The sequence below is a fragment of the Erinaceus europaeus genome, chromosome 1 (assembly GCF_950295315.1).
Source record: "Erinaceus europaeus chromosome 1, mEriEur2.1, whole genome shotgun sequence".
NCBI classification, from domain to species: domain Eukaryota; kingdom Metazoa; phylum Chordata; class Mammalia; order Eulipotyphla; family Erinaceidae; genus Erinaceus; species Erinaceus europaeus.
The window spans coordinates 207,628,575-207,700,663 of record NC_080162.1 but is presented as its reverse complement, the minus strand read 5'-3'; the positions used below and the strand labels follow the sequence as shown (position 1 = coordinate 207,700,663).

The window sequence follows — 72,089 nt, the reverse complement described above, 5'->3', positions numbered from 1 at the left end:
GTCTGTTTTCAAGTCTGTTACTAAGATGGACTGAGCACCCGTACTTGTGGAGCCTGAGTCATCCAGTATCAAATTATACATGCTACCTGGTGTCTAGCTGACCTTCTGTTATTGTCACCTCTGTGATCACATTCTAGTGTAATGGTGTCCTTGTTGGGCATGTAAACCGAGTCATCTTTATCACGCCTTCTCTCCCCTTCCACATAATTCTTGGTCGGGGTTTGGCATGCCTGTATTGCACATGATTAGATGATTGGGTGAATGGATGAGAGATGAAATGGGCCAGTGGTTTGTGGGTGTCACTCTGATCAGTTGTTTGGGGCTGTGTTTCCTGGAGCCTTATCCTCTCTTGTCAGATTCAGGACAACAGTAAGTTTGTTTGATTGTCCTCAGATACTCTGTCCTATCTTAACGTCTCCACTGGGCAGCCAGGCGTCACACCCTCCCCTGCTGTCCTATCAGGACCTCCACTTGGACCCCTGCAGCCCTCAGAGAAGAACGCTTTTATGTGGTGGGCCCTGCCCCTACCCCCCAAGGCCTTCTGTGAAAGTACTGTCTTTGCAACATTTCAGGCTCCAGAGAGAACCTTGAAGACATGAAATGTTCAACGTTGTTTTGTTAATGTATGGCGATTACTTTAAAAATTAAAGATGGCCCCATTATCTGATTCAGCGATTCTACTCCTAGATCTTTATCCAGAAGAAGATGAAGACTCTCACTCAAGCAGACACCTGCATCTCTGTGGTTGTGGCAATTTACACTATTCATGACAGCCTGGCTTGAATGTCCCCTGGTCAAAGACTGGAGAAAAGGAGAGAACTGTGATGTCTATGCTCACTGGGTCACTATGACCCACATAGTCCACAACTGCCACCTCTCCAGATTCAAATGAGGTCTCGAAACTTTACATCAGGCTCAACCTGACGCTGTGGACTGGCTACGGAAGAAGGGCAAACGCTAGAAGAAGAAGAACTGGGTCACAGTCAGCTACAGACAGATGGCCACTTGCTGCAACCATGTAGGTGGAACTTGAGGTGATCATGCTCAGTGACAATGTCGGGAAGCAAAAGACGAGTACAGGAGTTTTCCTTCATATGTGGATACAAGTAACCAAAGCCAACGAACAAAACACAACAAAAACAACTCTTAGACTCCGAAAGAAGAAAAAAGATTACCAGAGGAGAGAGGATGGAAAGCAAAGGGCCCAGGGGTCAGTTGCACAGTGGTAAAGGACACTAAAAATGTGGTGTTTGGCTCAGTGTAGTTTATTCAGTTATTTTATTTTTTCAGTAGTGATTTACAAAATCACAAGGTAACAGGGGTACAACTCCACACCATTCCCACCAGCAGAGTCCTGCACCCCCAGTCCCTCCACTGGAAACTACAGCAGGTATCCCAAGGTTGCAGACAAGGGTCAATTATTATTTCCACAACTATCTGTCTATATTTGTGTATCTGCCGCCCTCTTTTTTAAGGTCCTATCTTCTCTTCCTTTCCAAGTCTCTCTCTCTCTTTCCCTCTCCCTGATCTCTCTCTCTCCCTCTCCTTGCTCTCTCTCTGTCTCTCTCTCTCACACATACACACCCCCACACCCACACACCCTACTATATCCAAATGTCTCTCCTTTTTCCTTTTTTTTCTCTCCTTGTCCTGATGGAGTTGAATTCAGAGCCCTCTGGTCATCTTCCCCTATCATTTCTCCTTCTATGAGAGTCTGGACCAAAGATCTGTATGGGGAGCAGAAGGTGGGGGTTCTGGCTTCTGTCATTGCTTCTCTGCTGGACATGGGTGTTGGCAGGTGGATCCACACCCCCAGCCTGTGTCTGTCTTTCCCTAGTGGGGCAGGGCTCTGGGGGTGGGGGTCCAGGACACATGGGTGAGATCGTCTGCCCAGGGAGGTCAGGCTGGCGTCATGAAAGCATCAGTGCAATGTAGCATATATACATGTGGAGGCATGCAGCTGTGCTCTGCAAACTTAGATGGCCTTGTAAACCAGTGGTAAATCTGTTTTCAAAATAAAGACATAAGTCAGTGCTCAAGAAGAAATAGGTTTTCCTCTTCGCCTTGCTCTTCCTGTGTGGTCTACATCTTGTTTGCTTATCACAGTCATCCTGCCTGATGCTCAGTCAATTTTCTCTCTCTTCTGCTCCCAAAGAGAGAAAGTGCTACCTGGAAGGGAAGGACACACACCCTGGTGAGGCTGCGAGAGAAGGCCTGGACTTTACCAGCTCTTTATACCTAACCCACAGGCATTTCACTCTGAGCCCCTCCGTGGTGGGCCCCACTTCTTATTTCCAGAGTCGATTCCAGGACACAGGACAGGCGGAGAGCAGGGTCACTTTCAAGTCTTTATCTCAGTGTTTTATTCCAGCTGCACCATAAGGTATAAGACTCCCAGACACCATGGGCCCTGCCCTTTGGGGGAGGAAGCGGAAGCCTCTGGAGCCCAAGTGACTTCAGGAGATTACACAGCAGCCAGGGGTGGTGGGACTTTCCTTTCTGTCTCTCCCCCAGGCCTCCCCTGCTTGCTCTCTCTCTCTCTCTTTTGTGGAATTTAACATCAGTTAAACTGATCTCAACTCCTCTTAACTTTGAAATCGCACGAGGAATTCTAAAATCTTGCTGTCAGGAAACCATTGCAAGGACCCTGACCTAATTAGCTGGGAGTGGACCTTGGACACTGAGTTATGACATATCCCCAGGGGGTTTAGCTGGGCAGCAGAACATTGAGACCCACGTTCTCAGAGCATTCCCACTCTAGGGACCTCGAGAAGTTAGTGCAGAACCAGCAACCTCCAGATTCTTATTTCAGACAGTAATATCAGTCCTCCTTCAGCCATAACTAAAATCCGGGGCTGGTGGTGGCACACCTGGTTGAGTGCACATGTTGCAATGTGCAGGGACCCAGGTTCAAGCCCCCGGTCCCCCCCTGTGGGTGGAAAGCTTTGTGAGTGGTGAAGCAGTGTTGTAGGTGTCTCTTTGTCTCTCTGTCTCTCTTCCTCTCAACCATGCCTTGATATCTGACTGTATCTATTCAATAAATAGATAAGGATATTTTAAAAGAATTTTTAATTTAAATTTTTTAGTTTTTTATTATCTTTATTTATTTGTTGGATAGAGAAATCCAGAAATTGAGAGGGAAGGGAGTGATAGAGAGGGAAAGAGACAGAGGGACACCTGCAGCCCTGCTTCACCACACGCAAAGCTTTCCCCCTACAGGTGGGGACTGGAGGCTCAAACTCTGGTCCTTGAGTATTATAGCGTGTGTGCTCGACCAGGTGCACTACCACCCGGCCCCTTAAAGATAATTTTTAAACATTTAACAAAGGGTGGGGGCAGTAGCCCACCAGGTTAAGCACACATAGTACAAAGTGCAAAGATCCTGACTTGAGGCCCCCAGCTCCCCACCTGCAAGGGGGAAAGCTTCACAAGCAGTGAAGCAGGTCTGGAGGTATCTGTCTTTCTCTCTCCCTCTCTGTCTCTCCCTCCCTTCTCAATTTCTCTTTGTCCTGTGAATAAAATGGAAAAAATGGCCACCAGGAGCAGTGGGTTCCTAGTGCTGCACTGAACCCAGACAACCCTGGAAGCAAGAAAAAAAAAAAAAAAAAGCAAAACTCAGATCTGCTCCCTTTGCTCAGATTCAGGGCAGCTGATGTTTCAAAAATGCCAACAACGAGGAAAGAGGAAGCCAGAGACAAGGAAATTGCAGCCCACACGGTAGCACTAAGTGACCTCTGCCTCGAGTTTCCCCACTCCGCAGAGGAGAAGACTGTAGAATCGATAAGAAAGGTCTTCAAGCTGGTGGCACAGGGTGGAGACAGACTGCTGGCCCTGGAGCCACTGTTTTGACCACCAGGCCTTCTGCTTTGATCTGGGTCCCTTGATAACTTTGTCTGGCCCGCGGATGCCACATGGGGGTCCTGAGGCAGAACTCTCACCTGGTGCTGTCCTGACAGCTCGGGGGCCTCTGGGATGACTCACTGAGTCTGGAGAGGACAGCCGGGCTCCAGGGCCAGCACAGGATGGAAGAAACCGACTGCCTGCCACACTCAGGGTTGAGCTACCAGATGCTGTCACTACCACAAAGCAAGTCCCTCCCTTTTCTGCTTGATAAGCATGGCTCCTGGTGGTTGTGGGACTTGAACCTGGGACCATTGGTTCTTCAGGCATGAAGGTCTTTGTGCAGCATCACTGTACTGTCTCCCCGGGCAGCTCCGCTTGATGAACATTTCAGCTCCTGCTCCAACATCCTCCTCCCTGACTGATGCAGGAAACTCATGGGCTCTTTCCTCTTTGTGCCCCGAGCTCATGAGCCTCCATCTATGACCACGTGGGCCTCAGACTTAGCCCCAGTCTCCTCCTGTGGGCCCTGAGTTCCTCCAGGCACTGAGACTGCCGGGGACTGGGCAGTGGAGCGCCTGAGTGAGTGTCCATGCTGCCATGTGTAAGGACCTGGGTTCAAGCCCCTATTCCCCACCTGCAGGAGGAAAACTTCATGAGTGGTGAAGCAGGGCTGCAAGGGTCTCTCTTTCTTCCTCTCTCTGTATCTCCCTTCTTCTGGATTTCTGGTTGTCTCTAGCAAATAAGTAAAGGTAATTAGAAAGAGAGAGAAAGAAGAAGAAGAAGAAGAAGAAGAAGAAGAAGAAGAAGAAGAAGAAGAAGAAGAAGAAGAAGAAGAAGAAGGAGGAGGAGGAGGAGGAGGAAGAGGAGGAGGAGGAGGAGGAGGAAGAGGAGGAGGAGGAGGAGGAGGAGGAGAAGGAGAAGAAGAAGAGAGAGAGAGGGCCTTTCTTCTCGTGTTTGACCATTACAAAGCCTTTTACGGACAGCAATCTCACACACGCAAGACCCCACACACAGGCCCCACTTCATTTCAGCAGTGAAGACATTCCCTCTATCTTCTGACTACCAGGAAGCTTTCTGTATGTAATGCATACCTCTACACTTGGGTTCCAGATTGCAGAGCTGACACTCATGGTATTTTCCTGGACCAGGCAGTGATTTATGAGGAATTCCAAGCTCCCATGGAGAATTGCCCTCTCCAGCCTCAGGGAGTCTACATTCTACATTCTTAGGTAGTTCAGGGCAGGGAAAGGAAAGGGAAAGTCTGACAGGATGGTTCTCAGGATGGCTTGAGTGAAATGAGATTGGGGTTTTGCTCAGGGTTCAGCTTGATCCTGGAACCAAGTTCCCAAGGACCAGAAGAGGGTCCTGCAGGGGCAGGAGGAAAGTGTCTCAACCTATTCCCTTTTGTGTGTGTGTTTTTGTGGAAATGGAAATATTGTCCAACCAAGTTGGTGATCAACCCAGCAGGGCTGGAAGAGTGTGGGGACATGGAGCCTGACAAAGGTGCAGAGGTCACACAGGCTCCTCTGCTGAATATGAACAGACACGGGCCCTGGGTCAAATCGATGGGGCTTACAGTTAATGGTGTTTATAACTTTTCCCATATTTGGGAGCTGCTCTCTGTCCTGATCCAGCTTGCTAGTCCCATCCTCAACTCTGACACCATCTTCCCAGACACTACTTCTAGCCCACATCCATGTTAGCTATGGAGCTCAGGAAAAAATCAATAATGTCATGGACTCCGTAGGATAAACCTAAAATAGATTTCCTAGCTTCTTCCAACACGAAGACCCCAAATTACATCTTCTATACTCTTACCTTCAGGTCCCTGAGTATTAAACAATTTGCTCTGCTTTTTATCTTACTGCTTTTCAGCCACCAAGTTGCAGATGGTACCATGACGCCAACCTGACTTCCCCGGGCAGACGCGCTCATCAATGTGTCCTGGAACCTCCCCTTCCAAGTCTCAGTGGCCTGTCTCCCTCCCTGCTTGCTGCCCTTCCGGTCACCTGTGTATCCTTCTGTTTCCACTGAGCATTTCACAACCTCTTGTTCTGATCTTCCGAGTAACAACCCCCAGAGAGACCCGGAGGAAGCTCATCAGGTAAAGTACACACTTAGCCATGTTTGAGGACTTGTGTTCGAGACCCTGAACGTCACGTGGGAGGACCTTGCAGAGGGACAGCTTCATGAACGGTAGAGCATCTGGGGATGTTTCCCCTTCTCTGTTTCTCCCCCTTTCTATGGAAAAGCCAGAAGTCTGCTTGGAGATATGTAATCACATAGGTACGATGCCTCAGAGAAGCCCTGGTGGCAGAAAAGTAAAATAAATAAAACAACCAAACTGCAAAAGAGATGCAGTTCAGGGCAGGTCCAGGGTCTTCCTCCTAGCACAGGCAGAAAGACTTGTGTCACTGGGACAGCCACTCACAGCTGACTGCAAGGGTGCTTACAACACACCCTGAAGTCTGGTCTCCAGCACTGAGCTGGAGAACGAATGCTCACCGAGGAGAACGGCAGCGTACCTCCTCTGCATTCTCTCTCCCAGAGACTCTCTCCTACTTGGTGTGGCCCCTGAACACTCCTCCCCCACTGCCGCCTGCCAGAGACTGCTTTGAGAATTATGTCGGCCTTGCTTTGCCAATGAGTAGGTACAAGTTGCTGGCTAGTGACTCTAGATTATTATTACTGATTTCATAATGATTAACAGGATTGTAGGATAACAGGGGTGCAATTATACACAGTATCTACTCTCAGAGTTCCATGTCCCAGCCCCTCCATTGGAAGCTTCTCTAGTTTGGGAGCATGGACCAAAATTCTTTATGGGGTGAAGGTGGGAATTCTGGCTTCTGTCATTGCTTCTCCACTGGACATGAGTGCTGGCAGGTGGATCCACACCCTCAGCCTGTTTCTGTCTTTCCCTAGAGGGGCAGGGCTCTGGGGAGGTGAGGCTCCAGGACACATGGGTGATACCATCTGCCCAGGGAGGTCAAGATGGCGTCATGGTAGAATCTGCAATTTAGTGGCTGAAAGGCTGTAAGATATAATAAACAGGACAATTTGTTTAATAAACCTGAGCCCAAAGGTTGATGAAGCAGATGAAACTAAGGGTCATCATGTGGGAAGAAGCTAGAAGTCTGTTTTAGGTATGTTTCAAGGGGCCCGTGACTTTGTCGTTTTTTGCCTGAGCCCGGTGACTCCACTCACTGGGTTCCTCAGCTACCAGACAGGATGCCCACAGCACTGCTTGTCCTGAGCCTGGTGACTCCACTCACTGGGTTCCTCAGCTACCAGACAGGATGCCCACAGCACTGCTTGTCCTGAGCCTGGTGACTCCACTCACTGGGCTCCTCAGCTACCAGACAGGATGCCCACAGCACTCACTGCTTGTCCTTGGCAGCCCGCACTGTTGGTCCACTTTCTTGTTTTTTTTTGTTTTTTGTTTTTCTTTTTTTTTTTTTTTTGCCACCAGGGTTATCGCTGAGGCTGGGTGGTGATTAGGTCTTGAGAAATAACACAGGGAGATCTCAGTGAATGGCCATGTTTACTACCTGACCCCTCCTGCTGCAGGAACTCCTGTTTGCCTTGAGATCAGCAGTCACAGGCTTCAGTTACCAGGGTGTGGGTCTCTGCGTGGCCACAGCATGCCGGTCATTTGAAGCCGGCCGGATGGGGGCACACCCAGTTAAGCGTACATACCACCATGTGTGACGACCTCCTCCCCACCTGGGGTGGGGGTCGCCTCATGAGCCATGAGGGAGGTCTGCAGGTGTCTTATCTTTCTCTCTCCCTCTCTGTCTCCCCTTTCCTCTCAGTGTCTCTTGCTGTCCCATCAAATAAAAACAAGAAAGAAGGGAGTCTGGTGGTAGCACATTGGGTTAAGCACAGGTGGCGCAAAGTGCAAGGACCAGCATAAGGATCCCGGTTCGAGCCCCCCGTCTCCGTATCTGCAGGGGAGTCACTTCACAGGTGGTGAAGCAGGTCTGCAGGTGTCTATCTTTCTTTCCCCCTCTCTGTCTTCCCCTCCTCTCTCCATTTCTCTCTGTCCTCTCCAACAACAATGACATCAATAATAACTACAACAATAAGACAACAAGGGCAACAAAAGGGAATAAATAAAAAACATTTAAAGAAAAAAAACAAGAAAAAAAAAAAAGGAAAAGAAATGGCCCCCAAGAGCAGTGCCCCTAGAGCCAGCAATAAGCCTAGTGACAGGAAGAAGATGCCATCAGTTTTCTAGCTGGTGGGGATTCTTCAGGCTGATGATTACGCTCTCCTTGTCTTCACTGTCAGCTGGCATAGCTTCCTGCACCCCCCCCCCACACACACAGGCACAGAGGACTCGCCAAGTCACCAGGAGGGCTGGCGTGCAGCCACTCAGGGCTCAGGGCTCCAGCCCCTATCTCCACATGGCCTTCTGACTCTGTCCTTTCCTTTGACCAGACCCTCTGATCTTGTCCATAACAATGGCTTGCAGGGAAAAGAGACTTCCTGACTTGACTGACACTACTCTGATGGAAGCAACAGGCTCTGCTGAGGACAGAAAACAAATTCCAGGGGCAGTGATAACCTTTTGCTGGAGTTTTGTGCTGATTGGAAAACTGCGGGGCAGTGAGATCTGGCTGGGCTAGTGGCTCTTTCTGTGGAAAACTGTGGGGCAGTGGGAGGGTGTGAATTTCTGCCTAATCTGAAGATCCACTCTGGGAGGAGAGTTGGGTATGGGGGGGGGATTAGGCCTTGGAGGTACCATTTGTTGACTTGCTGTGTAGCCAATTCAATGTGGATAATGTACTCTGTGCCCCAGTTTCTTCACTGTGGCAAAAGAATTCACAGGAGACCCTCTCCCCCCCCAATCTGAAGTAGATACCAGGGCAATGGCTTGTGCTTCAGTGAAAGCTGAGAAGAATGATGGGGGGAAAGTTGACAGTCCTCTGGAGCTCATCAAGCTCTCCTGGGGAATGGAGGCTCAAAGAGTGATGTATTCCCATCCCCATCAACATGTCCTGGAACCTCCCCTCTCCAGCGCCCTGCCCCACTAGGGAAAGACAGAAATAGGCTGGGGGTGTGGATCTACCTGCCAACACTCACGTCCAGTGGAAAAGCAGTTACAGAAGCCAGAACTCCCACTTTCTGCTCCCCATAAAGAGTTTTTATCCATCTTCCCAGAGAAATGATAGGGGAAGATGACCAGAGGGCTCTGAACTCCAACTCCATCAGAACTGGGAGAGAGAAAAGAAGCAAGGACATTCAGAAATAGTAATAGGCATAGTTGCGACTTTTTTTTTCCCTCCAGTATGACTTTTTTAAAAAAGCAAAGAGATAAAAAAAAGTACTTAGTACAATGCCTGTGCAATGTTTAGCCAAATTCTGCTAGCTATTATAAAACGGAAACTCCTAGGCAAGCTGTGTTGGCACATGGGAACCTATTCTCTGCACAAGTCAACAAATCCTCCAAAAACTTAAGGGTTTAAAATTATAGCTGCTTATTTTTCTCACAGTCTTGTAGATGGAAGACATGTACAACTGGTAGAAATAGTCATGTGATCGAGCCCTGGCAGGTGGTTCTTGGCTGCTGCCGGTGTCTTGTAGAGCCATTTTGGTGGCGGGAACAGTTTGGAGAAGTGACGGACTGGCGAGGGCAGCTCTCTTCATGCTCACCTGAGTGTTAGCCACAGTTTCTCTTAGTGTTTTGCTCTGTGAAGACCTTTACTCTTGTATTTTTTTTTTCCCCCCAGAGTCCTGCTCACCTCTGTCTGATGGTGGTGTAGGGGATTGAACCTGGGACTATGAAGCCTCAGGCAGGAGAGTCTCTTTGCAGAACCATTATGCTGTCTATCCACCCTCCGCCCCGCCCCCCCGCCCCCGAACGCATGCAGCCTGCCCTTCCCTAAGCCCTCTACTCTGTTTGCTTCCTTCCTCAGCAAGATGGTTTATAGCAGCTTTTCACTGAAGCTTTACTGAGGCTGCCTGACCATAATGTATTCACACCGTCTGTGGTGACTCCGTGAGGTGACTGGAATGGCATGGAGCCTTCTGTTTTTCAGGAGGTCATATCAGTATTCTAGCCCAGTTTGCTCCAGCATGTGGTGGCTGGGCCCCAGGTGGGATAGATGGGAAGCTGTCTGACCTGCATTCTGCTTGTCTAGTGCCCAAAGGACAAACAGGATGTGAGGGCAGGAGACATGGATTCCAGAGCTTGATGGGAGAAATAACATTCCCACAGAGAAATGGCCAGAATCTCAGGCCAATCTCTCAGAACATCAGTGACCTCAGGGGACCAAAGTTGCTTTTCAGGTTACGTCTCTCAGGTCTTTCCTCTGTGTAACCTCGTGGGTCAGCTGGTCTCATTGTAGTGGCTCTCAACAAGAGCTAAGGAGCCAGCCTGTCTGGTTTGAGATTTGGTCTCTGCTAGTTGTGTGTCCTAGGTCAGCTTCTGCTCTCTCTGCTTTTCTCATCACAAAGATGGGGATGAGATCAGTACTCAGGTAGAAGGGCTGTGTGAGGACTTAGTGACATCTAAGCATGTGTGTGCTTTAAAATTGTTTTAAATCCTTAATTAAAAACTATTTTTATGGGGCCAGGCTGTGCCACACCTGTTTGAGTGCTCACATTACAGTGCGCAAGGACCCAGGTTCAAGCCCCCGGTCACCACCTGCAGGGGGGAAGCTTTACGAGTGAGGAAGAAGGGCTGCAGGTGTCTTTCTGTCTCTTTCCCTCTCTATCTCTTTCTTCTCTTTCAATTTATGTCTGACTCTATCTAATAATAAATAAATAAATAAAATTAAAAGATAAAAAGATCAATTTTTTTTTTATTGCCACCAGGGTTATCTCTGGGGCTAGGTGTCTGCAAAGTGATTCTGTTGTCCTATCGGCCATTTTATTTCTTTTAAGTTCAAGACATAGGCATAAAGAGGCAGAGAGAGTGAAAGATACCATAGTAGGAAAATTCCTGGTTTTTTTTTCCTACAGGGTATCACTGGGGTTCAGTGCCGGCACTATGAATCCACTGCTCCTGGCGGCTACTTTTCCCATTTTATTGGGCAGGACAGAGAGAAATTGAGAGAGGAGGGGGGAGATAGAGAGGGAGAGAGAGAGACACCTGCAGCCATGCTTCCCCACTTGTGAGGCATCCATCACCCCTGCAGGTGGGGACGTAGGAGCTTGAATCTGGATCCTTGCGTGGGTCCTTGTGCTTTGTACTATGTGCGCTTAACTGGGTTCACCACCGCCTGGTGAAGCTTCTTTTTCTTCTTTTTAAAAATAATATTCAACATATTCTTTTTATTTATTTATTTATTCCCTTTTGTTGCCATTGTTGTTTTATTGTTGTATTTATTATTGTTGCTGTCATTGTTAGATAGGACAGAGAGAAATGGAGAGAGGAGGGGAAGCTAGAGAGGGGGAGAGAAAGACAGACACCTGCAGACCTGCTTCACCACCTATGAAGTGACTCCCCTGCAGGTGGGGAGCCCGGGGCTCGAACCGATTCTTAGCCGGTCCTCGTGTTTTGCACCACCTGCTCTTAACCCGCTGCACTACTGCCCAACTCCCCTGGTGAAACTTCTTACACTGTCGTGGGGGACATGCACACACTGGGCTGGTTTCTTACACTGTCGTGGGGGACATGCACACGCTGGGCTGACTTCTTACACTGTCGTGGGGGACATGCACACGCTGGGCTGACTTCTTACACTGTCGTGGGGGACATGCACACGCTGGGCTGACTTCTTACACTGTCGTGGGGGACATGCACACGCTGGGCTGACTTCTTACACTGTCGTGGGGGACATGCAGACGCTGGGCTGGTTTCTTACACTGTCGTGGAGGACATGCACACGCTGGGCTGACTTCTTACACTGTCGTGGGGGACATGCACACGCTGGGCTGGTTTCTTACACTGTCGTGGGGGACATGCACACGCTGGGCTGACTTCTTACACTGTCGTGGGGGACATGCACACGCTGGGCTGACTTCTTACACTGTCGTGGGGGACATGCACACGCTGGGCTGACTTCTTACACTGTCGTGGGGGACATGCACACGCTGGGCTGACTTCTTACACTGTCGTGGGGGACATGCACACGCTGGGCTGACTTCTTACACTGTCGTGGAGGACATGCAGACGCTGGGCTGACTTCTTACACTGTCGTGGAGGACATGCACACGCTGGGCTGGTTTCTTACACTGTCGTGGGGGACGTGCACACGCTGGGCTGGTTTCTTACACTGTCGTGGGGGACGTGCACACGCTGGGCTGGTTTCTTACACTGTCGTGGGGGACGTGCACACGCTGGGCTGGTTTCTTACACTGTCGTGGGGGACGTGCACACGCTGGGCTGGTTTCTTACACTGTCGTGGGGGACGTGCACACGCTGGGCTGGTTACTTACACTGTCGTGGGGAACGTGCACACGCTGGGCTGACTTCTTACACTGTCGTGGGGGACGTGCACACGCTGGGCTGACTTCTTACACTGTCGTGGGGGACGTGCACACGCTGGGCTGACTTCTTACACTGTCGTGGGGGACATGCACACGCTGGGCTGACTTCTTACACTGTCGTGGGGGACATGCACACGCTGGGCTGACTTCTTACACTGTCGTGGGGGACATGCACACACTGGGCTGACTTCTTACACTGTCGTGGGGGACATGCACACGCTGGGCTGACTTCTTACACTGTCGTGGGGGACATGCACACGCTGGGCTGGTTTCTTACACTGTCGTGGGGGACATGCACACGCTGGGCTGACTTCTTACACTGTCGTGGGAGACATGCACACGCTGGGCTGACTTCTTACACTGTCGTGGGGGACATGCACACGCTGGGCTGACTTCTTACACTGTCGTGGGGGACATGCACACGCTGGGCTGACTTCTTACACTGTCGTGGGGGACATGCAGACGCTGGGCTGACTTCTTACACTGTCGTGGGGGACATGCACACGCTGGGCTGACTTCTTACACTGTCGTGGAGGACATGCACACGCTGGCCTGGTTTCTTACACTATCGTGGGGGACATGCAGACGCTGGGCTGACTTCTTACACTGTCGTGGGGGACATGCACACACTGGGCTGACTTCTTACACTGTCGTGGAGGACATGCAGACACTGGGCTGACTTCTTACACTGTCGTGGGGGACATGCAGATGGTGGACTGACTTCTTACACTGTCGAGGGGGACATGCACACACTGGGCTGACTTCTTACACTGTCGTGGGGGACATGCACATGCTGGGCTGACTTCTTACACTGTCCTGGGGGACATGCACACGCTGGGCTGGTTTCTTACACTGTCGTGGGGGACATGCACACACTGGGCTGACTTCTTACACTGTCGTGGGGGACATGCACACACTGGGCTGACTTCTTACACTGTCGTGGGGGACATGCAGACGCTGGGCTGACTTCTTACACTGTCGTTGGGGACATGCACACGCTGGGCTGACTTCTTACACTGTCGTGGGGGACATGCACACGCTGGACTGACTTTTTACACTGTCGTGGGGGACATGCACACGCTGGGCTGGTTTCTTACACTGTCGTGGGGGACATGCACACGCTGGGCTGACTTCTTACACTGTCGTGGGAGACATGCACACGCTGGGCTGACTTCTTACACTGTCGTGGGGGACATGCACACGCTGGGCTGACTTCTTACACTGTCGTGGGGGACATGCACACGCTGGGCTGGTTTCTTACACTGTCGTGGGGGACATGCACACGCTGGGCTGACTTCTTACACTGTCGTGGGAGACATGCACACGCTGGGCTGACTTCTTACACTGTCGTGGGGGACATGCACACGCTGGGCTGACTTCTTACACTGTCGTGGGGGACATGCACACGCTGGGCTGACTTCTTACACTGTCGTGGGGGACATGCAGATGCTGGGCTGACTTCTTACACTGTCGTGGGGGACATGCACACGCTGGGCTGACTTCTTACACTGTCGTGGAGGACATGCACACGCTGGCCTGGTTTCTTACACTATCGTGGGGGACATGCAGACGCTGGGCTGACTTCTTACACTGTCGTGGGGGACATGCACACACTGGGCTGACTTCTTACACTGTCGTGGAGGACATGCAGACACTGGGCTGACTTCTTACACTGTCGTGGGGGACATGCAGATGGTGGACTGACTTCTTACACTGTCGAGGGGGACATGCACACACTGGGCTGACTTCTTACACTGTCGTGGGGGACATGCACATGCTGGGCTGACTTCTTACACTGTCCTGGGGGACATGCACACGCTGGGCTGGTTTCTTACACTGTCGTGGGGGACATGCACACACTGGGCTGACTTCTTACACTGTCGTGGGGGACATGCACACACTGGGCTGACTTCTTACACTGTCGTGGGGGACATGCAGACGCTGGGCTGACTTCTTACACTGTCGTTGGGGACATGCACACGCTGGGCTGACTTCTTACACTGTCGTGGGGGACATGCACACGCTGGACTGACTTTTTACACTGTCGTGGGGGACATGCACACGCTGGACTGACGTCTTACACTGTCGTGGGGGACATGCACACGCTGGGCTGACTTCTTACACTGTCGTGGGGGACATGCACACGCTGGGCTGACTTCTTACACTGTCCTGGGGGACATGCACACGCTGGGCTGACTTCTTACACTGTCGTGGAGGACATGCACACGCTGGGCTGACTTCTTACACTGTCGTGGGGGACATACACACGCTGGGCTGACTTCTTACACTGTCGTGGGGGACATGCACACACTGGGCTGACTTCTTACACTGTCGTGGGGGACATGCAGACGCTGGGCTGACTTCTTACACTGTCGTTGGGGACATGCACACGCTGGGCTGACTTCTTACACTGTCGTGGGGGACATGCACACGCTGGACTGACTTTTTACACTGTCGTGGGGGACATGCACACGCTGGACTGACGTCTTACACTGTCGTGGGGGACATGCACACGCTGGGCTGACTTCTTACACTGTCGTGGGGGACATGCACACGCTGGGCTGACTTCTTACACTGTCCTGGGGGACATGCACACGCTGGGCTGACTTCTTACACTGTCGTGGAGGACATGCACACGCTGGGCTGACTTCTTACACTGTCGTGGGGGACATACACACGCTGGGCTGACTTCTTACACTGTCGTGGGGGACATGCACACACTGGGCTGACTTCTTACACTGTCGTGGAGGACATGCACACACTGGGCTGACTTCTTACACTGTCGTGGGGGACATGCAGACGCTGGGCTGACTTCTTACACTGTCGTGGGGGACATGCACACACTGGGCTGACTTCTTACACTGTCGTGGGGGACATGCACACGCTGGGCTGGTTTCTTACACTGTCGTGGGGGACATGCACACGCTGGGCTGACTTCTTACACTGTCGTGGGGGACATGCAAACGCTGGGCTGACTTCTTACACTGCCGTGGGGGACATGCACACGCTGGGCTGACTTCTTACACTGTCGTGGGGGACATGCAGACGCTGGGCTGACTTCTTACACTGTCGTGGGGGACATGCAGACGCTGGGCTGACTTCTTACACTGTCGTGGGGGACATGCACACACTGGGCTGGTTTCTTACACTGTCATGGAGGACATGCACACGCTGGGCTGGTTTCTTACACTGTCGTGGTGGACATGCAGACGCTGGGCTGACTTCTTACACTGTCGTGGGGGACGTGCACACGCTGGGCTGGTTTCTTACACTGTCGTGGGGGACGTGCACACGCTGGGCTGACTTCTTACACTGTCGTGGGGGACGTGCACACGCTGGGCTGACTTCTTACACTGTCGTGGGGGACATGCACACGCTGGGCTGACTTCTTACACTGTCGTGGGGGACATGCACACGCTGGGCTGGTTTCTTACACTGTTGTGGGGGACATGCACACGCTGGGCTGACTTCTTACACTGTCGTGGGGGAGATGCACACGCTGGGCTGACTTCTTACACTGTCGTGGAGGACATTCACACGCTGGCCTGGTTTCTTACACTGTCGTGGGGGACATGCACACGCTGGGCTGACTTCTTACACTGTCGTGGGGGACATGCAGATGCTGGGCTGACTTCTTACACTGTCGTGGGGGACATGCACACGCTGGGCTGACTTCTTACACTGTCGTGGAGGACATGCACACGCTGGCCTGGTTTCTTACACTATCGTGGGGGACATGCAGACGCTGGGCTGACTTCTTACACTGTCGTGGGGGACATGCACACACTGGGCTGACTTCTTACACTGTCGTGGAGGACATGCAGACACTGGGCTGACTTCTTACACTGTCGTGGGGGACATGCAGATGGTGGACTGACTTCTTACACTGTCGAGGGGGACATGCACACACTGGGCTGACTTCTTACACTGTCGTGGGGGACATGCACATGCTGGGCTGACTTCTTACACTGTCCTGGGGGACATGCACACGCTGGGCTGGTTTCTTACACTGTCGTGGGGGACATGCACACACTGGGCTGACTTCTTACACTGTCGTGGGGGACATGCACACACTGGGCTGACTTCTTACACTGTCGTGGGGGACATGCAGACGCTGGGCTGACTTCTTACACTGTCGTTGGGGACATGCACACGCTGGGCTGACTTCTTACACTGTCGTGGGGGACATGCACACGCTGGACTGACTTTTTACACTGTCGTGGGGGACATGCACACGCTGGACTGACGTCTTACACTGTCGTGGGGGACATGCACACGCTGGGCTGACTTCTTACACTGTCGTGGGGGACATGCACACGCTGGGCTGACTTCTTACACTGTCCTGGGGGACATGCACACGCTGGGCTGACTTCTTACACTGTCGTGGAGGACATGCACACGCTGGGCTGACTTCTTACACTGTCGTGGGGGACATACACACGCTGGGCTGACTTCTTACACTGTCGTGGGGGACATGCACACACTGGGCTGACTTCTTACACTGTCGTGGGGGACATGCAGACGCTGGGCTGACTTCTTACACTGTCGTTGGGGACATGCACACGCTGGGCTGACTTCTTACACTGTCGTGGGGGACATGCACACGCTGGACTGACTTTTTACACTGTCGTGGGGGACATGCACACGCTGGACTGACGTCTTACACTGTCGTGGGGGACATGCACACGCTGGGCTGACTTCTTACACTGTCGTGGGGGACATGCACACGCTGGGCTGACTTCTTACACTGTCCTGGGGGACATGCACACGCTGGGCTGACTTCTTACACTGTCGTGGAGGACATGCACACGCTGGGCTGACTTCTTACACTGTCGTGGGGGACATACACACGCTGGGCTGACTTCTTACACTGTCGTGGGGGACATGCACACACTGGGCTGACTTCTTACACTGTCGTGGAGGACATGCACACACTGGGCTGACTTCTTACACTGTCGTGGGGGACATGCAGACGCTGGGCTGACTTCTTACACTGTCGTGGGGGACATGCACACACTGGGCTGACTTCTTACACTGTCGTGGGGGACATGCACACGCTGGGCTGGTTTCTTACACTGTCGTGGGGGACATGCACACGCTGGGCTGACTTCTTACACTGTCGTGGGGGACATGCAAACGCTGGGCTGACTTCTTACACTGCCGTGGGGGACATGCACACGCTGGGCTGACTTCTTACACTGTCGTGGGGGACATGCAGACGCTGGGCTGACTTCTTACACTGTCGTGGGGGACATGCAGACGCTGGGCTGACTTCTTACACTGTCGTGGGGGACATGCACACACTGGGCTGGTTTCTTACACTGTCATGGAGGACATGCACACGCTGGGCTGGTTTCTTACACTGTCGTGGTGGACATGCAGACGCTGGGCTGACTTCTTACACTGTCGTGGGGGACGTGCACACGCTGGGCTGGTTTCTTACACTGTCGTGGGGGACGTGCACACGCTGGGCTGACTTCTTACACTGTCGTGGGGGACGTGCACACGCTGGGCTGACTTCTTACACTGTCGTGGGGGACATGCACACGCTGGGCTGACTTCTTACACTGTCGTGGGGGACATGCACACGCTGGGCTGGTTTCTTACACTGTTGTGGGGGACATGCACACGCTGGGCTGACTTCTTACACTGTCGTGGGGGAGATGCACACGCTGGGCTGACTTCTTACACTGTCGTGGAGGACATTCACACGCTGGCCTGGTTTCTTACACTGTCGTGGGGGACATGCAGACGCTGGGCTGACTTCTTACACTTTCGTGGGGGACATGTGTTGGTATACATGAGACCCCTTCTGTTTCATTTGGTTTAAATCCCCCCTGCTTAACACTATTCTCTTTACATAACCACTTTATTCTATTTATATAACCGCTATTAACAAGCACCTCCCTCCAGGGCATTGGTTCAATCCCCACTGTTTCATGATATGTTTTTGCTCCACCCCCCTCCTTGTCACACCCTGATCCTCTCCTTGTCACACACTGATTGTCACCAGTCACTTTTCTCTCCACCCTCTCTATGTCACATCTTGTTTCCACCCTACTTGGCAAGTATATATAAAGACAGCATTGTGAGTTTTAGAGTACTTTACCTTGAGTTTAGCTTAGCTCGTCTTAGATTGTGCTGCGTCCTGCATGAATAAAGAGATACTGCCTACAGCTCAACTATGAGTCCCTGGTCGTCTGTTACCCACCCGTGCCCGTGAAGCCAGCCTGGCGAAAACAACCTAACCCGTCGAAAACGACAGGACATGCACACACTGGGCTGACTTCTTACACTGTCGTGGAGGACATTCACACACTGGGCTGGTTTCTTACACTGTCGTGGGGGACATGCACACGCTGGGCTGACTTCTTACACTGTCGTGGGGGACATGCACACACTGGGCTGACTTCTTACACTGTCGTGGGGGACATGCACACGCTGGGCTGGTTTCTTACACTGTCGTGGGGGACATGCACACGCTGGGCTGACTTCTTACACTGTCGTGGGGGACATGCACACGCTGGGCTGACTTCTTACACTGTCGTGGGGGACATGCACACACTGGGCTGACTTCTTACACTGTCGTGGGGGACATGCACACACTGGGCTGACTTCTTACACTGTCGTGGGGGACATGCACACGCTGGGCTGGTTTCTTACACTGTCGTGGGGGACATGCACACGCTGGGCTGACTTCTTACACTGTCGTGGGGGACATGCACACACTGGGCTGACTTCTTACACTGTCGTGGGGGACATGCACACGCTGGGCTGGTTTCTTACACTGTCGTGGGGGACATGCACACGCTGGACTGACGTCTTACACTGTCGTGGGGGACATGCACATGCTGGGCTGGTTTCTTACACTGTCATGGGGGACATGCACACACTGGGCTGACTTCTTACACTGTTGTGGAGGACATGCACACGCTGGGCTGGTTTCTTACACTGTCGTGGGGGACATGCAGACGCTGGGCTGACTTCTTACACTGTCGTGGGGGACATGCACACGCTGGGCTGACTTCTTACACTGTCGTGGGGGACATGCACACGCTGGGCTGGTTTCTTACACTGTCGTGGGGGACATGCACACGCTGGGCTGAGCACAAGGCAAGGTAGGTCAGTGTCCATGAGCTCTTTCACCAGCTCGTGGCCATTTTTGTGATCCCCACCCCCACCCCTTTTAGTTGTGATAGGAACAGAGAAAAATTAAATAGGAAGGGGTAGATACAGAGGGAAAGAAAGAAAGAAAGAAAGAAAGGAGAAAAGGAGGAAGAAAGGAAGGAAGGAAGGAAGGAAAGAAGGAAAGAAGGAAGGAAGGCAGACAGAGACACCGGCAGTCCTGCTTCACCACTTGTGAAGCTTCCCTCCTGCAGGTGGGGACTGGGGGCTTGAACCTGAGTCTTTGCACAAGCTAATAAGTGCACTGTACCAGGTATGCCAGCACCTGTGCTTTGTGTGTGTGACTGCATGTAAGAATACACGAGTGTCTGCAGGCAAATGAACACACTTGCCGTGTGGGTATGTGCATACAGGATACAGGGCAAGTCTGTACCAGTGTGCAGACAGGTGCGTGTACAAAGGGTGCATACATGTGTATCTAGTGATCACATGTGTGTGTTCACTTGTAGATATATGTAGGTGCTTAGCTCATAATGATATTTTTCTGTTTCCACATGTTTACAGCCTGCAAGGCCCAGACTATACTCTATACTTGTGCTAACATTTCTCAGAGAATTTTATTTTATTTTACATTATTTATTTACTTTTTAAATCTTCCTTCCTTTCTTTCTTTCTTTCTTTCTTTCTTTCTTTCTTTCTTTCTTTCTTTCTTTCCATTTACCAGAGCACTGATTAAGTCTGGCTTATGGTGATGCTTATGAATTGAACCTGGGAAACCTCGGTCTTTTTTTTTCTTTTCCTGATATGAAAGCCTTTCTGTTTTCGTTTGTTTGTTTTGCCTCTGGGGCTTGGTGCCCGCACTAGGAATCCATGACTCCTGGTGGTCATTTTTTCCATTTTATTGGATAGAGACAGAGAGACATTGAGTGAGGAGGGGAAGATAGGGAGAGAGATAGACACCTGCAGACCTGCTTCACCGTTTGTGAAGCTCAAACCTGGATCCTGGTGCGGGTCCTTGCGCTTAGTACTAGGTGTACTTAACTGGGTGAGCCCCTGCCCAGTCTCTGAAGGTCTTTCTGTGTAACCATCACACTATCTCCTCCACCCTTCTCAGGGATTTTTGAAGGGAGCTCTTGGTCCTCAGGATCCTGGACGAAGCCTTTGGAGCCGCGTGCTGGGCGCCTGGAGCCAGAGGCCCGATTCCCAAGCCTGCTGTTATGGAGAGTCTGTGGGCTTGGTGAAAAGCAGCTTCTTCCTGGATCCCACTGGGACCTGCGGACCTGTGGAAGCCCAGAGATAACCCTCCAGTGAGATTATTGAGCCAGTTGCTCTGAACTGCTTTTCGGGGAGGCCCTACCACGCCGCTGCCTCTGCTCCCTCCGTGGGGGCTCCCCTGTGGCCCTCTGCCCCTGGACTGGGCTGTCTCCACTCACCAGTTCCTCCTTCTCCTCCTCCCCTCCTCCAAACCTCAGGCAAGGCCAAGATCTCAGAGGGGTGCAGACCACAGGGCCGGCCTCACAGTTTGGGCTCATTTGGCTTGGCCACATCACTGAGCAGGACGCTGTGTCCTCAGCCCACCTTCCCAGACTGTGCTGAGCTCCAGCGTGTCCCTGGGTGGCCCAGCCAGCCTCTTGGGGCTCCCTTCCATCCATTCTGACTGATTGCCCTAGAGCACAACCTCTAAGTCTAGAAAATGCCTCTCTCTTGCTTTTTAGCTTCCTAAGTCTGATTTTTTCCCCCTTGATTGCTTTACTAAGAAACAGTTGTCAGGGGGCCCAGGGATAGTGCAGTGGGTTAAGCACAGGTGGCGCAAAGGACAAAGACCAGCATAAGGACCCCGGTTCAAGCCTCTGGCTCCCCACCTGCAGGGGGTTGCTTCACAGGAGGTGAAGCAGGTCTGCAGGTGTCTCTCTTTCTCTCCCTCTCTCTGACTCCCCCCCTTAATCTCTCTCTGTCTTATCCAGCAACAATAACAGCAACAAGGTCAACAACTAAGGAAGGAAAAAACAGCCTCCAGGAGCAGGGGATTCTTAGTACAGGCACTGAGCTCCAGTGATAACCCTGGAGGCGAAAAGAAACATTGTCATTCGCTGAGCTGTCTGTGCATGCGGATTGTTGCTGGTGTTCGTACCCCTGGGAGTCTGACAGCCAGTGCAGCTTTCTGTCTTGAAGCTAGCAGTGCAGAGCCTCATTGAAGCCTGGACCCCCACGGCCCCGCAACATCCTCCCTTCCCGCCCCCTTTCTCCCGTCCCTTCTCCCCCCCTTACCCCTCCAACTTGCCCTCCCCTGCCCCTTCTTCCACACCATCCCCTCCTCTCCCTCTACCCGCTTCTCTCCCCTTTCCCCTACCCCCACCACCTCCTCTTGTCTCCCCTTCCCATACCCCAAGTCCTCCTCTCCCCCTCTTCACCTCTCTTTCCTCCCCTCCTCCTCCTCTATCCCTTCCCCTATTCCTTCCCCTACTCCATCCCCTCCACCACCTCTCCCCTCCTCTCCCCCTCTTCTCTTTCCCCTACTCCATCCCCCGCCCTTCCTCTCCCCCTTTCCCCTATCCCCTCCTCCTCCTCATCTCCCCTTTCCCCTATCCCATCCTCTCTTTCCCCTCCCCTTCCCCTACTCCACCCCTCTCCACTCCTCCCCTCCCTCTCTCCCTCCCTTCCTCTCTTCTTCTGTAAAGAGTTCTGTATCTCTGTTCCTAATACTCTGTCCTGAGATACTGATACATGAGAAGTCTTCTGGGTCATAGGTTCACAATACTCCCCCTAACCTTTAAAAATAAAACCTTGCAATGAGATTCCCCCAACTTAAGCTGTACAGACTGTCCCAGAAAGCCTGGGGCTGCCAGGGCAAGGAGGGCTGGGGAAGGCTGAGCCCAGAGCCAGGGGAGGTGCGGTGACTGGGAACCTCACTGCCTCTCTCCGTTTGGCTTGCAGTTGGTAAACGTGTTTGCCCCTGCACTTTGGCTGGCACCCTCAGCAGGGACATTCCAGGCTGTCAACCCTGGGTGGACGAGGTTCAGATCGGGGCACCAGCCATCTGTCTCCTGGGTGTGGGACTTTGCCACTGAGACATGTTCTCTGAACCCTGGCTGCCGGGCCGTTCCTGGTATGAGGCCCAGAAGCAGAGGTGCGTCTAGGGGTGCATCTGGGGGAGCCACCAGCATGGCCGTACCTGAACCGCCAGGAGCTGGGTAGCTCAGTGTCTGGGTGGGTGGCACGCGAATGACGCTGCTGGGGTGGGTGGGGAGGGCAGCTCTCCTCCTAGGGCGGGTGCTCTGCAGACATGATGAAGTTCTGGGCGTAGTCCTTCGTTGACCTGTTCACCTTTCCCTGGAGGTGGGAGCCTTTTCTGCCTCTCCCACCTCCATTCTCTCTCTCTCTTAAATATTTTTATTCATTTATTATTGGATACAGACAGAGGCATTGAGAGGGGAGACGGAGATAGAGAGGGAGAGAGACAGAGACACCTGCAGCCCTGCTTCTCCACTCATGAAGCTTTCCTCCTGCAGGTGGGGACCCAGGGCTTGAGCTTGGGTCCTTGCGCACTGTAATGTGTGTGTTTAACCAGGCGTACCACTGCCAGGTCGCTCGCTCCTCCATTCTCTAGGTGAAACTCAGTGTCCACTTTGTAAGGGACTTCTTTCCTTTGTTTATTATTATTATTATCATTTATTTATTTAAGAAAGGATAAATTAACAAAACCATAGGGTAGGAGGGATACAACTCCACACCATTCCCACCACCCAATCTCCATATCCCACCCCCTCCCCTGATAGCTTTCCCATTCTCTATCCCTCTGGGAGCATGGACCTATTATTATTTTTATTTTAAAATTTTTTGAGGAGGTTAATGCAGTGCGATCACTGACATATGCAGATAATTCCATTACATAACAGACCCCAGAGCTCTCTTCCTATCCTCCCCTCCCAACCCCCAGTCCTTTACTTTGACGCAATACCCCATGTCCAGTCCATGTTTCACTCTGTGCTCTCCCTCCCATGCCCGATTTTTATTTATTCACTTTTAGTACTGATTTAATAATGATTAGCGAGAATGTGAGATAACAGGAATACAATTTCACACAGTTCCCACCACCACAGTTCCATGTCCCATCCCCTCCATGGGAAGCTTTCCTATTCTTTATCCCTCTGGGAGCATGAACCAAAATTCCTATGAGGAGCAGAAGGTGGGAGTTCTGGCTTCTGTCATTGCTTCTCCACTGGACATCCATACTACCAGGATTACTGATTATAAGCTCAGTAAGTGTTGACTGACTGATCAAAATTGATAAATTAATCCTAAACTCTTAAAAGTCTCTCCAGAAAAGCAACAAACTTCTGACCGGAGCGCCCCCCCCCCCCATCCAGGGCATTAATCATGCTCCCAGGTGGCTGAGGGTTCTGAGGTCATCATGACCCTCCTCTGTTTACTTGGGGCTCCACTGTCTTTCCGACACATCTCAATCTGCTTGTCTTTGATTCTGCGTGTTTAGTTTCCTGAAGCAGCTCTGTCGAGATGTAATTTCCGTGCTGTGTAATCTACCAGTATTCTCTATTTTCATCATCACAAATAAAATGTGTATATCTAGCTGCCACCTTCCAACCCTACTTCCACTCCTAAGCCTAAAAAACCCACAATCTTACATTTTGTCCCTATGGATTTAAGTGGAATCCTATGATATGTCTGCCTATGTGACCTGATTCTTTTTTTTAAAGATATGTTTATCTTTATGAAAACGTAATAAAGATACTCAGCTATTCATCTCAGGCATTGGGGATGGTACCTGGGCCCCTGAGCATGTCATTCCTGTCTCCTTACTCCTAGTATAATGTTTTCAAGTTTCCTCCACATTGGATCCTGTCTGTATCTCCCTCCCTCCCTTTTTCCCTCCCTCCTTCCCTCCTCACCCCCATCTCTCCCTCTCTTTTTCTTAGTTTACTGATAAGAAAAGATAAGTAGGGAGGGTGGAGAGAGTGGAGATTGGGAAAAACACACACAGAGGGAGAGAGAGAGAGAGGGTTAGAGAGAGAGTTAGAGAGAGATAGAGTTAGAGAAAGAGAGGTTTATATATATATATATATATAGAGAGAGAGAGAGAGAGAGAGAGAGTTAGATAGTTAGAGACATATATAGAGAGAATTAGAGAGAAACAGAGAGAGAGAGAGAGAGAGAGAGAGAGAGAGAGAGAGAGAGACCTGCAGCACTGTTTTATCACTTGTGAAGCTTTCCCTCTGCAGGTGGAGACCAGGAGTTCGAACCCTGGAATTCGCACATCATAGCAAGTGCACTCTACTGAGTGAGTGACCACCCAGCCCCTTGCACTTCATTTCTTTCTTTGCTTGAGTAATGCTCTCATGTGTGGATATAAAATATTCTATTTGTTCACTAATGGATGGAATAGTTGCCCAGTGTTTGACAGGTGTTAGTACACTCCTTTGTGTGGATGTGCATTTTGACTCTCTCTCTCCCTCTCCCTCTCCCTCTCCCTCTCCCTCTCCCTCTCCCTCTCCCTCTCCCTCTCCCTCTCCCTCTCCCTCTCCCTCTCTCTCTTTCTCTCCACCACAGCTGCTACTGGTTCTATTCTTAATAGCTGTTTTTTTCCCCCATTCTGTTTGACAGAGGATGAGAAACAGAGAGAGTCCACAGAAGGTGGAACACCTACAGCTCTGCTCATTGCACATGAAGCTCCCCTCTTCGGGGCAGGAGGTATGTGAGCCCAGGCCCTCTCAGGTGGGAGTGTTTGCTGTCCCCACTCAGCCATCAGCCAGCCCCTTTCTCCTTTGCCTGGTGTGTATGGACCCAGGGGAGTAGAATTGCTGGGACAGGGCTCAGTCCTCGGTTTACCCTTGTGGGCAGTTGCCAACTATTTTCCAAAGTGTCCTCTCAGTGGTTCATCCTCATTAGGAAGCACAGGTGGTTGTTTTAATTTTTATTTATAAAATGAAAATTTTGACAAGGCTATAAAATAAGAGGGATGCATATCCACACAATTCCCACCCCCAGAACTCCATATCCAATCCCCTCCCTTGATAAATTCCCTATTCTTTGTCCCTCTGGGAGTATGGACCCAGGATCACTGAAGTGCAGGATTTTATGCTTTTCTCTAAGCAAGACCTGATTCTACTTCTGTACATTTTTTTTTTTTTTTGCCTCCAGGGTAATCACTAGGGCTCTGTGCCTGCACTACAAATCCACTGCTCCTGAAGGCCATTTTTTACCCTTTTGTTGCCCTTGTTTATTGTTGTTGCAGTTATTACTGTTGGATAGGGCAGAGAAAAATCAAGAGAGGAGGGGAAGACAGAAAGGGAGAGAGAAAGACAGACACCTGCAGACCTGCTTCACCACCTGTGAAGCAACTCCCCTGCAGGTGGGGAGCCGGGGGCTCTGACCCGGATCCTTACACTGGTCCCTGAGAGCTTTACGCCATGTGTGCCTAAGTGAGCTTAACCCGCTGTGTACCGGCCGCCCCCACTTCTGTGCATTTTCAGAACAAGCAAAATGTACCAGTTGTGTTAGGAGAGGGTGGGGTAGCCGCTGGGGAGCAGGGAAGACAGAGGGACTCTTGGGGCGAGGTCCACATCTGTGTCTTGGAAATGCAGTGTATGGTAGATTCATGTGTGGAATCTCAGCATCTGTCCATTTAAGACCTGTGTAAACTACAAGCAAGCAGGTGGGGGAGGAGAGGGAATATATGTGGAATGATCTCTCTTACCCACCTTTTCCTGGACAGTGGCCTATGCCTGGCAGGCAAAGTCAGAGTGTGAAAGGCTCTTGATTGATGTGATGAACTGTCTCTCAGTGGGAACCTCTTTAATTCCGGAGGGAGGGAGGGGGGAGTCAAGGAAGCCATTGTTCTCTCTCTCCAAGAGGGGATGCCTGGAAGGGGGTAGGGGTGGGGAGAGGCTGCACAAGGCCCTGGCAAGTACCATCCAAGGCCCTTCTGTAAAACAGTGCCTCCTTTCTCATTAGCAGTAAAATGCCCTTTTTGATCTTTCTATTACTTTCTTTTCAGCTGTTGTGAAACCTTCCTTTTCTTTTTTATTTTATTAGTGATTTAATAATGGCTAACAAGATTGTAAGGTACAATTCCATACAGTTCCCACCACCAGAGTCCTGTGTTCCAGCCCCTCCACTGGAAGTTTCCCTAGTCTTTATTCCTCTGGGAGTCTGGACCAAAGATCTTTATGGGGTGCAGAAGGTGGGAGTTCTGGTTTCTGTCATTGCTTCTCCACACCTCTTCTTTATTTTCATGTGTGAAGAGGAAGAAACCAGTCTTATTAGTGTAAAATATGCTTTTATGTCCATCTAGGGGACCAGAGCATTTATTTTTGTGGAACAATCTTTGACGCTTCCTAAGCGCATTACTGGCAGGTGGACAGGCAGCACCAGGAAATAAAGAAGTTGCAAGGTTTCACACGTCCGCCTCACATCTGCAAAGGAATCTATGGCTTGATATTAAATTCAACAGGCAGTTAGAACTGAACAAGCCTCATGCACACACACACACACACACACACACACACACACACACACACACACACACACACACATCAGTGCCAGTGTGACCCTTCACTATCTCGGGCTGGCTGGACGCGACAGTTTATGAAACAGAGCCTCCTCCCCGTGGGTAGGTGCAGACGGGCTGCTGCAGGGGAATCTATCACACTGGAGAGGTAGAACTAATTGCAGCGGAGCTCTGGGTGACAGTCCATTTATATTCCCTCTGCAGAGCTGCTCCCTGGCAGTGTGGCTTCATTTTTCAACATGCTTAATATTTTGAAAACGTTCTCTGTTGCCCATCAGGAGGGTGGGCACAGTCCCAGTCCCAAGGTGAGGGCTGTGTTTCTCCAGGGCTGGGGAAAAGGTTGAGCAGAGGGTAGGCTGTGGCTTGATTTAGATGATGATCAATGCAGGGAACATATGGGCAAAACTGCTTTGCACATATTCAAACCAGGACCCACGGACTTTATTTGTGCTTTCTCTGCTCACCTGTGATACTGCTTCTTCCAGGCTCCCCCTGCTTTCCTTCTTCCTTCTTCTCCTTTTTCCTAAGATTTTATTTATTTAGAAGACAGAAGGAGAGAGAAAAGTAACCAGACATCACCCTGCTACTTGTGTTGCGGGGGACTGAACTCAGGACCTCATGCTTGAAAGCCCAATGCTTTGTCCACCACACCACCTCCCGGACCACTCTTGTTTCTCTTTATGGCAGTGGTTTCTATCCTGAAATTCAATTCAATATTTGAAAAGTACAGACTCCTAGGCTCTACCACTAGATTTGCTAACTCACCGGTTGTGAATTCAGGCCTAGAAACTGTATTTTCACCAACCATTTCAAGCAGGCCCATTTGGCCAGGCAGGTGTTATGAGCAGAAGGTCCAGACCCAACAGTATTTCTAGAAGCTATAAACAGTTTTTTAAAAATTATCTTTATCTGTTTATTTGATAGAGACGGCAGTTCTCCCAAGGTCACAGATACGGGCTAACTATTATTTTTATAACAATCTATGTTTATATACATTTGCACGTTTTTCCCCTATGGTCTTGTCTACTCTTCCTTTCCAAGTTATACATATACCTGTTACTGCATCCTAATGTCCTCTCCTTTTTTCTCTTCTCTCTCTGTGTCCTGATGGAGTTGGAGTTCAGAGTCATTTGGCCATATTCCCCCTATCATTTCTCCCCCTCTGGGAGTATGGACCAAAATTCTTTATGGGGTGTAGAAAGTGGGAAGTATGGCTTTTATAACTGCTTCTCCACTGGGCATGCGCATTGGCAGGTGGATCCTTACCCCCAGCCCATATCTATTTTTCCCTAGTGGGGTCGGGTTCTGGGGAGGTGGGGTTCCAGGACACATGGGTGAGGCCGTCTGCCCAGGGAGGTCAAGATGGCGTCATGGTAGCATTTGCAATTTGGTGACTGAAAGGCAGTAAGTTATAAAGCAGGGAAAATTGTTTCATAAACAGGAACCAAAATGTAGGAATAGAACAGATGAATTTAGGCCTCTTCGTGGGGAGAGAAGCTAGGAAGTCTATTTTAGGGATGTTCCAAGGGGCCTGTGACTTTAGTCATTTTTGCCTGAGCCTGATAGCTATGTAGGTAGACTAAAGCTTTTGTCTGGGAAGATGGTGTCAGAGTTGAGAATAGGCCTAGAAAGCTGGATTAGGGCAGAGAGTGGCTCCCAAACATGAGGAAAGTGTATAAATATCTTTCAGTAGGTATCTGCTGAATACCCTTCTCTGAGAACATCCCTCCAAGCAAGATAAATAGGCGACTTTGATTCCTATCAAGGAGACAAGCAGTCAGCAAGATGACAGATCCGTACACGATGAAGACACTTCAGATAACACTTACTACTTGAACAAAATATGAAAGAATACAGTGAGAGAGGAGTGACTGCACGCTCAGCTTGTCCTGCGGCTGGGAGGCACTGACTCCCAAGCTGTGTGGCCTCTTCCCTGCACACAGTTACAGCAAACACTGGGTCATACCACCTGTCCTCGGTGGCCCAGAACAGTAGGTGGTGCCTAGATTCAGACGCCTGTGGCCTCTCTCAGCTCTGTGTCCTGGCAATGAGATGACTGTATTCATACCACACCAACATTTGTGGTGAGTTGATTCTTCTTTCATCCTTTCTTTTTTATTAGTCACTTAGTGATGATTAACAAGACTGTAGGATAACAGGGGCACAATTCCACCCAGTTCCCACTACCAGCATTCTGTAGTACCACCCCCTCTATGAGAAGCTTCCTTATTCTTTATCCCTCTGGGAGTCTGGACCAACAGTCTTTATGAGGTGTGGAAGGTTGGAGTTCTGGCTTCTGCAATTGCTTCTCCACTGGACATGGGTGTTGGCAGCTGGATCCACACCCCCAGCCTGTTTGTAACCTGGTGAGCTTATTTGTCTTTCTGAAGAGACTTGCATGGCTTTCCATGAAGTATCTTGTTTACTTGTCAGAACACGGTGATGAGGTAGTTTGATGGCACCAGTGAGATCAAAAGGGTAGACAGATGAGGAAACCAAGCCTTGGGAAGGTAAGTTTCTTACTTGTGATCATGGGGCGGGCTCGTATTCTCAGGCTGTGTGCCTCGGGAAGCTTCATGTTCAACCACTGAGTAACAAGGTCACTGGGACTGTCCCTCCCTGTAGATTATGAAGAAGTAACTGTGTCATTGAGGTGAAGCATGAATTCGAGTGAGGCACATTCTTATCAGAGCTTCTCAAAAAATTTTTTAAAAAATATTTCATTATATTTATCTGTTTATTGAGTAGAGATAGCCAGCAATTGGGAGGGAGTGGGAGCGAGAGAGGAAGAGAGGCAGAGAGACACCGGCAGCCCTGCTTCACCACTCACACAGCTATCCCCTGCAGGTGGGAGATAAGAGTGGCAGTCCGTTCCTGCTGAGAGTCACTGGTACAAGTGATGTGTCATTTCTGACCTTCCCATGGAAGTGCCATCAAGAGACACTCCAGAGATCTTTCTGGCCTTTGACCTGTGTAGAGACTGCTCTGTCAGCCTGGAATGCAGCATCACTGATTATTTTTTTCTCTCTTTCTCTCTCTCTTTCTTTCTCTCTCTCTCTCTTTTTTTTTTTTTTTTTTTTTTTTTTTTTTTTTTTTTTTTTTTTTTTTTTTTTACCAGAGCACTGCTTAGTTCTGGTTTGCAATGGTGCAGGGGATTGAATTTGGGATTTGGAAGCCTCAGGCATGGGAGTCTGTTTGCATAACCACTACGCTATTCCCCCACCACCCACCCCTGAATGTTTTTTTCTAGTTGACCAGGATAAACATATAGCTTGAGTGAGCAACTCATTTTTGCTGTTTTAAGTCCTTGAAATTTGGGGATACATGTTATTTCAGCTTCACCTTGCTGTTCCTGACTACTAGACCCTCAAGACAGAAAATATTTGAGTGTCACCCTGCACTGATGGGCAATGGTTGCCTAGGGCTCTGAGTGGCCTCAATATTCTAAGTCCCAACCACTTTTTTGAGGAAAGTGGTGGTGGGGTGCACCCAGTTATGCACACATAGTATGAAATATAAGATCTTGCACAAGGATCTGGGTTCAAGTCTTAGGCTCCCCACCTGCAAGGGTTCTTCTTCTAGCGTTTGCCCTTCTTCCGTAGCCAGTCAACAGCGTCAGGTTGAGCCTGATGTAAAGTTTCGAGACCTCCTTTGAATCTGGAGAGGTGGCAGTCATTGACTATGTGGGTCATAGTCTGTCTGGAGCCGCAGGGGCAGTTCGGGTCATCTCTGGCTCCCCAGCGATGGAACATAGCGGCGCACCGGCCATGGCCTGTTTGATAGCGATTGAGGAGGACCCAATCATAACGTGCTAGGTCAAAGCCGGGTTGATGCTTGCAGGGGTCTGTGATGAGGTGTTTGTTCTTGACCTCAGCTGACTGCCAACTCTGTTTCCAAGAGTCTGGAACAGAGAAGTTCAGTGTAGGCGTAGGGGACCAGATTGGGTGACGAGACGTCAAGCGCTAGACAGGGTGGGCGAAGATATCCGCGTATATTGGCAGGTCCGGTCGAGCGTAGACGTGGGAAATGAACTTAGATGATGCCGCATCCCGACAAATATCTGGCGGGGCGATGTTGCTAAGAACTGGCAGCCATGGAACCGGGGTGGAACGGATGGTTCCAGAAATTATTCTCATGGAGGAATATAATTTGGAATCGACCAAGTGGACATGGGGGCTACGGAACCATACTGGGGCACAGTATTCTGCGGTGGAATAGCATAATGCCAGAGATGATGATCGTAGTGTGGAAGCGCTCGCGCCCCATGAGGAGCTGGCCAGTCTTGCAATGATGTGATTCCTTGCGCCCACCTTTGCTGCAGTTTTTATGAGATGTTCGTGAAATGACACCTGCAAGGGTAAAGCTTCACAAGCAGCTGTGCACGGTTGCAGGTGTCTGTCTTTCTCTCTCCTTCTCTGTCTTTCCCATCTCTTTCAATTTCTCTCTATCCTATCCAATAAAGTGGGGAAAAAAATGGCCACCAGGAGCAGTGGATTTGTTGTGCCAGCACTGAGCAATAACCCTGGAGGAAGAGGAAAAAAAAAAAAAGGAAGGTGTTTTGGGTGTACAGATGATGTGTGATGGTCTGACAGGTGACCATGAAAGCTCTGGAAGTTCTCCATTTTGTAGATAGCTAGAAGGCCTATTTTAGTTATATTCCAAAGGGCCTGTGATTATGCTTTTTTTTTTTTTTTCCCTGAGCCTGAAACCTGATATGCAGGTGGAGCTAAGTTATTGTCTGGGGAGATGATGTCATGGTTGGACAAAGGACCAGAAAACTGGATCAGGGAAAAGAGTAGCTCCCAAATATGGGAAAGGTGTATAAATACTGTTGACTGTAAACCTCATGGATTTGATCTTATCTGGGGCCCATATTCAGCTTAGGAGCCTATGTGACCTCTGCATCCCTGTAGATGGAAGTTCAAGGAAGTAACTTCAGAATTTTCTGTTGTCCCTCCTGGGTATTGACCCCACCACCTCCCAGCCCAGCATCTCTGTTCTCTGTGAATATTTCTCATTGGCTACACCCACCTTATGTAATTCTTCAGCCTTCTTTTTCCTTCTGCTTGGCTTTCAATCCCCTCAAATCCAGATTCAAACCTACCTTTCCAGGACTCCCAGATGTTTCCTGTTCATTCTGACCTCAGCGGATTCCCTGCTGGCCTCAGACCCCTCAATTATACTTGCCCAGTGCAGACCTCCATCATCAGCTCTCTCTCCTGATGCTGTCCTACCTGGCTCTGTGGGCACTAGCCCCTGGATCCCACAGTCTCCAAACCAGGCAGTGCAGTTTACTCACACCATCAATCTTGCACCGTCTACTTCTGTTATCTTACCCTTCATTTTTCCGTGGCTATCTAGCATTCCTCGTGTTGGAGTCTTGACTCCTTAACTAGGTTTTTTTTTTTTTTTTTTACTCAAGGAATGGACTCGGTGTTGCAACTCCTTGCCACAATACTTGGTGATAACAGCAGCTTGAGAAATACACTTTAAATTTTTGGTTGGGTGGTTGGCAGGAGGCTATGGAGTCGAAGGGGAAAAACCAAAGCCGAGTCAACGGACAGCTTCACCCCCCACCATACACACTTTATTTGTCATAGTCCATGCAGTCTCTTCTATCTCTGGTTCTACGGGTAGCACAACCCAAGTATCTACCTATCTTTGCTTTCTGAAACACCGTCCAGTCCAAAGGTCAATACTGGTGAACATAAGTCATAGCTGCTTTAAATTCTGGGATGAAGGAAAGAGCAGATACCTGGGCAACAGGAGACCAGGCATCAAGTTTTCCTGTAGTGGGCAGGAGACTCTGCCCAGTCAACTAGTGTCTAAGCATAGCCACAAGGAAGTGTGGGAAATAATCACACAGAGGGGCAGCGTTTGATCCTTAGAAGATTCACCACACTCAGCAACAAAGAAACAAATGACCATATCCAAAATGGGGAACAGAATATTCACCAAAAAACAGATCCAGAAGGCCAATGGGCATATGAAAAAATGTTCTAAGTCATTGATTGTCTGAGAAATACAAATAAAGACGACAGTGAGATACCACTTTCCTCCTGTGAGAATGTCATACATTAGGAACTACAGCAACAACAAATGCTGGAGAGGTTGTGGGGACAAAGGAACCTTCCTGCACTGCTGGTGGGACTGTAAATTGGTCCAACCCCTGTGGAGAGCAGTCAGGAGAACTCTTAGAAGGCTAGAGGAGGACCTACCCTTTAACCCTGCAATTTGTCTCTTGGGGATATGTCCTAAGGAACCAAATACACCCATCCAAAAAGATCTGTGTATACCTGTGTTCATAGCAGCACAATTTGTAATAGCCAAACCTGAAAGCAACCCAGGTGTCCAACAATAGATGACTGGATCAGGAAGTTGTAGTATTTATGCACAATGGACTGCTACTCAACTATAAAAAATAATGAATCCACCTTCTTTGACCCATCTTGGATGGAGCTAGAAGAAAGCACGTTAAGTGAGATAAACCAGAAAGAGAAAGAGGAGTATGGAGCTATCCACTCACAAACAGAAGTTGAGAAAGAAGAACAGAAAGGGAAACACAAAGCAGAACTTGAATGGGGTTTGGTTGATTGCACCAAAGTAAAAGACTCTGAGAGAAGGGAAGATAGATTTTAAGCTCATTTGTATGGGGGTAGGCATAGGCACACAGATATGGTGGGAATGATGTTAATCTATACTACTATTAACTTAATTAATTGATTGATTGGTTAATTAATTAAAGGAGGCTCAAACTGACTGAAGGAGAGGGTCTGCAGAATCCATGGGTAGCACGAACATTCAGAGAGGAGCAAATGCTTTCAAAAGTCTGCGTTAAGTGATACACTGACAACTCCACTGTGTGGATACGTTTTACAGAGAGGTGTTCTTTATTTTTTCTTTACTGGGGGATGAATGGGTTATAGTCGACAGTAAAACACAGAAGTTGGTACATGTGTAACATTTCTCCGTTTTCCACATAATACTCTAACCCCCCACCTAAGTAAGTCCTCTACCATCATATTCCAGGACCTGAACCCTATCCCCCACCCCAGAGTCCTTGACTTCCGGTGCAATACACCAACTCCAGTCCAAGTTTTATTTAATGTTTCCATTCTGATCTTGTTTTTCAACTCTGCCTGTGAGTGAGACCATCCCATATTCATCCTTTATAGAGAGACATTCATAATGGATCAAGATTTTTTTTTTTTCTGCCTCTAGTGTTATTGCTGGTTCTTGGTGCTGGTGCTACAAATCCACAGCCCCTGGTGGCCATTTTTTTCCCACTTTATTGGATAGGACAGAGAGAAACTGACAGAGGAGGGAGAGATAGAAAGGGAGAGAGAGAGGGGGCTGGGCGGCAGAACATAGTACAAAGTGCAAGGACCCACACAAGGATCATGGTTCAAACCGCCAGCTCCCCATCTGCAGAGGGGATGCTTTGCAAGTGGTGAAGCAGGTCTATAGGTGTCTCAGGCAGAAGCTGAAAAACAAGATCAGAAAAAAAAAACAAAAAAAAAACAGAAGTAGAACCTGAACTGGAATTGGCGTATTGCACCAAATAAAAGACTCTGGGGTGGGTGGGTGGGGAGAATACAGGTCCAAGAAGGATTCAGAGGACCTAGTGGGGATTGTATTGTTATATGGGAAACTGGGGAATGTCATGCATGTACAAACTATTGTACTTACTGTTGAATGTAAAAAATTAATCCCCCAATAAAAAAATCAGAGTCCCCCCCCCAAAAAAAAAAAGAGAATTATAGGTGTCTATCTTTCTTTCCTCCTCTCTGTCTTTCCCTCCTCTCTCAACTTCTCTCTGTCTTGTCCAACAACAACAGCAATGGAAAAAATGGCCACCAGGAGCAGTGGATTCATAGTGCAGGTACCGAGCCCTGGAGGAAAAAAAAGAAAGGGAGAGAGAAAGAGAGACACCTGCTGACCTGTTTTGCCACTTATGAATTGTCTTCCTGCAAGTGGGGAGTGGGAGTTCAAACCTGCATCCATGTGTGTGTCCTTGCACTTTGTACTATGTGCACTTGACCAGGAGCACCACTGCCTGGTACTCAAGATTCTGTTTCTCTTTTCCTTCCTTCCTTCCTTCCTTCCTTCCTTCCTTCCTTCCTTCCTTCCTTCCTTCCTTCCTTCTTTCCTTCCTCTCTCTCTCTCTTTCTTCCTTCTTTGCAGGTACTTTTGTGCAAACATTCCCATTTATTATCCATCTATTTTTCCTTCTTTCCTACCGTCCTGGTCACTGACAGTTTGTCTGGCCTGCTTGTGTGAAAAAGAGCGTGTTTGAAACAGAAAACCACTTTTTTTTTTTGTCTGTCATATCTGGGTCGCCTGGACTTCACTGTTTTGGCTGGCTTTTTCTAATCAAGAGACACAGAAGGAGAGCCCCCAAACTTCCCTCAGTGTGGTGGGTCCCTTGCTCAAGTCTGGGTCACGTGCTTGGTCAGTGAGTTCTTTTGCCAGCCTCATGAAAACACTTTAGAAAGATGGGAGCACTCGAGCAGACAGGACCTCAGGAGTGGAAAACCGAGTGTCGGTGAACTTGGAGAGACACTGTTGTGCAGATCACCAAAGCTTTGGAGGATAGGTTTTAGGATCAATTCTAAGAATCTATAGGATGTATAGTGTGTCACTTTTACTGCTATGTCAGCAGAACTTGGTTTTTGGGAAAACTGTGTCAGAAGTAGAGAAGCTATCACACCACGTTGATGTTGTATCTTATGTATGAGACACATTTCAAGGATGCCTTCCTGGAGATGGGAAAGCTGTGGTGTGTGGGAGTGGGAATTAAAATAAGTCCTTTTTTGTTAGTGATATAATCCCGATTAATAAGATTACAATATAACAGGGGTACAATTCCACACAATTCCCACCATCAGAGTTCTGTATCCCATCCCCTCCACTGGAAGCTTCTCTATTCTTTATCCCTCTGGGAGTCCAGACCAAAATTCTTTATGGGGAGCAGAAGGTGGGAGTTCTGGCTTCTGTAGTTGCTTCTCTGCTGGACATGAGCATTGGCAGGTGATCCATATCCCAGACCAGGCTGAGATTTTCAGAGAGAGAGAAAGAGAGAGAGAGAGAGAGAGAGAGAGAGAGAGAGGAGAGAGAGAAAGAGAGAGAGAGAGAGAGACTGGAAGTGAGGTGGAGAGGACACCACAATGATGAAGCTTTCTCTGACTTCATAATGGCCTGGCTTCAGAGTGGGTCACATGCATAACAAAGTAAGTGTGCCCTATCCAGGTGAGCTCTTGCCAGCCCCTTCTATTTTCTACATTTAATTGCATCCTAAACTTCAGATCTGATCTGGTTTCTCTATGTATACAAGCTTATATGAATAGCCAGACCTGTCCCTCCCTTGCCTGAGGTCCTGTCCAGTTCAGTTCTCTGGTCCCTGGCTGACAGGCACCAGGGACGTCTGTTGTTAAAGTAGCTTCGCAGTGGTGAACAGAGACTCGGGGGACACACGGCTGGGCTGAGAAGCTGCAGTTTAATCTTTATTCACGAGCGGGCAAATCACCACACCATGTGCTTCCCTATCATTCTTTCTCCGCCGCTGCTGCTGGGACTCTGGACATCCTTAGCATACGGGGGCGGGGAGAAAACAGGGCGCGAAACTAGCAAGGGCCAAACCAATTTTTCTCAGAGGTCAGGGGGAAAGGGAGCAAACCAGTATGACCAACAGACGTCCAGCCACGTTCTGTAATGAACACCTTACACTTGTGCTGAGGTCGCTGTGGGAGAGGTGTCCTGGTACAAACCCGGGCTGGGATGGATGAGTCATTGCACATTTTACATACTTCACTTCATAAGTACTGCCAGATTGCTGTCTGGAATGAATGTACTGTTTACACTCATGCCAGACATGTGCAGGGTGCCCTGCCCCAGGTGTCTTAGGATGGACACATTTGACAGCTCGAGCACGCTAGGGTTTGGGATGAGCCTCTCTTTGATGCTTTGTTCTGTGATAGTCATTGAAAGGATGTTGGGCAGGTAAAGAGGAGGGAGGGAATCTTCCTAATGCACCTCCAGTTCCCCCAGAAATCCCCACCCAGTAGACTTCCCTCTACCTCTCGTTGGCCAGGTAGGGCCCAGTGTCCTCCAAACTAGGCCCTGATGGTGTGAGCCTCTGCTGCCTGCCCTGAACTGGGCACCTCTGAAGGAGCATGAAGCAAACAGTCACTTTTTTAAAGTTTATTTTGTATTACTTATTTATTTTTCACCACTCTCATCACCAAAGGTCTGTGTCCCCACCCCGCCCCTATAGATAACCACTCTACTTCTCCCATAGTCTTGAAAATGAGTTGACTTTTTTTTTACATTCATGTACTCAGTTCTCTATATTATACATAAGTGTGAAACCATCCTGTAGTTGTCCTTCATATTTATTTATTTATTTAAACCAGAGCACTGCTCAGCTCTGGCTGGTGGTGGTACAGGGTGTTGAACCTGGGACTTTGGAGCCTCAGGCATGAGAATCTCTTTGCATAACCATTATGCTATCTACCCCTGTGCTCCATCATCTCCTTACTGGCTTCAATGAGCATCATCTTCTCCAATTCCATCCACTTTATCCCAAAGGACACGATGTCATCCCTTTTTTACTGCTGCATAATACTTTGTTGAGTATATGTCCCCTAAGATTTTTATCCAGTCATTTGTTGAAGGGCATTTTGGTTGTTTCCAGGTTTTTACTTTTGTGAATAAAGCTGCTATTGACATGGGCATGCATATATCCCTCCAAATCAGTGTTTGTTATTATGTCTTTGGGCATATGCCTAGTAGTGCAATTGCTGGGTCATATGCTGGATGATTTCCATTGTATGTGTTTAAGGATTCTCCACACTGTTTTCCATAGTGGTTATACCAGTTTGCATTCCCACCAGCTGTGCAGCAGAGTTCCTCTCTCCACATCCTCTCCAACACTTCTCTTGTTTTATTTATGGAGCCCATTCTCATAGGTGTAATGTGGAATCTCAGTGTGGTTTTGATTTGAATTTCTCTGATGGTGAATGAATTAGAATATTTCCGCCTGTCTGTAGAACTGTCTATTCATACCTTCTGCCCACTTTTTTATTGGGCTGTTCTTTTTCTTTTTGTTGAGGTGTATGAGTTTTTTTTTATAGGTGTCTGAAATTTATTATGAAAGCAGCGACTCTTCACTTCTATTGGCTACTCACCTCTAGTGGAATCTCCCATACTCCCACTTTAAATTTGTCAATTGCTTGAACCTCTACTGTATGAAGGCTCTTGCCTCCAATTCTATTTATTTATTTATTTAAACTATTTATAGAGAATTTCAGAAGCAATGAACCAAATGGTACATGTCTATTTCCTTGAGGATTCAATTTACCCAACTAATTTCAGTATCCGTTCATTCTTCCTCCAGGTGGAGAAGTCGAAAGTCAGACCTGTTCCCAACCCAATTTAGCTTAGATTTCTGTTCCAGATTCTTACAGGTGGAGTCAGGATAGATATTTTAAAGGGAAGGCACAGAAACTCCAACCTCTGCCATGCTTCCAAGGTAGGTTGTCAACTGGGGAAGATATTCCTGGGATAAGCTTTGCCTCTACACTTAAAATGAACAGGTTGGATGTCAAGTTTTTTTTTTTTTTTATCTCTCCTCTCTTCTTTTTATCTCTGACATTTTAATTCTGGATTCTTCTTTTTTTAAAATTTATTTATTTATGAGAAAGGTAGGAGGAGAGAGAAAGAACCAGACATCACTCTGGCGTATGTGCTGCCTGGTATCAAACTCGGGACCTCATGTTTGAGAATCCAAAGCTTTATCACTGCACCACCTCCCAGACCACAATTCTGGATTCTTCCTTTTCAGGAGTCTGAGAAGTATCTGACAGTCTCCCCAAATCACTGACCAAGCAGGAGATGAATTCTTTTCCTCTGGTATTAGAAAATACATGAAACTGGAAAAAAAATGTCCCCCAGTCACCACTGTATTTCCCCATACAGGAGAATATACATTTCCCTTACAGCCCCTCTGTCAGAGCACATGATTTTGCCAGTGACTTGGTCACTGCTGAGCTATCTTCATTTAATGTAGTTTTGACAGAATAGTTGGTCTAGAAATTTTATTTTCAATTAAGCTTGTTGAACTGGCTTGGGTTTGAAAGGAATCCATTAGGGCGGCTAATTACATAGCAGTTGCTACAAGGAGATATTTGCACTCAGTTTCAGCTCTTAGGTAATTCAAGTCAAATGCTTTTTATTTCCCTTCCCAGAGCTGTGAGAGACCATCTCCATCTCACACTGCGGGCTTCTCAAGAGTTGTTTTTCAAAACAGCAATGTTGGTGGAGGCTATTTCTGTCCTAACAGAATAATTCATATGTACTAAGGCAGCCAAAAAGCTAACAACTTAAAAACCAGCAGGAGCATCTTTTTGTGTTTGTGTGGGTGGCTTATTTATTTTGCCCCTAGAGTTATCACTGGGTCTCAGTCTGGAAGTATGAATCCACTGCTCTGGAGGTCTTTTTTTTTTCCTACTCCCCTTCCCCTTCCCTATTTTATTATGTAGGACAGAGAAAATTGAGAAGGGAAGGAGGGGATGGAGAGAGGGAGAGAGGTGCCGGGTGGTGGCACACCTGGTTGAGCACACATGCTACCGTGCATGAGGACCTGGGTTTGAGCTCCCAGCCCCCATCTACAAGGGGAAAACTTCACGAGTGGTGAAGCAGGACTGCAGGTGTCTCTCTATCGCCCCCTTCTCTCGCTATTTCTGGCTGTCTCTATCCAATAAATAAATAAATAAAGATAAAAAAACTTAAGAGAGAGAGAGAGGGGAATGGGTACCTACATACTGGCTTTTCTGCTTGTTAAGCATCCCCACTGCAGGTGGGGAGCCGGGCTCAGACCCAGATTCTTACACATGGCGGTGTGTGCTCACTGGGTGTGTCATTACCCAGCCCCAGGGTTAAATCTTTGTGAACTGTAAGTTATCCTTTGTACTGTCATACTCCTTTGTGGATTTTAGCTGGAATCAAAGACCACTGGAATTCCTTGAAAATTACCAAAGACTTCCCCATTTGCAAACTGCCATCAATATCACTTCATTTTAAAATGGAAGACCTTGGCAGGTGTTTCAAAAATAGTGCTTTTTTGGGCCAGTGGTGGGGCAGTGGGTTGAGCATAAGGATCCTGGTTCAAGCCCCTGGCTCCCCACCTGCAGGGCCTTTGCTTCATAAGCAGTGAAGCAGGTCTGCAGGTGTCTGTCTTTCTCCCTCTCGCTATCTTCCCCTCCTCACTCAATTTCTCTCTGTCTTACCCAATGGGGAAAAAATGGCCACCAGGACCAGCGGATTTGTGCCCTAGTGATAACCCTGGAGAAAAATATACATATAGTTTTAAAGGTTTGTTTGCTTTCATGAGGGATGGGGAAAGGGAGGGATAGGTGGATGCCAGAGCACTACTCAGCTCTGACATATGACGGTACCTGAGGTTGAACCTGGATCTCTGGGGCCTCCTTCAGCCCTGCAAGCCTGCTGTGACACAATTGTACTACGTCCTCTGTCCTGGCTCTGACAGATGTTACTGGGGTGGTTTTGGTGTCAGCCTACTTGGAAACATAGAGAACACTTTATTTCTCCACTTTCTATTTCTTGCACAAAACACACTTGCTGACATACCTCATCTTGCACACCACTCAGGCAAAAACATTCCTTCTTCCTAAGTTGGAACACAAGTTTCTTGGGAACAAAAGCCGTGTGTGTGTGTGTGTGTGTGTGTGTGTGTGTGTGTGTGTGTGTGTGTGTGAGAGTGTGTGAGAGTGTGTGTGTGAGTGTGTGTGTGTGTGTGTGAGTGTGTGTGTGTGTGTGAGAGTGTGTGTGTGTGAGTGTGTGTGTGTGAGTGTATGTGTGTGTGAGAGTGTGTGTGTGAGTGTGTGTGTGAGTTTGTGTGTGAGTGTGTGTGTGAGTGTGTGTGTGAGTGTGTGAGAGTGTGTGTGTGAGTGTGTGTGAGTGTGTGTGTGAGTGTGTGTGTGTGAGTGTGTTTGTGAGTGTGTGTGTGTGAGTGTGTGTGAGTGTGTGAGTGTGTGTGTGAGTGTGTGTGAGTGTATGTGTGTGAGTGTGTGTGAGAGTGTGTGTGTGTGTGTGTGAGTGTGTGTGAGTGTGAGTGTGTGAGTGTGTGTGAGAGTGTGTGAGTGTGTGTGTGTGTGAGTGTGTGTGTGTGTGAGAGTGTGTGAGTGTGTGTGTGTGTGAGTGTATGTGAATGTGTGTGAGTGTGTGTGTGTGTGTGTGTGTGTGAGTGTGTGTGTGTGAGTGTATGTGAATGTGTGTGAGAGTGTGTGAGTGTGTGAGAGTGTGTGTGTGTGAGTGTGTGTGTGTGTGTGAGTGTGTGTATGTGTGTGTGTGTGTGTGTGTGTGTGTGTGTGTGTGTGTGTGTGTGTGTGTGTGAAGGAGCTTTATAGGGCCCAGACTTGGAAGCTTAGCTGTGCTCTACCTCTGAGCTACTACACTACTCAAGAAATTGTACTTTTTTTTAATCTCATTTTGCCCCGGCACATAATCGATATTCAGATGTATAAATGAATGAATAAAGGAACAAATAAAAGTAGATTTCTCTGAATCTCTCATCTTAAAGGTTCAAGAGTATAATACATAAAGTGTAAGTTAATGTATTTACATGTATATAAATAGTTATACACATATAACCAATAAACATATTACATATATATATATATATATATATGAGCTGGGGTAGGGTAGCCCCACTGGCATTGCAATAGGCTGCCATAACTGGTGCCTCAGGTTCCTAGGTTCAACCCACAGCAGCACCACAAGCCAGAGCTGGCAAAGCTCTAGTGAAAAGCGAAGCAAAAGAAACCACATTTTCCAATAAATCTAAAATCCTTTTTGATCAGCAAGATAATTTGGTTAGGTAACTTGCTATCACTTTGAGCACATTCTTAGACTTCTCTGATGTATTTACATACACAAAGAGATCACTAGATTCATAGACTATGTCAACTTATTCTACTTTTCTCTTTCAGTTATCAGTTTATCAAAGATTTCCATCTGTGCCAGCTGCCTTGTTCTTAGCAATTGCTACGTCATTTTATTACATATTGTGTGCATATGCTACTTTTATCTGGACCAAATAAATTACTAAGAATGTTGAAACAATATTTTATTCATTTAATTTAATGAGAGATACACAGAGAGAAAGACCAGAGCCCTGGTCAGCTCTGGTTTATGGTGGTTCTGGGAATTGAACCTGGGACCTCTGAGCCTCAGGAATCGATGTCTTTTGCAGAACCTCTGTGCTATCTCCTCAGCCAAGTAAGTTCCTTTTTAATAATAAAAATTTTACTAGTTATTTGACACTGATTTAAACCATTAACCTGATTTCACAATCAATATAATCCATAATCCCTGCGCGCACACGCGCACACACACACACACACACACACACACACACACATACACCAACAAAATGACCGTGTCTTATGCCGTCTTTTGACAGTTAGAACATATTCATCAAAATCAGCCTGTTGTCTTGGCAATTGGGCCCAACAGAATCATGAAAATGCCCATGGGACTGGGATTGGCTCAGTGTCCTTGGGCGAGTCACTTTCTTTCCCTGGATCTACTTTTTCTCATTTGTGTGATAGACTCTGTGTTTCTTTCCAGTCTAGATGGACTAGTAGGGCTGATACATTGCTACCATGACTGATACACAGGTTGTTTTAGCTGACACTTTACTGTGTGTTAGAATCAGCAAGGCTGGATAGACGACCTCACCAATGTGTCCAGGAACCCCCCCTCTCCAGAGCCCTGCCCCACTAGGGAAAGACAGGAACAGGCTGGGGGTGTGGATCTGCCTGCCAACACCCATGTCCAGCAGAGAAATAATTAAGAAGCCAGAACTCCCACCTCCTGCTTGCCACAAAGAATTTTGGTTCATCTTCCCAGAGGGATAAATAGGGAGGCTTCTAATGGAGGGGATGGGACAGGCAACTCTGGTGGTGAGAATTGTATAAATTGTACCCCTCTTATCCCACAATCGTTATTGAATCACTACTAGTAGGAATAATAAAAGAAGTTGAAAAATAAGAGAACACAGAGCAGAACTTGGACTGCGTTTAGCCTACTGCACCAAGGTAAAAGATTCTGGGGTGGGGGGGGGGGAAGGTTCAGGTCCCGGAACATGATGGCAGAGGAGGGCTTAGTGGGAGTTGAATTGTTATGTAGAAAGCTGAAGGGGGCCAGGAGGTAGCACACTGGGTTAAGTGCACATAGTACAAAGTGCAAGGACCCGTGCAAGGATCTAGGTTCGAGACCCCACTCCCCACCTGCAGGGGAGTCGCTTCACAAATGCTGAGGCAGGCCTGCATGTGTCTATCTTTCTCTCCCCCTTTCTGTCTTCCCCTCTCAACTTCTCTCTGTCCTATCCAAAAAAAAGAAAAAAAAAAGAAAAGAAAACTGGGAAATGTTACACATGTACAAACTATTGTATTTTACTGTTGACTATAAACCATTAACCCCCCCCCCCCCCCGCATAAAGAAATTTTAAAAAATGGGGAAGGGGCACTTAAAATATGTATTTCATATTTTAAACCATCTTATTTATTTAATTTTTGGAGCTTGGGCCTCACATATCTGTTATTTCACCATTTATTTATTTTATATCTTTTCTTTCTATTGACCATGTTGTTTATTTTAATAGCTCAACGAGAATGGTTTGATTGACTTTTTAAAAAATCGGGTACTTTTTTTTTTTTTTTTAACCATATAGACAAGGTCATATCTGGAGTGCCAAGCTAAAAAGCCTTCTTTCCTCTGCCAGTGAACCATGAACGCTGTTAGCGAATTGTTTGCCTTTGAATTGATTCATTTTCCAAGCCTTTGCTGGTATCAATGCCAGTCATAAGAGAGCAATTATTCGCCATCATTCATCTCTCACTGCAAGTTTGTTGCACCCAGGCACTGTAGGCAAGTGGGCTGTGAAATGACCTAGAAAGGGATACACCATGTGGTCAGGCCGGTTTAAAAAATGTTATAAACTTAAAAAAAGACTCTTGCTCAATTAATTCTGGACACAGCAGACCACTTTCTTTTGAATGGTACTCTCATACTTGAAGAATATTTCACCATTTCAAAGCTGATTTTTTTATGATTGTAATTTTTATTAGTGATTTAATATTGGTTTGAAAAATTAAGAGACAATAGGGGTACAATGCCACACTGTTCCCACCACCAGAGCTCTGTGTCCCCATTCCCTCCACTGGAAAATCCAGTGGTTCTCCAAAGGTCACATATATGAGTTGAAAATACTTCTTTTTTTTTTTTTTTTTAAAGGACTGAGTATGTAGTGATGTCCAAATCTGAATATCTAACCCAGACCTCTCAACTAAGCTGCATGCCATATATACAACATTTATAGGCATCTTCAATTAAGTATGCTCAAAATGAACTTACAGTATTTTCTCAAAACTGTGGACCTCCTCTGTGTTCTCTCACAGAATACCCATTTGGTTGTATTAATCAGAAATAGTTTTTTTTTTTTCCAAAGACTTTTACTAGTGGTTTAATAACGGTCCATGCACTGTGTCCTCGATGACTGGCTCTCTTAGTTCAGTTCTGTATAGAAACTTGACTCTCTCCTGCCACTTAGTCTTTGCCCAGATTGCCCCACATTCTGCAACATTCTTCACCATCTTCCTTTACTAGGTGTTTGTTGTGAACTGAGGTAACATTGTAGCCGGCTGCCTGTGTGCCAGGAGGGCTTGTCACACCACACACACTCCTTTCTCCACCAAAGTCATTCTGGTGAAAGATGATCTCTGAATGTGAGACAAGGCTGCCATATCTTTGCACAGATTCTTACGATTTCCTGATCATAACACATGCCACATTTTAAGCTTATTATGTATCTGTAAACTCCTGCGGACTGTAACAAGTCTGTTCTGAAAGCAAACACAGTGCTTGCAGTACATGTTCAGCAGTTATCTTTTTAAGAATGCCAAGGCTGTATATATATATATATATATATACATATATATATGCATATATGTATTAGTGATTTAATAATGATTAACACAATTATAAGATAACAAGGGTACAATTCCACATGCTTCCCACCACAAGAGTTCCGTGTCCCATCCCCTCCATTGGAGGTTCCCTGTTCTTCATCCCTCTGGGAGCATGGACCCAAATTCTCTATGGGGAGCAGAAGGTGGGAGTTCTGGCTTCTGTAATTGCTTCTCCACTGGACATGGGTGTTGGCAGCTGGATTCACACCCCCAGCCTGTGTCTGTCTGTCCCTAGTGGGGCAGGGCTCTGGGGAGGGGAGGCTCCGGGACACATGGGGGAGGTTGTCTGCCCAGGGAAGGCAGGATGGAGTCACAAGAACAACTTGGTGGTTGTGGCTTAGTGAGTTTTTTATGGAGTCCTTACTCCATAGTCACACCTCCGGAAGTCCAGATCTTATTTTTCTTTTTGGTTACTCTGATGTCCTAGTAAAATGTGTATCTTCTTGGGGTGGGTGGGGTAGTGTTCAGGTCCTGGAACAGGATGGCAGAGGAGGGCCTAGTGGGGGTTGTATTGCTATGTGGAAAATGGGAAATGCTATGTATGTATAAACTATTGTATTTTACTGCCAACTGTAAACCATTAATCCCCCAATAAAGAAATTTTTAAGAAATGTGTATTTTCCTGGTTTATTTTGTGTGGCCTTTTCTTCTCAGCAAAATGTCCTAGTGTTGGGAAAAGATCAGACAGAGCCCTGAGTTCTACTTTCAGTTTTGCCTAGTTCCAACACTCCTTTGGATTCACGCCTAGTAGCATCTGGATTCCAAATGATACAACTTCCCACTTGGAAAAAAAACAAACAAACAAACAAAAAAAAACAATGATCTCGCGCTTCCTTGCAAGCACCACGTCTGACATTTCTGAGCTTTGTCACCTGCAAGTACCTCATCATGAACTGAAGAGACAACCTGGGAGACCACCAACACCCATGAAGTTGTCTTGTTTCACGTGTGAAATGTGCAGTGCTCTGAGCCCTGGTGACACGTGCCAAATCTTTCAGTGGGTTCCCAGGGCCGGGGGTGGGGTGTGATGGTGGTGGTGAGAATCATCTGTGCTGCTCTGAATCATAGGGAGAAACTTCTCTCTTGTACCCCGAGATTGTGTTAAGCAAGCTTTCCCCTGCGTTGGGCTCAGGCCCCAAGGGTCACATAATATGAGTCACACTTCTGTGGGGTTTCCCAGAGGGGTCCTGGCCAGCTTTTCCCATGTGGGGCAAGAGTTCTGGCCCCTGGTCTTGGCATTACACACTGTTCTCAAGATAGCACGGTTCTGCAGGTAAAAGGTTGAGGTGAAAGGGTGTGAAGGTAGTGTGAGTAAGATCCTGCAAGGTCTCTGAGGGGGGTGACTTGCCTGCTCTCAGCACTGTTCTGTGCCCCCAGGGTGAACTTGTGCTTCTAGACACCCCTTGGGCTATGCATTTGTCCTTTGGTTGGACAGGTTTCTGTGGGAATGAGGGCATTCTTTGTGCTCTTCCTCTGCCTGCTATGGGGTCTGCAGGGTAGGTGGCTTGGTGTCTCCACTGCCCATAGCTGCTATACTGTTTTTTTTTTTAAATAAGCTTTTATTTTCTTAATTAGCGATTTAATAATAACTAAGCAGACTATAGGATAAAAGTGGTGCAGTTCCATATAGTTCCCACTACCAAAGCTCCGTGTCTCATCCCTCCCTAGTCTTCAGGGGATATAAAGCTTTCCTGTTCTTTATCCCTCTGGGAGTACAGATCACAGTTCTTTTTGGGGAGCAGAAGGCAAAAGGTCTGGCTTCTGTCATTGCTTCCCCACTGGACATGGGTGTTGGTAGGAAGATCCACACCCCCAGCCTGTCTCTGTCTTTCCCTAGTGGAGCAGGGCTCTGGGGAGGGGAGGTTCCAGGACACATTGGTGAGGTTGTCTGCCCAGGGAGGTCAGGTTGGTGTCATGGTAGCACCCGCAACTTGGTGGTTGAAAAGCATTAAGATATAAAGCAGAACAAATTGCTTAATAATTAGGAACCTAAAGGTGAGAGTAGAGCAGGTGTGATTTGGAGTTTTCATGCTGGAAGAAGCTAGGAATTCGATTTGAGGTATATTCAAGAGACCCATGACTTCACTAATTTTGGCTTGAGCCTGACAGCTCACAGTGAGATAACATGGTTGTTCAGCACTGCACAAATAGAAGTGCAGAGGCTCTGAATCTGTACCTGTGCTTCCAAAAGCACACTATAATTTTTTTTTTTTCCATTGAAAGACAGAAACAGACTGGGGGTCTGGGGCCCTAGTCAGGGAGTTCTGGGATTCCCACACAAACACGATGAGCCTAGACCTTGAATAGATCCCTCTCTCCATTATCACTGGTCATCTCCTTTCAGGAACAACACAATGGACCCCTTTGGGGGCTCCCATTGGGCCTTGCCCTCAATGTGGATCAATAATGGTAGAGAATGTTCCATCTTCTAAACAGGGGCTGGATAACATTATCTACCGACTGAAGAAGATGGGTCCTGAAATTGGTGCAACTTGGAATGTTCCTACTCATGACCACAGAATGCGAGTTCAGACCTACAGGGATGCAGAGGTCACATAGGCTCCTGTGCTGAATATGGGTTTCAGATCAAATCGATGGGGTTTACAGTCAACAATATTTATACACTTTTCCAATATTTGGGAGCCACTTTCTTCCCTGACCCAGCTTTCTAGCCCTTTTTCCATCCATGCCATCATCTCCCCAGACAACAACTTAGGTCCACTTGCATATCAGATGTCAGGCTCAGGCAAAAACTAATAAAGTCATGGGCCCTTTAGGATATACCTAAAGTAGACAAACAAGCTGTTTCCAAAATGGACACCCCAAATCTTCATCTGCGATACTCCAGCCTTTAGGTTCACGATTAGTCAACATTTTGCATGGCTTTATATGTTAACTCTTTTTCAGCCACCAGGTTCCAGATGTTACGATGATGACAACCAGACATCCTTGGGCAGATGGCCCCACCAGTGTGTCCTGCAGCCCCATTTCCCCAGAACCCTGCCCCACTAGGGAAAGAGAGAGGCAGACTGGGAGTATGGATTAACCCGTCAACGCCCATGTTCAGCAGGGAAGCAATTACAGAGGCCACACCTTCCACCTTCTACACTCCATAAAGACCTGTGCCCAGACTCCCCGAGTGTTAAAGAATAGGAAAGTTATCATGGGAGGGGTGGAATATGAAGATCTGGTGGTGGGACTAGTACCCCTCTTATCCTATGGTCTTGTCAGTGTTTCCATTTTATAAATAAATTCTTAAAAAAAAGAAAGACAGAAAGAAACAGAGGCTGGGGGGATGGATCCACCTTGTCAACACTCATGTCCAGCATAGAAACAATTAGAGAAGCCAGAACAACCATCTTCTGCACCCCTTAAAGAATTTTGGTCCCTACTCCCAGAGGGATAAGGAGTAGGGAAGCTCCCAATGGAGGGGATGGGACATGGAGATCTGGTGGTGGGAACTGTGTGGAATTGCACCCCTCTTATCCAACAGATTTGTCAGTCATAATTAAATCAACAAAAACAAATGTTTTCCGTTTACCAAGATAACTCGCAGGGCAGCACAGTGAGTGGGGTACCCTTCCTTGGCACAGACCTGAGATCAGGGCAGGGAAGGAGAACACTTGTTTGTTTTCATGACCGTTCCTCCCTCGCTACAGCTTTTCAGCAGCTGTGTCCCCCCTTTCAGCCCATGTTGGCATGTCTGTTTCTCCTGCCTGCAGAGAGACAAATGCAGGCCCGTACCCATTTGTAACCTCATGGTGAAGGTCATCTCCCTCCAAATGATCAATATCGGCTTTAATTCTCAACCTGAGAATATTGAGACATGAGTCACCCTGACCTATGATTCACTAATACTTGACTTGAAACATTTCATGTGTGAAGGGACATGGTGGGTGGGGAGAGTCAGAAATAAGTCCTTGATGTCCCCCCCACCCCATTTACTTAAAGGTAACTGAGGAGTGATGAGGTCCGTGTTTTTTGGGTGGATGGGACCTGGCTTCTAGGAGTTGCTCTAAATTGTGGGGCAGTGAGGGAGGAGGTTGTGGGTGGTGGGACTGTGGGTTTATTCCTGTTGTTCTTGACTCTTATATCCTTATTTATTGATCTATTTATTCCTCTAGGGTTATCGCTGGGGCTCACTGCTGACACTTCGGGTCAACTGTTCCTGGTGGTCAATTTTTTCTTCCATTTTTTTTCTTTATTTTTATTTGTCAGGACACAGGAAAATTGAGTGGAGAAGGGGAGATAGAGAGTTGGAGAGGAAGATAGACACCTGCAGACCTGCTTCAACTCTGGTGAAGAGTCTTTCTTACTGGTAGGGAGTGGGGGCTTGAACCAGGATCCTTGAACATGTTGATAAGTGAGCTTAACCAAGTCTATCACTGCCAGGCCCCGACTCTGATATTCTTAGCCTGCCTTTGGATCCTCAGAAGTGTCACAGGAAATTTAGGGCTCTGGAAGGACTAGAACACAGTCCTGGTCAGGGATTTCCTGCATTCAGAGGCTCATCCTCAGTGCTTGGCCTTGAGGAAGAAGCAAACAGTGAGAACAGATGAATGTGAATGAGTGGGTGGAGATCTCTTTATGTTTTATGTAATGCTGACTTACAACCCAATGTAAGCTTCATGGCACACACCAGGGGCAACCCACATCTGTACAGACTGTTACTGATCCCTTCTCTACTAGAGAGAAGTCTAGACTCAAAGCACCATCATACTGTATCGCTCCTCTTTGCTTGACTTTTCCACTCCCTCTTCCTCCTCCTCCTCTGGTAGGTACTGTTTTATTCTGATAATCTGAGAGGTTCTTTATATTTTGTCTTCAGCTCCTACTTGGCCTCTGAGTTTCAGTTTCCCATGTGTCTTTGCAGGCTTGGCACCCTTCCTGGGTTCTCAGTAATCCATTTAGAATAAGCCAGAACTGCAGAGGGCAGTGGCCTTAGTTATACTTAAGCAACTCCATACTGCTTTATGGCATTGCAAGTTTCCCCCAATGAATTAGAGTTGACCCATGTGCTGAACAGTGGTTTCCATGTACCAAGTGCCTGAGAAATGGTGGCAAAGGTACAGGTGGGAGGCACTGTTGTTACCTGACTTCTTTTCTTTCTGTTCTTATCCTTTCTCTCTTAGTCACATAATCCACAGGCTCTTTATCAGATACGCTGAGAAGTGGAAATATTACACAAAGTATGAAAAGAAAGTTAAAAGTACTCCATGAATAGTACTCAGCTATTAAAATGGTGAATTCACTCCTTTCATCTCATCTTGGATGGAGCTTGAAAGAATCCTGTGAAGTGAGATGAGCCAGAAAGAGAAGGATGTAGATGGGCTGATCTCACTCATGGACAGAAGTTGAAAAATAAGAACAGAAGGGAAACACTAAGCAGAACTTGGACTGGAGTTGGTGCACTGCACAAAAGTCAAGGACTCTGGGGTGGTAGGGGAGGGGTCAGGTCCTGGACCATGATGGCAGAGGAGGACCTAGTGGGGGTTAGAGTGTGATGTGGAAAACTGAGACATGTTACACATGAACCAGTTACTGTAATTTACTGCTAACTGTAAATCATTAATCCTCCTAAGAAAATAAAAGAAGTTATCCATAAGTTCATAATTTTTGGTGGCATACAGCAGTTATCATTATCAATGGACAATAAACTGTGTGTTCCAGACAAAGTTTTTTTTTTCCTCAACCTAGTTGGGGGCTTTCCAATTTTCCCCACTTGTGGTTTTTAAGGAGCATTGTTTGTGCTTTACCGGAACTTTCTCAGAAATACTTTTTTAAGTTTGCTTTTATCCATGTTTGTTGGTGATATACTGGGATGGTTCTCTAAAGTATTTAGTTTTAGTTCTGATAAGTTTTGTATCTCAGGATGCTTCAGAGATGGAATCATTGGTCAGAAGACATGAATGTCATTAAACCATATCTCCACCTACATTTACAGTTATTGTTCCTTTTTTGTTTTGTTTTGTTATTTTCTTATTGTTACCAGGGTTATTGCTGGAACTCAGTAACTGCAAGATGACTCCAGCCCCCACCCTTTATGATTTTTATTTATAAAAAGGAAACACTGACAAAAACCCATAGGATAAAGGGTACAACTCCACACAAGTTCCACCACTAGAACTCCATATCCCATCCCCTCCCCCTGATAGCTTTCCTATTCTTTATCCCTCTGGGAGCATGGACCCAGGATCATTTTGGGATGCAGAAGGTGGAATGTCTGGCTTCTGTAATTGCTTCCCCACTGAACATGGGCATTGACAGGTGGATCCATACTCCCAGTCTGCCTCTCTCTTTCCCTAGTGGGGCAGGACTCTGGGGAAGTGGGACTCCAGGACACATTGGTGGGATCATCTGCTCAGGGAAGTCCATTTTAGACCCCCTTTCTCTCCTCTCCCCTCCTCTCCTCTCCTTCCTTCCTTCCTTCCTTCCTTCCTAAATCTTTATTCATTTATTATTGGATAGAGACAGAAAGAAATTGAGAAGGGGAGATAAGGAGAGAGACAGAGAGGCACCTGCAGTTACCTCTTGTGAAGCTTTCCCCTGCAGATGGGGAACAGAGGCTTGAACCTGGGGCTTTGTGAACTGTAGTGTGTGCAGTGACCAGGTGAGCCACTGCCTGGCCCCTTTTATTTCTTTTATTTGATAGGACCGAGAGAGGGAGAGAGGAAGGGAGTTACTGGAAGTCTCACTTCTCCACTCGTGAAGCTTCCTCTCTGCAGGTAGTGACTGGGGACGTGAACCCAGGTCCTTGCACATGGTAACATGTGCCCTTTATCCAGTGCACCATCATCTGGCTCTAGTAAAAGACTTTTTAAAAAAAAATTTAAATTCATGAAACTAATTTTGCCTTTCTTGGAATATCTTAACATTGGAATTCTTAATTTTCAGCCTTTTGGAGTTAGGTTTCTTTACTTAGTGAAATGCATTGAAGGTTCCTTTATGTCTTTTTATGACTTGAAAACTCATTCTTTTAGCACTGAATTGTTGCCTTGTCTCATTGTAATTTATTCACCCATTTTCCTAGTGAAGGATATTTTGATTGCTTCTAAATTTTGGCAATTATGAACAAGCTGCTCCAAACACCTGTGTGTTGGTTTTTGTGCGGACATAAAATTTCAACTGCTTAGGTAAATACCAGGGAGTTATATTGCTGGATATGTGGTCAGATTGTAGTTAGCTCTGTAACAAAGAACCACCCGTCTGTCAAAGTAGCTGTGCTGTGGCGCCTTCTCACCAACGGTGACGTAGTATTCCTGCTGTTCCACACCCTTGTCAGGATTTGCTGTTCTGGTGGTCACCATTCTAACAAGTGTCTGTGGTTTCACTTTATAATAATCACTGATGACATAAGATGTTGAACAACTTTCTCTAACTTATTGGCCTGAGTATCTTCAGTGAGGTGTCTGTTTATGTATTTTGCCCGTTTAAATCTGGATTGTCCAAATTCTTATCATTGACTTTTGAGAGTTACCTGTTTTGGATGATAGGCTTGGTGTACGCACAAGAAGTCCACCACTCCCTGGACATTTTTTGTTTGTTTGTTTTTGAAAGACAAGGAGAAATCAAGAGATAAGAGAGTGAGAGAGAGAAGGAGAACACTGCTTCACTGCTTGGGAAGTTTATCTCCTAAAGGTGGGGGCCACAGACTTGAACCCTGATCCATAAGCCTGGTAATGTGCGCGCTACTGCTGGCACCATGGCCCAGCCCCTCTGAGCTTTCTGGAAACAGTCTCCGCCTCACCATCACGCCTCCTCCAGGACTCATGGAGGGCACAGTGCATACAATAGGCACTTAGTCAATGTTTTCTACACACTGATGACTAGGGATGTGTTGATGGAGAGGGGAGAAAGCCTCATTGTGAGGACAAGAACACAGGGGTGCTATCTTCACAGACACCATTTGCAGTCCACCTCAGTGTCAGCTATCAAACTCAAGTTCAAACTATGAAAGTCATGGCCCCCTAGGAATATGCTGACAATAGACTTCTTAGCTTCTTTTCACCCTAGGCTCCCTTTTCTCATCTGCTCTCTCTCTGTTCAGTAATCATTTTGTCCTGCTTCATATCTTACCACTTTTCAGTCACCAAGTGGCAGGTGCTACCATGATGCCATCCTGCCTTCCCTGGGCAGATGACCCCACCAATGTATCCTGGAACCTCCCCTCCCCAGAGCCCTGCCCCACTAGGGAAAGACAGAGACAGGCTGGGGGTGTTGATCCACCTACCAATACCCATGTCCAGTGGAGAAGCAGTTACAGAAGCCAGAAATCCCACCTTCTGCTCCTGATAAAGAATCTTGGTCCATCCTCCCAGAAGGATAAAGAACAGGGAAGCTTCCAATGGAGGGGATGGGGCATGGAACTTTGGTGGTGGGAACTGTGTGGAATTGTACTTCTGTTATCTTATAACCTGTTAATCATTATTAAAGTGCTAATAATTTTTTAAAGGAAAAGATAATTTCTTATGTCCCAGACAACCTGTGTAGAGATCATACCCGGGGCCTCATGAATGCAATTCCTGTGATTTACTTCTGAGTCATGTCCCCAGGCCCAGAGTGTTGCTTCATCTGATTTCAAGTGCATTGCTGAAGAGGACCTAGTGGGGGTTAAATTGCTGTTTGGAAAACTGGAAAATGTTATGCAAGTACAAACTATTGTGTTTTTTTGTCAACTGTGAACCATTAATCCACAATAAAGAAATAAATTTTTAAAAGTGCATTGCAACTGGAAGGTAGGGTGGTGGTGCAGAGGTTAAGGTCACTTAGTATGAAGCCCAAGGATCCTGGTTAGAGTTCCCAACTCCCCACCTGCGGGTGCCAGGGGGGACACTTCAGAAGTGTTGAAGCAGGTTTTCAGGTGTCTTTCTCCATCTCTGTCTTCCCCTCATTTCTCAGTCTCTCTCTGTCCTATCCAGAAAAATAGGAAAAATATGGCCACAGGAGCTGTGGATTGATAGTGTTGGCACCGAGTCCCAGAGATAACTCTGGAGGAAAGAAAAGTGCATTATGACTGCAGTAACTACTAGCATAAAAATACCAGTGAAAATAATCACGATGACAACAGTAGTAATTAATAATAAGCCATGACTTATCGTTTGTTTAGTGCTATCAAACGCTACATGTTTCCTTGACTTTATTCTCACTGTCTATATCTGAATAGTTCAACCATCATAAACCTCGGTTTAGAAATAAGATTGAGGTGTAGAGTCTAAGGAACTCTGGTCCCAGATCAACTAGGAATACCAAAGGAGACCACCTGGGACCGAAACAAGACAGGACTAGAACGACTTCGGGAACCCACCAAATCACCAGTGAGTGCAAACACGTGTGACTCATGAACAGAGAGGAGCCTAGGGAGAGATTGAGACACCACCTCCAGTCTGTTTCACCAACAAGGGGACGGCTGAAGGGAGGAGAGGACTCCCCTAAGACTCACCAAATGCAACTGTGAGTCTCCACTGCTGTTTCCCTCAGAATCTGGAGCAGCAGCACGGAGGCCCTATGCTGACACCAGAGGATAGAGAACTAACCAGGAAACTCAGGAGAAAATCTACACCTTGGTGGCCTAGTGGTAGGGCTGTGAAAGTCTCTTTGCATAACCTCTGTATTATCTCTGCCACACCCTGCTTTATCTCTTGGTCAGGAGTCAGTGATTAAGCTAAGAAGCCTACTTATAGTTTAAAAACCCCTCAGGCTCCCATAGCCTACAGAGAAGAAAAATAACAAAAGAGGCTTTTAAGCCACTGAGCTCCAAATCAGGGATTAAAATACTATTGAAATAACTGTCAACTTCCATAACTGTGAACCCTTAAATTACCTTACTTAGACACAAGTCAATCCAGGCAAGAGTGATCAGTAATTTGAAAAGTACTGAGAGAGAGACTTCATAACATAATATATAAAATGGTTAAACCAACAAGAAGAAATATTGGAGAAATGAACCAGCACCAGAGTCTAGCTAAAAGCCCCCCAAAGGGTGAAGCACAAAATAATGAAGTCAACATCCAAACACTAGTTAAGGAAATAATCACAGAAGTGAGTAAAGAGTTTGAAAGAATTGTTATCAGAAATGCAGAAACAACAAATGAGACTCCGGAAGAAAACACTAGTTATCTCAAGGTTATTAGAGAGCTGAAAGCTGAAATAGCTGAGCTAAGAACACAACTAGTTGAACAAGATAAAACAGTATCAGAACAGGGTAACAAAATAGATGAACTCCAGAAAACAGTAGAGGGGAGAGAGAATAGAATTCATTAGGCTGAAGATAGAATTAGCAAGATCAAAGACAAATTAGAGACAACTAAAAAAAGAGTAAGAGATATCAATAAGAGATTAAGAGATACTGAAAACAACAATAGAGACTTATGGGGTGACTTCAAAAGAAACAATATACGAATTATTGGCTTACCAGAGGAAAAAAAAGAGGGAGGGGAAGAAAGCATTCTTCAGGCCATAATAGCTGAAAACTTCTCTAGTCTAGACAACATCAAAGTCATAAAGGTTCCAGAAACCCAGAGGGTCCCAAACAGAATTAATCCAGAATTAAATACATCAAGACACATCATAAGCAGAATGGAAAGGAATAAGGATAAAGAAAGAATCCTGAAGGCTGCACGAGAAAAACAAAGAGTCTCCTACAAAGGAAAACACCATAAGATTAGCAGCAGACTTCTCCACACAAACACTACAGGCCAGAAGAGAATGGCAAGAGATCTATCAAGTGCTCAATGAGAAAGGCTTTCAACCAAGTCTACTGTATCCTGATAGACTGCCATTCTACGGAACTTGACTTGACTGGAGTTGTACAGTTATAGGTTATGAAAGCCAAATATGCAAGCCTTCACTCTTTTTTAAAATAATTATTTTTCTTATTACATTTGTGTATTGGATAGAGACAGAAATTGAGAGAGTAGGGGGAGATAGAGAGATACCAGCAGCACTGCCTCACCACTCACAAAACATCCCCCCTGCAGGTGGGGGCCAGGGCCTTGAACCCAGGTCCTTGTGCACTGTAACATATGTGCTCCAGGAGGTGTGCCACCACCCGGCCCTGCCCCATTCATTCTTGAGGATTTTCTGTGTCATAGCTAAGAGCATCAGACCTGGACTTGGGCAGACGTGGCTCAGTCCTCTGGGGCTATGTGTCACCAGGCCGGTGAAACTGCCCTGTGGCTTCTAGCTGCCATGAGGCCGTCTGGGTGGGACTGGTGTCTGCGTTCTCCTCAGCAGTCGCTGACGTCTGAATGCTCAGGTAGTGAAGAGGGTGCGGGCTGCAGGAAGACAGGCTCCCCCATCCCAGACCCACGACAACACTGATGTGGAACCTGCAGTGGTAATGACATGTGATCCCCTCTGTTAGGGGAGCCCTAATGTCAGAGGAAGCTCTTATCTCCTTCTTCCCTTCTGCCCTTCCTCCCTTCCTCCCTTCCTCCCTCCATTTCATCCTTCCTTCCTCCATCCTTCCTTTCCCTATTTTCCTCTCTCTCTTCCTTCCTTTCTTCTTTCCTTCCTCCCTTTTTTCTTTCCTTCCTTCCTCTCTCCCTCCCTTTTTTCCTTCCTTCCCTCTTCCTTCCTTTCTCTTTCTTTCCTTCCTTCCTCCATGTTTCCTTCATTCCTCCCTTCCATCCTTCCTCCCTCCCTTCCCTTTTTCCTTCCTCCCTCCCTCCCTTCTTTCTTCCTTCCTCTTTCTTTCTTTCTTTCTTTCTTTCTTTCTTTCTTTCTTTCCTTCCTTCCTCCATGTTTCCTCCCTTCCTCCCTTCCATCCTTCCTCCCTTCCATCCTTTCTTCCTCCCTTCCTCCTTTCTTTCCTTCCTCCCTCCCTTCCTTCTTCCCTTATTTCCTTCCTTCTTTCCTCCCTTTCTCCCTTCCTTCTTTCCTACCTTCCTCACTCCCTTTCCTTCCTTCCTCCATTTTTCCTTCCTTCCTTCTTTCCTCCCTTTCTCCATTTCCTTCCTTTTTACTCCCTTTTCTTCCTCCATTCCATTCTCCCTCCCTCCCTTTCTTCCTCTCCCCATCTTTCCTTCCTTCCTCCCTCCCTTCCTTCCTTCTTTTCTTCCCTCCCTCCTCCTTCCCTTCTCTCCATCCATCCTTCCTTCCCTTTCTTCATTCTTTCCTCCTACCTTCCCTTATTTCCTCCTTTTCATCCTTCCTCCTCCTTTCCTTCCATATTCCCTTTCCTTCCTTACTCCATTCCTCCCTCCCTTCTTTCCTTCCTCCCTCCCTTAATTCTTTCCTTCCTCCTTCCTTTTCTTTCTTCCTTATTTTCTTTCCTCTCTCCCTTCCTCCTTCCCTTCCCTTCCCTTCCCTTCCCTTCCCTTCCCTTCCCTTCCCTTCCCTTCCCTCCCTCCCTCCCTCCCTCCCTCCCTCCCTCAGTCCTTCCCTCCCTTCCTTCTTTCCTCCTTTCATTCCTTCCTCATTCCCTTCTTTCCTTCCTTCATTCTTACCTTATTTCCTTCTTTTTTGCTCTGGGGCCAGGTGGTGGCACATGTTACGATGCACAGGGACCCAGGTTTGAGCCTCCAGCCCCCACCTGCAGGGGAAAGCTTTGTAAATGGTGAAGCAGGGCTGCAGGTGTGTCTCTGTTGGTCTCCCTCTCTATTACCTCCCTCTCTCTTGATTCCTGGGTGTTTCTATCCTATAAATAAATAAATAAATAAATAATAAATATCAAGAAATCAAAAAAGAAATGAGCATAAAAACACAAAATAGCCCTATTCCTCCCATCCACCCACCAGTTCCATCTGACACTCCCTTACTTCACCACACGGTCTTCCTGCCTTCAGGGCTTTTTCTTTACTGCCTCCTTTTCCTAGTGAGGATCAAAGCATCCAGTCCCAACAGAGCAAGAGATTGCAAGCCTGTTTCCAGCCCCCAGTGCAATGTCCCTGGGGCAGTTTGACTGGTCCTTCTGGCACTGGCCGGACTTGCTTTCTCTTTCTCTTTTACTATTACTGTTATTATTATTTTATTTACAAAAAGGAAACACCAACAAAACCATAGGACAAGAGGGGTACAACTCCACACAATGCCCACCACCAGAACTCCATATCCCACCCTGTCCCCTGATAGCTTTCCTATTCTTTATCCCTCTGGGAGTATAGATCCAAGGTTGTTGTGGGTTGCAGAAGGTGGAATGTCTGGCTTCTGTAATTGCTTCCCCACTGAACATGGGTGTTGACAGGTGGATCCACATTCCCAGTCTGCCTCTCTCTTTCCCTAGTGGGGTGGGGCTCTGGGGAAGCGAATCAATGCAGCCTGTATCACCTCATCACGCTTCATTTCAGACTGTCCAGAGACATCAGGCTTGGAATGTCAACCTTTGAGTGTCATTACTCAGGTGAGACCTTTCCTTTCTTATAGGATTCCCTAACTCCATTTCAGGTGGTTCACTTCCTAACAAAGTCCCAAAACCTAGGTATAGACCAGGTCCCATGAGATAGAGCATATGTTCACATGTATCCATAAATTAGGGCAAAATATGTACCTGAAAGCAAAAGTACACAATAGTCTGCAGTGAATCAGTATATGCAGCAAAGTAGAAAGACCTAAAATGACCCCTTAAGAGGGTCTCAAGGTAAAGACGAGGCACCACTTTAGTGACCTGCCTGCCGTCTCTCTGTCTGGACGTGGGTCTGGGGCAAGCGGAGGGACTCGAAGGGACTCCAGGTTTAATTCATTGCCCCAGTTCCTGGGAACGCTCAGCATCCCAGTGAGCTGGGCATGGCCTTCTCCTGTCATCAGCCTTGGCTCTGAACTGCAGCGGAGGAGCCCTGACTGTTGTGGGGAAAGATATGAGGCGAGGAGTTGAAAGAAGCAGGTAATAGGATTGAGGACTCACTCTGGTGAAGAGCATTCTTGTTTCTAAGATTGGGGAGTCGTCTACCTATGAATTCCTTCTAACTCTGAATTTGTTTAGACTCTCCTTAGAGGTGGTGTTCTGTGTGTCTTTTGTTCCTTTAAAATACATGAGTTTAATTCCCCAATAAAGAAATTAAAATAAATAAATAAAATATTTTAAAAAAGCACATGGGACACCTTTCTGCGTAGCTCACTGGGCAGCCTCAGAGGCACCCACTTGCAAAGCACGTGTCCTTCACTGGTTTGCAAAGACACTCGCTGCCGTCCTGCGCCCTGCCCGGGGCAGACAGCGCTTGCTCTGCAGAACACAAGTAAGAAGGGAAAGGGGAAATACATGTGGGTGAGAAGGCACGGCCAGCCTCTGGCCTCCGTCACACTAAGCCAGCTCGAGTTCCCTGTGGCCTGGATCAGAAGTAAACGCACCTCTGTGTCTAGGAGAACCCGTCTGGGGATTTGCGGGGGGGGGGGGGGGGGGGGCAATGGAGTCGTGCAGACAGAGCTGCGTGTGCCCTCGCTTTGCTTGCTCTTTTCTTCATGCACTCAGCAGGTACCGCCCATGACATGGCCATTCCAGCCTCTGGGAACTTTGCCCCTGTCCTTGCAAACCCAGGGGGAGCACTGCTGATTAAGCTGGCAGCTATGCCTGGCAGAGTTGCAGGCCTAAGTGGAGAAAATGTTCCTATAGTGTCCAGCTTTGCTTTGTTCCTCTTCCTCTCCATTACATACATCTGTAGATAAAACTAGAGGATTTCCACTGGGAAATTGCAAGATGGGGATAATAATCACTCTTTTTCTTGGCAACCAGGCTCATCATTGGGAATCTATGCCTGCAGGATTTCACTGCTCCCAACAAATGGTCCTTTTCTCTCTCTCTCTCTCCCTCTCTCTCTCTCTCTCTCTCTCTCTCTCTCTCCCTTCCTTCCTTCCTTCCTTCCTTCCTTCCTTCCTTCCTTCCTTCCTTCCTTCCTTTCTTTCCCTCTTTCTTTTGTTTTGCTTTTAAAGGTAAAGGAGAGACACAGAGGGAGAGAGGATGTCAGACAGAGAAGGAGTGACACCATAGCATGATGAAGGAGTGACACCCATCATGAAGGGTCCCTGGGCAGGTGTTTCAATCTGCTGTGTGGATTTGAACACTAGCAAGTCTTTGTGCCTGGCTGTGTGTGTGCTATTGGATGAGCCATCACCCCACCTCGGACAATATCTTCTTCTATGTAAGCTTACTAGAAAACTTCAGGAGAACACGAAGAACAGAAACTTGCAGGCTCTCAGGGTGAAAAAAACTAGGAGCAGAGAGCTCTGGAAAGAGAGAAATAAAGAGAGGGAGAGTGGGATGGAAGGAGAGAAAGAGACAACGAGAGAACTCCAGAGAGCTTTCAACAAATATGAGAAGTTATGGATGGCTTTTCAGAATATTGTTTTAACATGCATATAATTCAATACTGAGGATTGTAAAGAAAATGACTTACGTTACAATGTGATTGACACCTGGATCTTCTTCCTCCTCCCCAAGAGAGGAGGATGCATGAGGTCTATGGAGTAGTGGAGAAACACGCTTGCAAACAAAAAGAAAAGTCTTCTGTGCTTGGTAATTCTGTATGTATGGAGTTGGTGACTCTGAGGAGAGCTTGATGGAGTGTCACCTCCATCAAACAGGGTTGGACAACTCCAAGACTGGTTTTGCCTACCTGGGATGAGCTCATGGTTTCTGCCTTTTGTTTTTGTTTTCTTAGCAGACTATATGCCTACATTTCTAGAAAGTAGCCCTGATGAATAGCCTCAACTACTTCCCACCTTTTGAATTATGCTGCCTGTTCCTTAGATGGGTTATAGTGAGTTGACAGTTGTAGGGAGGGGTGGAGGAGAAGCGTATTGTATTTATTTACTTATGCGAGAGTAATGCAGAAGAGAGGAGAGGAGACACAGGAGAGGAGAGTGGAGGAGAGGAGAGGAGGGGAGAGTGAAGGAGAGGAAAGGAGAGGAGGGAGAGGAGGGTAGGAGAGGAGAAGAGGGTAGAAAAGGAGTGAAGAGGAGGGGAGAGAAGGAGGGAGGAGAGGAGAGGAGGATGAGAGAGAAGAAGAGAGGAGGGTAGGAGAGGAAGGGAGAGGAGGGGAGAGGGGAGAAGGAGAGAGGAGAGGAGGGGGAGGAGAGGAGAGGGGAGGAGAGGAGAGGAGAGGAAGGAAGAGGAGAGGAGAGGGGAGAAGGAGAGAGGATAGGAGAGGGGAGGAGAGGAGAGGGGAGGAGAGGAGAGGGGAGGAGAGGAGAGGGGAGGATGGGAGAGGAGGGGAAGAGGGGAGAAAAGGGGAAGAGAGGATTGGAGAGAAAGGACAGAAAGGTCAGAAAGGAAAGGAGAATGAGAATGAACACCAGAGCATTCCTCTGGCACAAGCAATGCTTGGGATTGAACTCAGGATGTCATTCCCCCAGATCCAACACTCTGCCACTGTACTCCCTCCTGGGCTGCAGAATGGGGGCACATTGAAAGACTAACTTTAACAGGGAGAGAGACAGGATTGGCACTACATGAGCAGGAAATATGTGTCTTCAGACCTTTGTTGACAAGAGTGGTGACAAAAAGAGAGAAAGAAAGAGAAGATTAGGACTAGAAGGAGAAGGGAGAAACTCCATCATCTGTCACAAGTCACACCGCGTGACTCTTACAACAGATGATGTCAGGGCCAACCAGAGGCGGGGGGGGGGGGGGGGGGGGAGGAGGGGGCTGAGAGGTGGAGCAGCCAGGAAGCCACTGGACTCAAGCCTGAGGTCCTGAGTTCAATTCCCAGTACCACAGAATCATAGTGATGCTCTGGTTCTCTCTCTCCCCATTAATAAATAAATACATATTTAAAAAGAAGAAAAGGAAATATGTATCTTTGATGGTCTGGGGGGACCACTTGTTAGGGTTTGCACCCCTGTTGGAGTTCACTCTCTCCTGAGGGCCAGCATGATAGCTGATCTGGACAGTACAGCTGCAACCAGGGGCCAAGCCAACTCTGGCACTGTGGTGTTGTTTCCTTTCTTCTCTTTGACATTCTCTCTTTCTCTCTCTCTCAATATTTATTACTGGATAGAGACATAGGATAGAGAGGGGAGGGAGAAAGACAGAGATGTCTGCAGTCCTGCTTCACCACCTGTGAAGCTTTCTCCCTACAGGTGGGGAGCGGGGGCTCAAACCCAGGTCCTTATGCACTGTAATGTGTGCCCTCAACCAGGTGCGCCATCACCCCATGTCCCGCTTTTGCTTGCTCTGAGTCTTTCTTCTATCTGTAAGAAAAAGGCAGCCCAGAGAACTGAAGCTCCAGAGAGGAAAACCAGAGCAAACAAACAAAAGCACATGAACACATAATCAAAAAAGACAAGTAGCATGCCAGTGTTGTTTAATTAGACGTCATATAGTAAACATACCTACGGAGCTTTTCTGCTTGTAAGTTCAGGGCTAAATTCTACCCTTGTAAGTTCAGGGCTAAATTCTACACTCTGTTCAACAGAGACATCTTCCCTCTCGTTCTGTCTCAACAATATCCCTCTTTTAGTGGAAAAATGTGTTTCTATTATTTCATTTAAGATTTTTTAATATCATAAAGAGCTTGGCATGCCTAAAAGATATAATTCATAAGCTAGAAACAAAAAGCAAAACCCAGACCAAAAAAAAAAAAAAAAGCCACTATAATCTGAAATGAGTTTTAACCTTAAAATTCCTGCCCAACTCTTTATGGTTTATGGTTTATGGTGGTACTAGGGGTTGAACCTAGGACCTTGGAGCCTCAGGCCTGAACTTTATTTTTGCCTAACCACTATGCTGACTCTCTCACACTCCCTCCCTTGTAAAGTGAGGAGAGTTCTCAGAGTCTCAGGGACTTTTCTTGATGCAAAGCCAAGATAGCACACTGGCCCAGCAGGGACGGGGGAGTCCAGGTCCCTCGTCGTGTGGGTAGTTGCTGTTTACTCCTGCTACTGTCCTGACTGGCGGGCATCCAGGAGTTCATTTTTCTGGTTCGAAGGTTGTGCTGCTGTTCCGGAGTGACCCTGCAGGGCCAAGATGATTATACAACCCTGCTCACAGGGCCAAAATGAGCGCCCAGCGTGGCAGCCTGGTCAGCCCCTGACACTGTGCTTGAGAGAAACTGCTACCCTTCCGCCTGTTTCTGCTTCTGGAAAAGCCCGGCCTTTCTCTGGAATCACATCTCAGTGCGCACAGCCCCCGGCATGGTCGCCCACCTGCTCTCTCCCCAGGGCCTCTCTGCCTTCACAGCTGGCGGGATTCATCTCTCCAAGGTGGCTCTTTCTCCTCCCATCTCCCTTTTCTCCATGAACTCGCGGGCCCCTGGTGGTGCTTATCTGAGGCTGGGGGTGTCTCAAGGACAGAGAGGCAGTGAGGACAAGGGCTGTGGCATCACAAAGGATCAAGCAGGGTTTCATCCTGGCTGTGTACATGCTGTGCAGTTGAGGCTCCATGTTGGGAGAATGCATAGAGGCACATTTATAGAAAACACCCGACTTTCTGTAGAGTTGGAGGATTCCTACAACCGCTTACCACCCAGCTCCTGGATTATTAGTATTCTTCCTTTAACCTTCTCCTCCTCCTCCTCCTCCTCCTTCTCCTCCTCCTCCTTCTCCTTCTCTTCCTCCTCCTTCTCCTCCTCCTTCTCCTTCTCTTCCTCCTCCTCCTTCTCTTCCTCCTTCTCCTCCTGCTCCTTCTCTTCCTCCTTCTCCTTCTCTTCCTCCTTCTCCTCCTCCTCCTCCTTCTCCTCCTCCTCTTTCTCCAACTTCTTCTCCTCCTCCTTCTCATTCTCCATCTTCTTCTCCTTCTCCTCCTCCTTCTCCAACTTCTCCTCCTCCTTCTCCTCATTCTCCATCTTCTTCTCCTTCTCCTCCTCCTTCTCCTCCTCCTCCTTCTCCATCTTCTTCTCCTTCTCCTCCTTCTCCTTCTCCATCTTCTTCTCCTTCTCCTCCTCCTTCTCCATCTTCTTCTCCTTCTCTTCATCCTCCTTCTCCTCCTCCTCCTTCTCCTTCTCCATCTTCTTCTTCTTCTCCTCCTCCTTCTCCATCTTCTTCTCCTTCTCTTCATCCTCCTTCTCCTCCTCCTCCTTCTCCTTCTCCATCTTCTCCTTCTCCATCTCCTTCTTTTTCTCCTTCTCCTCCTCCTCCACCACCATCTCTTCCTCTCTTTTTCTTTTTTCCACCAGGGTCATTTCTGGGATGTAGAGCTTATATGATTCCACTGTTCATGACAGTAATAGTACCCTTCTCATGGTCATTGTCATCGTCGTCGTCCTCCTCCTCCTCCTCCTCCTCCTCCTTTTGTTAGACAATAAGAAAGAGAGGATCCTGCAGCACTGCCCCATCGCTCATGAGCCTTTGCTCCTATGGGTGAGGATGAGGGGCTTGAACCCACCAAGTAACATTCTGCTCTACCAAGTGAGCTGTCACCTAGGCCTCCCACTCAGCACATGCTGTCTGTCATCCTGTGCCCTGAAGGATACTCTTGGTGTCTCCATCAGGGCCTGGTGGCCCCTAGGCCTGCTTCCTTATTGTTGGGGCAGGGGTCTGCTATTGTTGGCTCCTGCAGTGTGCGAGTCTCAGGACACACAAAGGGTTTGACAAGTCTGGGGTCCCGGATGGTCCAGCACTGCATGCGACACTCCTTTCTGCTGGCTGTACCTGCCTTTGGGTCTGGCCGTAGTGCCTCCCCCTCACTGCCACCTCAGGTTTTGGTGTGGAAAGGAGGCCCCCCAGCCCAGCTTCCCCTTAGGTTGCTGTGAACACCCAGGTTGGGAACTTCCAGCTGGCAATTCGCCCTTCTGCTGGGCTGGGTTTTCCTTCTGTCTCCATCTTCCAGGTCTGTTCAAGTCTGTGCCTCAGGTCCAAGCACATGGTCCCAAGGACCAACCTCCTTGAACCTTCCCTCGTGGACATAGTGTCTGAAGCCACACTTCTGCCGTCTCAGCTCATCTCCCCAGTGTTGTCAGTAACTCTCACGCACGGGTAGCTCCATCCTTTAACCTGAGAGTACAGGTTACCATGTGCAGCGGCTTCAGGTTAAGCCCCTCCCCATCTGCAGAGATTTTTGGGGCCAGGGCGAGACTCAGCAGTAAAGCAGCTCTGCCTATCTTTCTCTCTCTTCTTCTCCTCCCCTTTCTGCCACCCCCCCCCCAGCTATCAATTTCTCTCTGTATCCTATTTAATAAAAGGAAAAAAAAAAAAAAGGGAAAATGGCTGTCAGGCAGTGGATTTGACACAGTAGCTCCCTGTCTGTGACACAACCTCCCATTCCGTTCTCTGGGCCTGGTTCCTTCTGTCTTCTGTTGTGTCCTGTTCCTGTGGTTGAAATCCCCTCCCCCAGCCTTTGCCCCTCCAGTGAGTTTTCTCCCAGCTTAAATATTGCACATATTTTTTAAACATTAAAATTGCTCCTTATTTTTTTTTTTACCTTCTCAATTTAGTTGTTTGTTTCCACATTTCTTAAGGGAAAAAAATGTCACCCCTACAAAGTCTACACAGCTTTGAAAATAAAGAATATGGGCTTCCAGGGCCAGGTGACAGCACACCTGTTTAAGCATAAACAATAAAGTGCATGAGGACCCAGGTTCAAGTCCCTGGTCCCCACCTGCAGGAGAAGAGCTTCACAAGTGGTGAAGCAGAGCTGCAGGTGTCTCTCTGTCTCTCTCCCTTTTTATAAGATTGCAGGATATAGTTCTAAGTTGTACCTACTACATAGTTTTTTTAAAAGATTTTTTAAATATAATATTATATTTATTTATTGGGTAGAGATGGCCAGAAATCAAGAGAGAAATGAGAGAGATATAGATAGATAAATAGATAGATAGATAGATAGATAGATAGACAGATAGATAGATATAGATAGATAGAGCTGCAACACTACTTTACTACTTGCAAAGCTTTCACCCAGCAAGTAGGGACCGATGGCTTGAACCCAGGTCCTGTGCACTGTAATATATGACATCCTGTGCATTGTAATATGAGACTTCAACCAGATGTGCTACCACCTGGGCCCAAGATTCATTTTCTTTTTCTTTTTTTTAAATATTTTTTAATTTATTCATGAGAAAGATAGGAGGAGAGAGAAAGAACCAGATATTACTCTGGTACATGTGCTGCCGGGGATTGAACTCAGAACCTCATGCTTGAGAGTCCAATGCTTTATCCACTGCGCCACCTCCCGGACCACCCAAGATTCATTTTCTAACGAGAGAAAGTGTCCTAGAGCATCACTCCTGGAAATTCATTGCCGGGACAAACTCAGGGCTTCACATTTGAGAGCCCACCACTTTATTCATGAAGGCACCTCCTGGGTGACAGGTCTGCCTGTTTATTGATTCTATTATTATTATTGTTGTTGTTGTTGTTTTAATGACCACCAGGATTTTGGGGGGGCTCAGTGCTGCATGGCAAATCCACTGCTCCTGGCAGTCATTTTTTCTTTCCTTAATTTAAAAAAAAATTTTGTTAGATAGGACAGAGAAGAATTGATAATAGAGGGGAGACAGAAAAGGGGAGAGAAGGAGAAAGAGCTGCTGTACTGCTGGTGAAACTCCCCCCACACACTCTGTAGGTGGGGAGGGGTCTAACCCAAGTCCTTTGCACATGGTGACTTGTGCACTCGGCTGGTCGCATCACCACTGGGCCCCGGGTCTACACATTTTAAAGGATCCACAAATGGATGATTAATTAAATAAATGAATAATGAAGAAAACCTTTTACTGTTGTCTTGCAAACAGGTTTCTTGTGACTATCCTCCCCACTACCCAAGGAGCTCTCTGTTGATACCTTGAAAACCCAGGTTCTGGGTTGAACTTCTAGGTGGACCAGTTAAGTCCTTGTGCTGAAGACATGCATTGAATTCTCCCGAAGTGCAGTGACATTATTCTGGACAAGGGTCAGCAGATTATGGTCTGTGGGCCACACCAAACCACTGCTGGAGACCTGGACTGGAATATATATATATTTGTAACCAGGGCACAGTTCAACTGTGGCTGAGGGATTGAACCTGAGACCTCAGAGCCTCAGGCAGGAAAATTGTTTGCATAACTACTATTCTAGCTTCCCAGCCCCTGGGTATTATGTTTTATATATTTAAATAAGTTTTAAAAATGGTTTTAGTAAGTCCAGTAAGATAGTTCAAACGTGCTAATTTCTTTCTGTTTTTAGTGATTTAATCATGATAAACATGATTATAAGATAATGGGTACAATTCTACACAGTTCCCACCACCAGAGTTCCATGTCCCATTCCATCCTTGGAAGCTCCCCTGTTCTTTCTCTGTCTGGGAGCACAGACCAAAATTCTTCATAGGGAGCAGAAAGTATAAGGTCTGGCTTCTGTCATGGCTTCTCCACTGGACATAGGCATTGACAGGTGGATCCACCTCCCCAGCCTGTTTCTGTCTGTCCCTAGTGGGGCAGGGCTCTGGGGAGGGGAGGTTCCAGGACACATGGGTGAGGGCGTCTGTCTCAGGGAGGTCAGGATGGAGTCACAGTAGCATCTGCAACTTGGTGGTTGAAAGGCAGTAAGATATAAAACTAGACAAAATGTTTAATAAACAGGAACCAAAAAGTAGGGATAGAGTAGATGAGAGTAGTTATCTTATGGTGAAAAGAAGGTAGAGAGTTTACTTTAGGTATGTTGCTAGGGAACCATGACTGTAGTCATTTTTGCCAGAGCCTGAGAGCTAACATACAGGTGGACTAAGTATTGTCTGGGAAGAGGTAGTCAGAATTGAGAACTGGATCAGAAAGTTGGATTAGGGGTTGAGATTAGCTCTGAAACTTGAAGAAAATGTATAAATACAATGAAGTCTTCACCTCATCGATCTGACCCAAGGCCATGTCTGTTCCCATTCAGCACAGGAGCCTGTGTGACCTCTGAGTCCCTGTCAGTCTGAGCTCACAGTCCATGGTCACAGCTGGAACGTTCTAGGCTGCACCATGTCAGGACCCGTCTTCCTCGAGGGGCAGAGCAGGCTGACCAGCCTCCCTTCAGAGAGTGGGGAGCCCCCACTATGGCTGCTCTGCAGTGAGGGCAGGTCCTGGAGAGGCCACAGGAGGACTTGTGCTGACGTTCCTGATGGAGGTGACCAGTGATGGAGGAGGGAGGGTTCTGTTAGGGGTTTAGGCCCATCATATCTGTGTGGGAATCCCAGGATTCCCTGACTAGGGCCCCAGATGATAGGATAGCCTGGTAGTGGTCAAAAAGGCCATTACTGTTACTCTGGGTGCTTGCACATTTGTTGTGCTGGTTATTGCTGAGTCAGCAGGTGGGGCTAGTATGATAATTACTAGATTCCACTTGTTTATATATTCGATGGTGGTACACTGGGGATGGGGTTATGTTTCTTATTATTCCCATGAGCTATTTTTATCCTCTATAGAGTGTGTATATGTGGCTTCTCTGTAGAATTGCAGCCTGAATTCAAGCCATGGGGGTCTGCTACTAGGTGAAAGTTGTGTTGAAGAAGCAGGACTCGGTTTACCATCTGACGCCAGCTGCCGCCTGTCACCTTTTAGCCGAAGCTGTTGTAAATGACCTTCTGACTGTGGGGGCAGACCCTCCGGTCAGGAAAATGCCTGCTGCTGTGGTGACCCCAGCCCAGGTCAGCAGACCCCCACCCCTGAGGCCACGGTGACGCTCACAGGGTCCCCTCTCACTCAGCTGCTGCTCTGAGGCCACCCCAGCCCAGGTCAGCAGACCCCCACCCCCGAGGCCACAGCGATGCTCACAGGGTCCCCTCTCACTCAGCTGCTGCTCTGAGGCCACATGGTGCCGTTTGCTGCCAGAGCTCCCGGCCTTGGGTGCTGGGCTCTGGTCCTGCCCCCTCTCAGCCCGTCCACACTCACCGGCCTCCACCTGAGGCCTCAGTGTCTTCAGATGTCCCAGGTTTGTGGCTTGGATGGTCGTCAACATTTGATGTTGTGGGGGAGAGTCTGCTGTTCACCATGAGTCCACAGCCACACACCTATGCAGAATTCCTCCTATAAATAAAATCTTATTGAAACACAGCCATGGTTTTCACTTACATGCTGTTCACGGACGCTTTCCTGATAAAGCAGTGGAGTTGGGTATTTGTGAAGGAAGGAAGCCCATGCCTTACGCCCTAATGTTCCCTATGATACAAAATATGGGATACGGGGACCAGGCAGCGGCACACCTGTGGTTAAGAGCACACATTCTAGTGCGCAAGGACCTGGGTTCAAGCTTCATGGGCGGTGAGGCAGGACTGCAGGTATCTCTTTGTCTCTCTCCCTCCTCTCCCCTCTCAATTTCCCTCTGCCACTATCAAGTAATAAATAAATAAAATATAATAAAAATAAAAAATCGAAGTGTAGATTACATACAGTTGGACCTTCACAACACACGTTGGTGTTGTCTGCTCTGAATGTCAGAGTAACCCTGTCTGTTGCTGATCGGATTTCAGTTTTCCTGATTGCAGGTGTGAGGCGATTCAAGTCAAAAACAAGCAGCTCATTTGAGGGGTGTTTTCTTGATGCCCTTTCTAAGATGTTTTATTTTTCCTTTGACTTTCCAATTCCCCCACAGAACTGATATTTCTGTGTCTTCCATTCTCAAGTGTAAGAGGTGTTACTTTCATTTCTGTGTAAAAAGAAACTCCAGGTGCCTGTCGGTTGCTACCATATTCACAGATTGTGTGTCCTGCGGCAAGTAAAGGTTTAGGAAACAATCAAGAAGGTGTCTCAACATCAGGTGTGCAATGTCAGCCCTCCAGCTTCATTACTCTGCCACCAAGTTGCACAAGCTACCATGATGCCAATCTGACTTCTCAGGGCAGACAACCCCATCAAAGTGTCCTGGAGTCTTGTCTCCCCAGAGCCCTGCCCCACTAGGGAAAGAGAGACGCAGGCTGGGAGTATGGATCCACCTGTCAATACCCATGTTCAGCGGGGAAGCAATTACAGAAGCCAGACCTCCCACCTTCTGCATCCCACAATGGCCCTGGGTCCATGCTCCCAGAGGGATAAAGAATAGGAAAGCTATCAGGGGAGGGGATGGGATACGGAGTTCTGGTGGTGGGAACTGTGTGAAATTGTACCCCTCTCTTATCGTATGGTCTTGTCAGTGTTTCCATTTTATAAATGAATAAACAATAATAATAAAAAATGTCTCGGGACTGGGTGTTGGCGCACCTGGTTGAGTGTACATGTTACAGAGTACGAGGACCCAAGTTCAAACCCCTGATCTCCTACTGCAGGGGAAAGCTTGATGAGTGGTGAAGTAGGGCTGCAGGTGTTTCTCTGTCTCTCTCCCTCTCTATTTCCTTCTTCCCTCTCAATTTCTGGCTGTCTCTATTCAATAAATAAATAAAGATAATTAAAAAAATAAAAAAAGAACATGTCTCAAGATCAACAGCCACTCACCAGGCCTGAGAGGTGACATCCTTGATGCATACCTTTCAGGCCTCAGGACCTGGTCTCTAGCCTTTGCCTGGCAGAAGAGAACTGAAGACAAAACCAGGCAGACCTGTGAAGGGTGGAGATCCATGTCTCTCCCTTCATGTCTCTCTTTAAAGGATAAAAATTGGGCCGGGGATGTGTTGCAGTCTCACCATGCAAAGTCCTGACTTTGATCCCTGGTTGAATGTAAAGGAAAAAAGAAAAGAAAAGAAAGAGCCACTTACCAGATACGACTGGTCGTGTGGTATCAGTAGATAAGGTTTCGATAGAGAGCTGGAGAGTGCTTACTTTTGTCTGCAGCATGGAAGCAGTAGGCCTCTGGTCACTCACCCTCCATCCTGAGGGGAAAGGCCTCAGAAGTCTAGGCAGCTTCACTTGGCCTCACTTACTTCAACTGAAAATGGCAACAGTGTTAGTCACAGCTCTGGCTTGTTGTGGAGACTGAGTAGGATAAAGTATCAGATGCTGCTGGCTCTGCAGTCATGACCTAGCTATTTTTAAAAGTAAAACAAAGGCTTCATTTCTCAGTTTGGGAGATAGTCTAAGGTCTCTCCTCCATGTTGTCACCTCTCTTGACTATAGAGGCCATCGCTGGGAGCTTCTTGGGGACTCGGCTTTGTGAGTTGGTGAAGGGGATCTTTCTGGAGGGAATGTCATTAATCAACAACCTTGACGTCTTTATTTGACTCATTAAATCAGTTTGATGGGTCAAATAAAGTTTGTTGTACCAGCATGACTGTTGCCCTCCTTCTGCCTCAGTGCATATTTTTCTTCCAGCAAGATGGACTAAAAGACTTTCAGAGCTTCCACAAGAGGACCATCGCAGGACCCACACAAAATTGAGTCGCCAGGGTGAGTGCGTCATGTGACTGGGACAAGGGCACAGCTCTGGGCCGGCACTGTGGCAGCTGTCAGCTGGGATGTCCAGATGAAGAGCCTGGTCCTCCTATTTTGATCATAACTTTAAACAGCTTCTGGAAGGTAGTTCATGCTTTGAGAATGTTTGCTGGGAGGATGATGGGCCCCCCATCATCATGAGTGACACAGTGTCTGCTCAGAATTTCCAGTCTTGAGTCCCTGCCGGCCTGTGACCTTAGTCACAGGTGTACGGCCGGCTCAGAGTGAGACCATGGGGGCAGCCACACTGACCCCCCCCCCAGCCCCCATTCTTGCCACATTTTTTCTTCCAGTCCTGGTTTTACAATCCTGCTCTCTTCCAGGCTCTTACCACTCATCCCTAGTGCAGTCTTTTCACATGCAGGAGATAATCAACATGTCTCTGCCTCAACCACGCTTTAATCCCCATGGCTAGTCTTATTCTAGATCAGAAACTGGGCAGGGTCTGGCCTGTGGACTACATTATTAAGAACCTTCCGTGAAAGATAGCTTCTTGGTTTACAAAGGGCTAGAGGAAGGAGGAATAATAAATGGACTGTCTATGGCAGAGACCATAGGATGAACAAAGCCGAAAATGTTGAACCTTTGCTCCTTTTAAAGAAAATGTTTATGGAGGCCAGGCTGTGACACACCTGGTTAAACACTCACATTACAGAGCGAGGACCCAGGTTCAAGCCCCTGGTCCCCACCTGCAGAGGAAAAGCTTCATGAGTGGTGAAGTAGGGTTGCAGGTGTCTGTCTCTTTCCCTCCCTATCTTTTCTCCTTTCTCATTTTCTCTCTGTCTCTATCCAATAATAAATAAAGAAAACCTATAGAAAAAATTAAAAGAAAAAGGAAATGTTTTACCATCTCGGGGATACTTTCAGACTTCCAATGTATTCAATAGCTAAAGGTGTTCAAGCCACCTTCCGAGGCTTCAAGCACAG

The 72,089-nt window shown here is 47.6% G+C and overlaps 2 long non-coding RNA genes across 2 annotated transcripts; one reads left to right on the top strand and one right to left on the bottom strand.

Annotated features, from left to right (window-relative positions):
- Window positions 1-29,141: 29,141 nt before the first annotated feature.
- Window positions 29,142-42,073, top strand: LOC132541335 (uncharacterized). The gene is made up of 3 exons (XR_009552508.1): window positions 29,142-29,442; window positions 38,328-38,462; window positions 41,941-42,073. It is a non-coding gene; the product is annotated as an uncharacterized LOC132541335 (long non-coding RNA).
- LOC132541334 (uncharacterized) lies at window positions 42,065-60,346 on the bottom strand. The gene is made up of 3 exons (XR_009552507.1): window positions 60,309-60,346; window positions 57,429-57,514; window positions 42,065-43,903 (listed from the first exon to the last, which is right to left on the bottom strand). It is a non-coding gene; the product is annotated as an uncharacterized LOC132541334 (long non-coding RNA).
- Between the last annotated feature and the right edge of the window lie 11,743 nt (window positions 60,347-72,089).